Source organism: Bidens hawaiensis, unplaced genomic scaffold, assembly GCF_021521415.1.
Source record: "Bidens hawaiensis isolate Kalapana, Puna unplaced genomic scaffold, B.hawaiensis_p1.1 tig00022524_1, whole genome shotgun sequence".
Classification (NCBI taxonomy): Eukaryota; Viridiplantae; Streptophyta; class Magnoliopsida; order Asterales; family Asteraceae; genus Bidens; species Bidens hawaiensis.
In genome coordinates, this window is record NW_027493513.1 from 1 (window position 1) to 72,089 (window position 72,089).

Genomic DNA, 72,089 nt, shown 5'->3' on the forward strand with positions numbered 1-72,089 from the left:
CAGTCATTTCTGCATAAACTTATTGATCTTTCGTAAAAGGGTCAAATGCAATTGGAAAATTATATTTTCATTAATATATAGTTTTATTTCTATAAAAATGATCTTGGAGGCTTATGCATCATCACTTTGGGTGACTTTTCACTTGTGAAACCTTGTTGACCCATTCTCTTTTCAGATGTTTCTAATTTTATTATTATGCCAGTTTGGCTTGTTAAACATAACCCAATTCGACCTGTTTATTAAGGGTCAAAATTGCCACCTGTAAACTGTTCTTACAAACTTCTGTGTGTTTCAAAGGTAGCATTCATACCCTATATTACTGCTGGTGATCCCGATTTATCAACAACCGCAGAAGCATTGAAAATACTCGACACTTGTGGATCGGATATTATTGAATTAGGAGTTCCATATTCTGACCCATTAGCTGATGGACCCGTTATTCAGGTTAAATGCATCATTTTGTTAAATAATTTTTAATTATTAAACATTTTTCTAAACTTGCATTTTGTATTCATACTTATTTTTATATTTGTTATGCAGGCTGCAGCCACACGAGCATTAGCAAGAGGCACAAATCTTGATTCAATTCTTAATATGTTAAAGCAGGTGTCCTTTATTAAACATGATTGTTTGTAACTTTTTTATAATTGTTGTAGGAAGAGTAAGAATAGATCATAGCCATTGGATCATGTTAATCAATGGTTGAGATTTAAATTTACCAAAAACTGACATAGTTTCCTAGAATTACTCTTTCACCTTTATAACCGACATAGTTTCCTAAAATTATTCTTTCACCATAGGTTATAATGCCACATGTCAAAAATCTATTGGTTCTTATCATTCTTAGGAAACTCCTTATTCTTATCTGAACCCTTTTCTTAATATTGATACTTTTATCTCTATTTAGGTGATACCACAACTATCGTGTCCGATTGCTTTGTTTACTTATTACAACCCGATTCTTAAACGTGGAGTGGAGAAGTTTATGGTTACTGTGAAAGAAGTTGGAGTGCATGGTAACTTATAATAAGCTAGATCACACTTGACTATAACTCTATGTATATATAATAGTCACTGATATCTTTGTGGTTTGACCAGTCAACTGTGTGTGTGTGTGTTGTTAGGACTTGTGGTGCCAGATGTTCCTCTGGAAGAAACCGAGCTTTTAAGACAAGAAGCTTCCAAACATAACATCGAGTTGGTAGGTTACATAATATTATTTATTAGTTTTTGATTTATATACACTATATGTAAACTATAACAATAATGTATATTAGGTTACTAAATTTCATTATTTGTTAAGGTGTTATTAACAACGCCTACTACTCCAAGAGAACGAATGAAAGCGATTGTTGAAGCTACCGAGGGATTTTTGTACCTTGTAAGTTTCATTAATTTTGTTTAACCAATTGTATTATTTCAATTTAAATGCTATAAATATCTTTTTATAGTGACATTGTGATAAAACTTTTAAAAATGTAATATAGGTGAGTTCTATTGGAGTGACGGGAGCTCGTGCTTCAGTAAGCGGGAAAGTTCAGTCTCTTCTGCAGGAAATTAAAGCGGTTTGTTCTGTTTAGACTATTAACTGTTTTTTATATTTTAATAATAATATGAAAATTAATAAATTGGGTGGTTGAATTTTCTGTTTAATATAATATATTTGTTTGATCCTTGACAGGAATCTAGTAAGCCTGTGGCTGTTGGATTTGGCATTTCTACACCCGAGCATGTGAAACAGGTGAGTCAACCTAAACGGGTCTTGTTTTGGTTGACCTATTTAACTAGTTTAATTATACAGATTAACCCGTTTATTTGGCTCGATTAGATAAACTGGTTAAACATGTCATGTAGTGTTATAAGATTTTAAGTGTGCCCTGGTTAGGGTTGGTTTAACGGTGTTAAATGGGCCATGTTTGCGGGTTGTGGCGGATCCAACCTGACACGAACTCGAAATTTGACCCAAATCCAAAAATCATGTCGGCGACGTTAACCCGACACGACCTGCATATTTGCAGGTTGGCAAGAATACGACCCGTTTGACCTGAAAAATTTTCTTTTCCTTTTTTTGTTTTTGCTTACCCAAACTTTAAATTTACATTTTTACAACAAAAAATGCTAATATAAATAAAAAAATTTCATCTTAATTATAAAAGTTTATGCCAATTTCCTTTTTAGTTTTAGTTTGTCATTAGATGTCCAATCAATTTAATTTGTTGCAAAAAACAATTTTAAAATAAGCAAATGGGTTATACAGGTCAACGTCTACCTATGAACCTGTCGGGCTGACATGAGAACGACCCGTGTTTGACTTAAAACTGACCAGAACCTGTTTATATCAAACCCAAATCCGCGAATGTTGTGTTAGTTTCGTGCTGTGTTAGGAAAAATAAACATATGGGCCATGCTCAGGCTTAATGGTTCAACCCACAAGCCCGGCACAAGTGACGCCCCTAAAAGTAGGTGGCTTGGATAATGGGTCAAAACGGGTCAACTTTTTAGGTCGGGTTGGTTTGAAGTTGGAATGATCATAGCAATGTACTATTAAATTTATTAATCCTATAACATATAAAAAGGATGCGGTGCTACGTCAGCAACGAGATGGTATAGTTTTTGGGTTTAATTGTTGGTTATTGCATGCAGGTGGCTGGATGGGGAGCTGATGGGGTGATTGTGGGCAGTGCGGTGGTCAAAATATTAGGTGACGCAACGTCTCCTGAAGAAGGCCTTAAAAAGCTAGAAGAATTCACAAAATCCTTAAAAGCTGCATTGATTTGATAGCAACACAGCTTCAAATGAATCTTGTGTTATATTTTTAATCAATCAGATTTTGTCTGATCTTAAATAATTTATGGTATGGAATTTTGTTGGACATTTCTGTTATGGAAGTTGAAAATGATGGAAACTGGGTAGTTTATTATAAATCTCACAATCACCAGCTAATCTGCAAGTTTGGCTGTTCTCTGGTTTGGGTTTCGGTTCTATTGGTTTGAATATTCGGGACCGAACCGGAAACTAAACTATAATGCACTTAGGCTTTTGTTTTAAATCGATAACCTGAAGTTTCACAAGATGGGGATTAACTAATATAAATTTCCTTCTTTTATCTCCATTGCCATTTTAGCTAGGCAATAAATTAAGTTGTAACCAAAACTTTAATGCTACATTTGCATATACACTATCATGTTTTGCTAAACATGTTACAAAGTGGATGCAGTTGCTTGAGGAAATATCGCATGAGAACGTGGTAAAGCTAGTGAATAAACTATATACATCTCAAGACCTGAATTAGAAGAAAAAAAAAAAGAAAAACCAGAAATAGACTCATTGATTGCTAAAGATCATAACATGATTTCTTACATGTTCAGATGTTGGGAAATTTTAAACGATAACTTAGCACAAGCAATATAGAGTGCTACACTAAACAGGAAATAAAGACTTATTTATTCTAGTGATAGATGTTATTTGAGATTTTTTGAATGAAAAGATCATTAGTTTACATAAGTCTTCACCGCAACCAGTTACTAAGTTAATATTAATAGGTTATTAATAATAAAATATTAAAAATAATAATAATAATTCAAATAGTACAATAAAAATAAAAGAGATTAAAAAAGACTTACACTTTTCGATTAGACATGACTCGAGGAGATATTAAACGAAGAAAAAAAAAGATTAAAGGTAAGTTTTATTAAAACATGAAAGTTTAGAGTAAAATAATATAATCTTTAAAAAGTTTAAAAGGAGAGTAGATAAGTAAAAATCATAGGAATGGAATTCGTTAAGCAACACCCAGTTAAACTAAGTGTACTCTATCTCCTATTTATCATACCACTCATTTAAAAAAACAAATAAAAAACGGTAATATTCCCCTTTCGGGAAAAAATCATTATTTTTTATACAGTTTTTATTGGTTTAGAATAAAAAAAATTCCAAAACAACTAATGTTAAAAAAAAGTTGATTACGTATTTTATACTAGGTATTTTAAAATTAATTAATATAAATGTTCTTTATCATTCTTTTATCTCCGTTGTCCTCCCTTTAGCTCCCTAATGAATTTATTTTTAACCAACCACTTAACGCAACATTTACATATACCACAATCATGTTTTGCTTTTTGCTAAAAACTTGTTATAATGTGGATGCAGTTGCTTGGGGAAAATATCCCATGAGAACGTGGTAAATTAGTAAATACGGTGAATGAACTATATCGATCTGAATTAAAAAGAGGGGGAAGAAATAGACTCCTCGATAGAAAGGCTATAAATAATAACTTTGTACAAGCAATATATAGTGATGCATTAAGAAGGATATAAAAACTCATTTCAGTGATAGCTATTATTTGAAATTTTGAATTAAAAGATCATGACTTTACATAAATCATCACTGCATCCATTCGCTAAATTGAAATTAGATGCCTATTAGTAATAATGAATTAATGATGATAACATTAGAACTAATAATAATATTTCAAATAGTAACACTAAAAATGAAATACAACAAAAAGGACTTTTAAGTTTTTGATTTGCATAACAGGAGGATATATCGAAATGCAAAAACAAAAACAAAAAAAGTTGGAGGTGATGATGATTTGTTACATACGAAAGTTTAGAGAAAAAAAATATTATCTTTACAAGGTTTAATAGGAGTGTACAACGAGTAAAAATCATAGAAAGGAGGGTGTACGTTTAACAACAGTCGAATCAAATTAGTGGACTACGCCCAGCCTAATAACGTGGGAGTTGACAAATAAGAAACTAGGAGGTTAGAGTGTAGGTTGATGAGAAAAAGGTTTATTAAATGGTGATGCTAAAGTGCACATTCAACAAACCATGATGGTGAAATGTGACGGTATATCAAATCAAACACACCTAAAATGAGTCTTGTGCCACACAAGGTTGGTACTTTGGATTGATTATTTAGTATACTACTCCCACAAACCAAAAGTATATACATACGTAACCCTTTTGATTTTTGGTCTCTCTAATGGAATAAAAGAAAGCAAAACGCTCAAAAAAAAAAAAAAAAAAACGCATATGTTCCATTTTCCATTTCTGAAATAGGTTCCTAAACTCTTGGTGTTTGAAGAGGAGCGGGCTGATCTTATGTGGGTCGGGTTCATGTAAACCTAATGATTCTAAAAAAATATAGTGAAAGGAGATTTGTATAATTTTTTTAGCGTATCAAATCCAAGGTTAGTGTGGTGTAAATCACTTTCCCTCTTTAGTGAAAATTTGTGGGTTCTATTCCGTCAGCCTTAATTTTATTCCTTGTTTTTCTTTTAATCCAATAACCAAATGTCCTCACACATAGTTAGGATTTTTATTTTAAGAAGCATAAACAAGGTTACATCGTTGGGTTTGTTGGGATTTCATACACAGGTTTAAAACATTTGGGGTTGTTTGTTACTCTTGTGTTGAATCAATAAGAAATCCGATTGATTAAGAGGTAGCCTCTGAAATATTACGAGACTTCTTGAGCCATTAAGAGGTGTTACCAAACATACCATGCCTCTAATGGATTCAGATGTAACTCTTAGAGCATGTTTGGGATTGAGTTTGGAAAATGCTTATTAGCTTATTGGCTTTTTCAAAAAGTCATTTTGAAAAGACATGATTTGAGGCTTTTGAAAAACTGCTTTTTAATTCTTTCAAAAAGCTAAAATAAGAAAGATTTTTATGATTGCCAAAAACATTTTAATTTATAGGATTTTTGAAAACACCAATAAGCCAATAAGCATTTTTTTAAATTTAATACCAAACATGCTCTTAATGATTCCATTAAAAAGCTACGAAACAGCCTCTTAGTCAAATATAAGTAGAAGTGTGCATACGATCCAATCCAATCCAGACTGAACCTTGGATTGCCCCCCAGGAGTTTAGACGCAAAACAAAATAGAACAAAAACAACACCCAAACTCAAAACTCCCTTGAATTCTCCTCGCAAAACGTATCCAACACGTAAAACGTTGCGTGAGTGCGACAACGGCAGCAACACACAGCGGTGGTGAGGCCAGTGGAGGCGGATGGTGAGAAAAAACCAACAAAAAAATACTATATAAAGTTGAACTCCTTTATTCACTTATATTATATAAACTACATTAACACAACAAAAAACATATAAGCAGTCACTACATAAAATTTGCCTAGCAAACCTTTGAATGAAAGTTGATCAAATTTTGTGAAGAGACTACCAATGGTTTACAAACATGTAAACTTATGCAAAGTACTGGGAAAAAACCAAAATGTTTGCGACATCCATTACACGAAGAAAAACGATCACGGGCCACGTTTCGTGGCGAAACAAAAACAACCCGTGGCTTGGTCTTCAGGTATCATCCCGCCACCTTTACTTGTATCTATCGCCTCCAACAATCTCACCACCTCATCCATCTCCGGTCTCTTGTCAGGATTTGCATCCCAACATTTTCTCAAAATGTTTGCAAATGCACTCGGGCAGCATTTGGGAATGTCGGGGCGTAAATTCTGTAACAGTAGAAGATAAAAGTTACTGATATTACATGGAGATAGCAAACAGGTAACGAACCAAGCCGCTCATTAACTAACTTGAGAGCTAGCACGAGCTCGATCTTAACAATAAACAAGCCCTAGCTTCACTTATTGAGCTGGTTAGCAAACCCAAACGAGTGTATTACCTATACAAATTTATTTAATTTATCAAACATATATTTACATAATATTTATTATTGTATATATATTTTTGCACAATGTAACCAAATAATATATACTATGTATTAAAATTAAAAAAATAACATATTCATAAAAAATAACTAAAATGTATATAACTTAATTAGTCAATAATAAACAAGCCGAGCTTGGGCTCAGCAAGATTTAGGTTATCATTGCAAAGATTTTTTTTTCAAAATCATAACCAACTCCTTAAATATTTATAAAAGATGTTTTTAATAGACAAAAAGGGTTGATAATCTAATATTACGCTCAACTAATGAGTCAAAGTTATTTGAGCATTAAGATTATAAACACTAATATCAACGAACCTGGCGAACAACGGCTGAAGATACTTCGGCGAAACTTAGATCAGCATAAGGCATGTCACAACAGTATACTTCCCATAAGCATATGCCAAAACTATACACGTCGCACTTTCGGTTGTAAGGCTTTCCATCAAGAACCTACAAGATTCAACTCTTTAAGATCGTATTTAAACAAATTTCGAAAACTATAGTGATCGTTAGGGTGTAAATGACTAGTAAAATAAAAAAAAATAATAGTTTGAAGGAAACTGGGCCGAGAAAGTAGCAAGACAGAATAAAATAAATATACTATATAATAGAACGGAGAAAGAAAAAAAAAGGAAAAAGAAAACTTGTAAAGAGCAAAATACTCATCTTGCAAATAGCTATCAGAACTTTTAAAACCCGTTAGTGGAAAAGACGAAAAGTGTGATAACATATGAACTTCAAGAACATTTTGTACTTATTGAAGTTAAAAAACATAAGTTACAAGTTACCGCATACATTAAAGAAGAAATTATAATTTACCCTATATATAACTATAAATGCATAAAAAAAATTAATTGACAAAAATATATGTAATAATATTATCTGAAATGCAATTTGAGCCAAAGTTTTAAACAAAAAGCTTGAAACAAGTCCCTCTTAAATTTAAACGAGCCGACTCAAGCTCTGCACAGCTTGGTTCATACCACTACCCTTATAGTTTGGCTAAAAAACGTCAAAACTATATCGAAATTTATATCTTGAAAATTCATGTGAACACGGCCTATATACCTCGGGTGCCATGTAACCAAGAGTACCCGTTTCACCCGTCATGTCTCTAGGGTTTTGAGCTTCAACACGAGCAACTCCAAAATCAGCAATCTTTAGAGTTCTATTCAAATCCAAGAGCATATTTTCGGTTTTAACATCACGGTGAACAATCTTTTTAGAGTGAAGGTAGCTTAAACTGCAAAATAAAAAGTAAAAAAAAAACCATTAACAATTATCGCTAAAAGATGCGTAAAAAGCTACCTTTAAAAAAGTTATAATTTGAGCTCACCCTCTAGAGAGATCTAGAGCAAGTTGAACAACAATCTTGAAAGATAGCTTCTTTCTACTATTCCTGATCAAGTATTTCTTGAGGGTCCCACCGGGCAGATACTCGACAACAACACAACAAGCCCTAGAGGGTAGAGAGTTATGACCTGAACCCGAGTCGTTTGATGGGATTTTAAGATCCGAGGTTCCCATTGAAGCTCCAACAAACTACAATATATCATAAAAGAAAATAAGAGTGAAGATAACGTGCTTATAAAACCTTTAAGATTATATATGACAATTTCAACCTCTTTTCTTTAAACGGGTCTAAAGTATAGCGTTTTAAAATGCACAAAACCTCCGAAATAGTTTTACAAAAAAATATTATTATTTTGTTGATAAAGTTATTATAAATCTTATTACATACGTTGTATATTTATAAAGTTATAGAAAGGATGGAGTAAAAAGTAGTGGTTGGTAGGACTTACTGACTTAGAGTTAGTTAAAAGATGGAGTTATATAACTACTTGTTAAGTATTTTAAAATTTGGCAAAAATAGCTACGAAGTACGAACGTCATATTTATTGTAAAATGATAATAAATGCTATACGATTCTAGTAAATAATGCGATTCTAGTAGTTATTTGTTTAATAAGGTACTGACCTTGGTGACATTTGGATGATCAAGTTTATGCCAAACAGCGACCTCTTGTCTAAAAGAGGTACGAAGATTTGCAGTCTCAGCAGCAGTAGCAAGACCGTCTTCTCCCCAATCCAATACCTTCACTGCAAGATTTTGAAATGTTTTAAGTTGAAACTAATACATGTAATAATACTTGAAATAAGTTTTTAAATCTTTACATATTCCCATATCAAGTGAAAATGTTTTAGTGTCTGATAAAGTTGATTTAGATTGTAATACGACCACAGTAAAATTACCAAAGTACCCCTAGTATATACTTGGGTAAGTTCAATACAAAACAAACTTTAGACAAAGAGACGCAAAAAACTGCATAGACAGTTGTACATAGTGTTGACCGGTTATACTGAGAGAAACCGCATAACTGTCTTCCGGATCACAATTAAAGCTAAAGATACAAGTGTTTATGCAGCTCTCCCAGTTCTATAACTATATCTGTATTGAACGACCCAATGTGTATCGCTCAATGCAAACCAATTTTAAGTATGTGAAAACCGCATTGATATACACATATAAGTCGGTTATGTAACTGCATGAACAAATGCTTGTAGAGATAATGAAAAATTTTCTAAAAAGCACAACTTTACTTGTCGAAAACTATCGAATATTACTTGTGATATTACCTATACCATATTTGTAACAAATATGAATTTATGACCCTTGACCAAATATTTACAAATCATAACTTGTACTGAGCCCATGTCAAAAAGCCACATTGAAATCACATAATGAATTGAACAACAATATCACATAATCATCTAAATATAACAAGTCTACCAATTGATTAAAAACACATAAAAAAAACTACAACTTTAAAATACCAAACAACTATTAATTAAAATAATTATGAAAATAAATTCAAAAAAAAATGTTTACCTGCAACATCTTGGCCATCATAAACACCTCTATAAACAGTACCATAAGTACCATGAGCAATAACATTCCTAATATCCAATTTTGCTAAATCAATTTCCCACTCTTCTTTTTTAGCATTATTATTATTTCCATCTTTATCTCTATCTCTTGACCAAACCCTACTCAAATGTTTATCCAACTGAACATCCCAGCTCTTGAAATCAATCTTATCTGCCCTCAAAAAAGAATCTTTATTACCCAAATCCTTTGACTTTGACCCCAATCCACTCAGTTGACCACTTGAACTCTTTGGGGAAGAACCAAGGCTTCTTGATTCTGATTTCTTGATAATATCTTCACCATCAATTTCCTCTCTGAATTTCTTCAAATCCATGGTTTTATTAATAAAAACAAAAGAGTAAACTAAAACCCAGAAATAAAAATTGAATCTTTTACAGCATGGATTTCAAGATTTCTTGAAAACTAATCAACCCCAGAACAAAACTTGCAAAATAATCAAGAAAACTGAAGAACAAGAAATAAAAACTAAAACCCAGATGGGATTAATATTAAAATTTCAAGATTTATTAAAAATTGGTAAATATAAACACAATCAAAGCAAAAAAAGACAAAACCCTAATGAATAAACCCCAGAATTCAAGAAAACTGGCACTAGGAAAGAAATTAAAGCAAACCCAGATGGAAAAAGGTGTGATTTTAAAGATTCTAGTGATTTGAAACAGAATTTAAAGCAAATATAACTGAAACTTATAAAGAATGGATTTTGGTGGTGGAAAAGAAGAGAATTTTGTGGTGGGAAGAAGAATCAGCAAATAAAGGGGAGAAGAAAAATATAATGGCTGGTGGCTTCTAAAATAGTTATTTGTGTTCTCACCCAAATAATAATAATAATATTATAATATAATTTTTATTATTAATTTATTAATCTTAAAAATTAAAATAAAGATGATTATGATAATAGTTTATTTATTTTTAAATTTTGACCAGTATTATAATAATTTTATTGTACTGAAAATGATAAAAATGATAATGAAAATATTAATATTAATATTGATAAAGCGCTGAAAATATGCATTAAATGAATTTTATAATGATATATGACTCTTTCAACTTTTAGTTCCAGAATTGACAGGAAATTCGCCTTTTGAACAATGGGGAAGTTATAACAAATAATGGAAAATATTTATTAAATGTAAATGCTTCTTCACGGGTTCTTGAAAAAGTCAATATTTACTTAATTTGTAATTATTAAATAAAATAAAAGAAGAGTTGAATTGATAAACCCAACGATGATTTGTCAAAAAATAATCCAAGCTCTCTCTCTTGTGTGTTAAGTTGCGGTTGATTTAAAAAAGCTTAGACTGATAAGATTTTTATAGGTATTATGTTCTCAATAGATATGGTAATAGATGACGTCAAGACAACCTCATTCTTATGGGTAAAAGAATAGACGGCGGAAGTCAAATTTAGATTGGGAAGCCTGGGGGCTTCTTGCGATTTGCAATTAGCCTCTCTTTTTTTTAATTTATTCGGCCATTCAAAAAAAACTTATATATTTGTTTTTTAAAATTTATATGAGTTTAATAGATAATGATATAAAATGTATCAATGAGTAGAAAAAGTAGGTAAATTCAAACTTGTTAGTCATACATTCCGTTTATCACGGTTAATAAAACTGAATGACGGTCAGCAATAAGATAATCATATTTAACTTAGTACTAAACACATTTTTTTATTAAAAATATTACTCTAAAATGTATTTATTTTCCGTACGATGCATGTGCTGGTAATTTTTAGTATATTTCTTTTCCAGTAATGATGTGCCATTATTAAATTAGTCAAAACAAGATCATATAAATTTTTGTGTAAAAAAGTTGAATTTTCATCAAAATTTGACTACTTAAAAGATACGATTTGTTTTAAATACTTTACTAAAATATATGCATTCTGGAAATATTTGGACTTTAATGTTAGTAAAACTTTTTTTTTTGAAAGGTAATGTTAGTAAAACTAAGTGTAGTGATTTTTTTTTCTTTTTACATGTTTGCCATTATTTTAAAAAAAATAAATATATGTTAGTGTTATAAACCAGGTACACATTTTCACGTATATAATGTTAGGTAGTTACTTGTTTATGCGAGATAATTATATACTATACTGATATACTATATTGATCATCTTCATCAATAAAATTATAAATATTCTTTCATATCACGAGTTGTTCTTTACATGAATCTCTCAAGAATCATCTTTTGCTTTATTCTCTAGTGGTATTTTTGCTTTTTCATTATAAAAATTTAAGAATAATTTTCTCATTTGATACTTATTTTCATTAAAAATATCATGATATATACTTCAATCATAAATATTATTTTTTATTTTTTTTTATTATGAGTAATGAAAAGTACAAGGTGGTATGACAAGAATGTGGGTCGGCGACGGCATTGGAAGAACCGTCGAAGAAACGACATATGGATCTGCACAAAACGACAATCCAAAAAGTTGAACACTGTGTGTACGTCAATACCCACCCATTCCCAAATGTCAATTGCTTTTTTGTTATTATTCATCAACTCCCCCATCAATTATTATCATGCTATCTATTTTTATTTTTATTCTTTCTTATTTTTAAATCAAACATCATGACACTAAATATTTTATTATATTGTTCTTGTAGCCGTGTTATTTATTTAAAGCATTCTCCGCAGTTATGCTATGTTAACTAAGGGATGTTTATGTCATTTTAAATGTTATAGTTTTCTATACCTCATTTAATGTTTATACTTCTATTATATATATAGGGTTAGGTTATAATAGAAAGTATAGTTTTCGTAGGAATGATAAGAAGTAATCTTGTCCATTGATTTTGAATATGGAGGGTTGAGATTAGTTTAGGGGGAAATCAAGTGTTAATACAAGATAAAGGGCATAAAAGGAATAACATATTTGTTAACTTTCTCCCTCCACATGCCAAATTCACCCATCATTTTAAAACGTCCATAATTTTTTACGACGTTTTTTATTGAAAAACAAATTCACCATAATAACGAGTGTCTTTTTATCTTTTATATGAGTACCATATTGTAATATAAAATTTTTAAAAAAATAGTGGGTTTTTACAAATTGTGTTTTACCAAATTGTGTTATACAATAGTATTTTTCATTGTGTTTTTTCCATTGTATTTTTTACATTGTGTTATACAATTGTGTTTTTTATTATGTTTTTTTCATTGTGTTTTTTTTCATTGTGTTTTTTATAGTGTTTTCTATTGTGTTTTTCCGGACTTTTCCGGCGAGGTTGTGGCGGTGGGTGACGGTTGTGGTGGCGGTGGGCGGTGGAGTGGTGGTGGTTGTAGAGAGTAAATATGTAATTGGGTTTTATGTAAGTGGGTTTTTGAAATTAATATAACTAGGTTTTTGAAACTACATTAAGTGGGTTTTGATAGTTAAGTGTTAGACTAAAATACACTCCTTCCTAACCATTTTAGGAAAATCAAACTTCTTATTTGAACCTATCAACCATTTTAGGAAAATCAAACTTCTTATTTGAACCTATCATCCACCCGTCACCTACATCACATGACAAACATCGGTGACTGTTTACCACTGTAAACCTCACCATCATGCATTATAAATACAAATATCTATCTTCACTATAATTTTAAACAGTTGTTTTGCAGTCAGATTCTTCACCAATTTAACTCTCTCCTCATATGAAACCCTAGCCACTAGAGCAGCTCACCGGCCAGAGCAACCTCATCGTTTATCATTATCCTCCAAAAACCTAACCACTATCGCCTCATCCTCCTCACTAAACCCTAACCAAATCCCTAACTTCCCCACAAAAATGAAACCATGACAAAAAATGCTAAAGAAATAAAAGTAACACGCATTTTGACGGAAATGGTAAAAAGTGACCAAAGTACATGGACGATTACGACAATTTACTATATATAAAGTTAAAATAGTTTTATTTTTTTATTAAGTGTATTTTAGTACTTTTATGTTAACAGAAATAATTAACAAAGTCAGTGAACCGGACTGAAATGACAAGAAAATGAAAACATGATGACAGAAATGCTAAAAAGAATTTGTTGGACGGAAGTGGCAAATATGATCAAACCACATTAAAAATTAAAAATTTTGGCAGCTTAATCGTGTGTTTTTTTCTTGTTACAAGTTTATGTAACTTTACTTCACCGTTTTTAGCTCCTAGTAAGAAAAATTTTGGGTCTTGCCAAATTACCATATTTATATTAGTTCCCGTTATATAATTTAAGTAAACCAAAATTTGCCCGTTAAATAATATAGTAAACCCAAATTTAGCCATTAGATCATCTAGGTTGACTCAAACTGACTAGATTAATAATTTAAAGCAGCCTGAATGAGTCCATGAACAAATTGCATTTACTAAAATCAACATATTTGTTGATGAATGACATGACCCCTTTACCAAACATATTCATATTTGATAACTATTAGTTTTTGGATATGCATTTTTGCTTTATTATATTCACTTGTCGCGTTTGTTAGAACAATAGTGATATATAAAACAACAGATACATGCATCATGACAGCAAATGGGAGTGGGGTGGGTGGGTAAGTAATTCTTTGCTTTCAAAATTCAACTACGATTCTAACAACCCATAACACATCTGATTAGTAGCTGACAGTTGCGACACATTTCCTTCAAAAATGATTTCCTTTTGGGTCAAGTTTTATCTATAGCAGGTCAATCACACGAGTCAATTATGCCTTGGTAAAAACTGAATCAGGTCACACGGGTCAATGTTATATCTCAGTAGAACAAAGGGTTAATTAAACATTTTCAACATCACTCGAGCCGTTCTGTCAAAGTCAAACCAACCTATTTTGGCCCTCGCTGAAAACCGCCATTTTTAACTCGTTATGAGTTACCCACCGACCTTTTCACCTCTACACATGAGCAAGAGAGATAAAACTCAAAGGTACATCAATAAACTAATAAAAAGTTCATGACTTAAGAAATGCATTACAATTACAATCTACAATATACATATTACATAGCCACAGGAGTCGACTCTGGTTATAAACCCCATTTAGTATCAACTCCCGTCTGCCAATAGTATGTTACTGTTACTTGGGCCATATTTGCACCTCAATATTATGCAGCCTGTCCAAACATATTGGTCTGTTTTATTAGTCAAAATTGTCTTTGCAAAAATGGGTTCGAGTTTTCTCTTATCTCAAAACAGAAAAAAAACATTCTGAACATAACAATATTGAAGTGCCTAACCTTGACACTGAAGAGAACACTGTTATCAGAGACCTGTTGGCCAAGAGCGACTTGAAGCCCGCTAACAATGCCAGAGGTCGGTGCCTTGATCACATGCTATTAATAACCATATATTAGTAACAAATTCAAAATGAACTATAAACGATTTGTGAGAGTATAAATTCATACCTCCATTTTCATAGCTTCCATAACTAACAAAGGTTGACCTTCTTCAACTTCCGTTCCATCTTTGACCAGAATCTTAACCACCAGACCAGACATGGGGGCAGCAACTGTCCCAGGTGGATGAGATGCAGACTCACGGGTTCGGTGATCATGCGTTTCAAGGTTATCCAACAAATCAAGCCCGACTTTTTGCTTAAAGTGATGATGGTTTGAACCATGCCATATGTGAATGTGTTCGGTTCGATCCTGTAAGTTTTAACAAGAAAGATCGCCGATTAGTTTTATAATCATCGACACAAATTATTTATAAAAAGATTCAAAATCTGTGTACCGTTAAATAACTGGCAAGATTCACATTCTTGCTAATACCATCAGCCTCAACTCTGAAATCATGGTCTCCCAGGTGTGTTACTGAGGCTTCCAGATGACTAGAGTTGTTTTCCCCCGTCTGTAAATAATACGTATAAAGACTTGATTGTAAGTTTTGATATTGAATGTTTTATAAAATTTATGTGAGCGCGGTTCAGATTATGTTTTATCCAAACGGTCAACGGTTTATATGAAAAGAGTAAGCTGAAAAGAAATCAGGTCAACTGAGTTGAATGAGTACATTGCCCAAAGTGCTTTTTCTTCATCTTCGTTAGAATCTCAAACATCACTTTATTCAAAAAGTTACATCAATGCTGAATTGTAATCATATATCATAGTGATGACACACTAATTACTTGAACAAAATTAAAAATATTGAACAAAGTTTATATGATATAATATCTATTATGTAACTATATGCACGTGCATAGTTATTATATAATATAAAAGGTATTATATAGGGGCGTACATGCCTGCATGGGTCGGTTTGGATTGGTTTTGGGCTCAAACCAAGCCAAAAACCAAATTTTGGTTTTTGATTTTCTGAAAACTCAGTTTCGGTTTGGACCTAATATTTTTGTTAACTAATAATCAAATGATTATTTTGGGCTAAAACATTTGGGTTACACTATTTTATTAAATTTCTTATAAATTACTTAAAAAGTTAAAATTCAATATTAAATCCGCATATTCAGTTCGGTTATTTCAGTTTTAATTACTTGCAAAATTGAAGCCAACCAAAAGTTCGGTTGTTACAAAAATATATAACCAAAGCGTTGGTTTTTGTTTGCATTCGGTTATTTCGTTATGGTAATTTGGGAGGAATAATAGGCTCATTGTGCTCGAACTTGTTCGCAAATGAGCTCCAATTTAAGCTTGAGCTTAGGCTTGAGCTCGTTTAAGTCCGGCTCGTTTCAAGCTGTTAGCGAGCCAAGCTCGAGTAATCCACAAACAGCCCGGCAGCTTGTTTAAACTCCCCACCCCATTTTGCCACCTCCAACATAGATGAAAATAGGCTACGATGCTAGCTCAACTTATTAGCATTCTTATGATGTTTACCTTGACGAGGTAATTCCCGTTTGGCAGAAAATCAATGGAAAGAGTGAGGTGCTCTGAGGCATTATCACGGTACTCATTCTCCCAGTCTAGTTCTACTGAGCGTGCAGCATAAAGGTTGGGTCTAAATGGAGGATGTGTGTACCACACAGACAGAACACCTAAAGCACATTTATTAATGATTAGGTAAACAATTTTTTTTTAACAATAAGCAATTTTAAAAGAAAAGGTTTTCAGGTGTACCAGGTGGGCTTTTCTTCAATAGTGAGCGCTCTTTTTCACAAATACATGCAGCTACTAAGGCTGCACTGTGTTTAGCAGCATCATATGCTGCCCCTGCTGATATGGAATCTTTTGGTTTCACAAATAAGTCGTCTTTAAATTGATCGATAAAATGGGTTTCAAGTTCACCATTTGCAAATGCCTTGTGGTTGGCTAGTTTGTACAGAAACTCAATATTTGTGGGCAAACCTGCAACCTGCCAAAAGTATGTACATGTGTAATTACAATATTATCAAGAATATGATTATGCAATCATATTAAATTAGTGGTTTGATATTTTTACTACGTGTTATGAAATATTTAACTAATATATGCAAATTCTGGAAATAATAGTGCAAAATGATAGTATTATCGAAGAATCAGTAATAAATTGTTTTTAAGTTCACCACGGTAAGATATTGGTAACAAAGTATACCTGGAACTTGGATAAAGAATCCTTCAGTTTAACTAATGCTGCAGCGCGGTTCTCTCCCCAAACCACAAGCTTAGCAATCATAGGGTCGTAATGCATGCTTACAGTGTCCCCTTCTTCAACTCCGGTCTCAACTCGAACTGGCATGCATTATATCAAGTGGTTTAATAATTTCATTCTAGAAGTTTATTGAACAAAAATGGAGTTAACCAAAAGCTTTTAGAAGTTTTATTGGACAAAACGGGAGTTAACAATTCCATTTTGTTTAAAAAGCCTATGAGCATGGATGTCTTGCTATAATGAAATTATTAAACTACTATTTTAAGGGTTCAAAGAAATATCTGTTTCATCTTATCATATGTTCAGCAGAAAAGAATGTTTTAACTTCCCGTCATAAACTAGATATTACTACATGTTGCAGAAACATAATATTTATGATTTAAGCAGAAACATACCACTTGGCGAGGCTGGAATAGGATGATAATACTGAAGAACTCCAGTTGCAGGCAGAAATCCTCTTGGCACATTTTCAGCATATATTCGGGCTTCAAAAGCATGACCTGCAAATTGCAATCAAACTAAGAATATATATATTGTACACATCAAACAAAGAATATGTGGCAAAACAAAGATAGAAAATTCAAAAGCCTTTTTGTATATTTTCATGCATTAACATTCAGATACAAATGGATTGATTTTGATTATGTTTTATCGACAGATCAAATGGGTTAAGCTAACTATAGAAAAATAAATCAAACAGGTTGAAAGTCATTTGAAATGTAGTCAATCTCATAAAACCTTCTACATTGCTTTATACAAAAGGTATAGCATTGTAATAGTATAGTTCTATAATCATATTTAACAAATTAATACAGGAACAAAAATATATTTGAAGTGACAATTCACCCGATAAAGGAATCTGTGTTTGATCAAGGGGAAGTGATTCTCCATTAGCAACACGAATTTGCCACTCTACAAGATCTTGACCAACAATCATCTCTGTCACAGGATGTTCGACCTGAGAAAAGAATGTAATAAAATTATATTTAAATGCAACACAGGTATCCTATCCTTCACTAATCACTTGCTAGTTAATTAATGTGATGACACAAGCATGTACCTGAAGACGTGTATTCATCTCCATAAAATAAAATTCCCCAGACAGAGTATCAACGATAAATTCAACTGTACCAGCATTGTGATAACCAACCGCCTATAATAATCACACACAAACTGTCATTTCAGTAAAACCACTGAAAATATCTTACTGTTCTACAATTACAACCAAGAGAACGCACAAATTTAAGTAGATACCCTACCAAATTATTAAACTTACTCCTTAGATACTTAAAATAGCTATACATATTAACGCTCTGCAGGGATCCTTACCTTGGCAGCAGATACAGCAGCTTGACCCAAACGTGTTCTGAAGTCGTTAACGATATCTGGCTGCAAAACAGAGGTTTGTCACAATTCCAGAAGAATTACAGAAAGAAACTATAAGATTACATATGTGTATGAATTACTGCTGGAGCTTCTTCAATTATCTTTTGGTGTCTTCTCTGCACACTGCAATCTCTCTCATACAAGTATACAATGTTTCCCAGCTTGTCTCCGAATACCTATCATTATGAAGTTGAGAATGAAGATTAGATGGTTATTTGATTAGATGGATATGGTTATTTTTCATAAATTTTAAAAGTAAAATCAGTTAAAGTTGTAACTAAAAATAGTAATTTTGAAAGCAGTGTAACTAGAAGATTACTTGGACTTCTATATGCCTTGGTCTAGTTATATATTTCTCAAGCAAAATTGTGTTTACACCAAAGGAAGCAGCAGCCTCTCGTTGGGCTCCTAAGAATGAGTCAACAAACTCTTTTGGACTTTCCACAATTCTCATACTCTGAAACTCAGCAAACATTTACACAATATTTGACATAACTATATTATCTGAAACAAGATTAACTATTTTAGGTTAAAAAAAGTACCTTTCCTCCACCTCCATGGGTGGGCTTTATTAGAATAGGGTATCCGATCTTATCTGCTTCTGATTTCATGATATCAATATCTTGTTCATGACCATGATATCCAGGCACAAGAGGCACACCTGCTGCACCCATTATTCTCTTTGATGCACTGATGGTAACATAATAGCATCAAATGAGAAGATGCTGAATAGAAGAAATATTTCAAAGAAAACATCATATAAAGGAAATGAAGTAATTGAAGACGGAATGCAGAAATAGAGATGACTTGATTTTAAGCCAGTGGATGTATATGTATGCCAAACGAATGATGCAAGAAGCTAAATATGTTTGTATTTCACCTCAAAAATTGATTTCCTTCTTGGTAATATTAATTTAATGTGGTAATAGATACTACCGCAAGTTAGTTAGAAAAATTTGAAGGCTATTGAAAATACAGATATCAACATAAAGATATTGAAAATCTCTTACTTCTCAGCCCCAATAACACTTTTGTATAAACTGAGAACACACTAAGATTTTAAGTATGAATCATATATAAAGAATTTACAGATATATGCACCTTTTATCACCCATTTCACGTATTGCAGATGCAGGGGGTCCAACAAAAGTGAATCCTTCATTTTCACAAAGTTGAGCAAAGTCTGCATTTTCTGATAAGAAACCATATCCTGGATGTATAGCCTATTATGAAAAGATAATATTCACTAATGAGCTATGTCCTTGAATGTGTTAGACACAAAAATATCAACAAACTAACAAAACCTGAGATTAATCTATGATGAAACTGAACTGCAATTTACCAACAGAAAGATATGAACCTAAAGTGCTAAAATCATGCTCATAAAGTATAATCACAAATCTCCTTGTGTTAGAATTAACATTTTCGTCATCTGTGGCATGAACATTAAAACCTAGTTCATATGTAGCTTAAAAGATATAAACAGTATGATACTTAAAACCATAGCTCAGCATTTTCAAACAGATGCTAGTGTGATTTCCAATACCACTTTTTATGATGCAATACTCATTTCAATCTACCAAATCCCACCAGACCAGTAATTTACACAAACATGATCCTTTGGTAACTGCAATTCTTGTACACTCCCTATCGTTTGTAACCGGATTCTTCGCCTCATCTATAACCGGCTCTTCGTGATTTGTCGGTTTCATAATCCAAACAACATCAAATATGTTCATCATTTGCAATTATCAGGTATGATTTATATTTTAGTGTTTAATTGATTTTTGTGAAGAACAACATCTCATCTAATCTAACTAATATATTAAAGCAACACAATTTTGTCCACATGTCCTTCACCTAAATTGTCCACATAGGCTTTCATGTCATCAACCTTCCATAAATCTATTTTCCACATATTCACAATAAAATTTTAATCAATGGTATTGACTTTTATGATATTAATTATTCTAATTATTGTTTGATTTATAAAACTTATTAAATTTACTAGGTTTAAATTGTTCATCATTTCTTCTTTAAAAGGCACATGCTTCGTTCAAAAATCATTGCGCTCCCCATTGTTTGTAACCAGACTCTTCGCCTCATATATAATCAGTTCTTCATGATTTGTCGGTTTCATAATCCAAACAACATCAAATATGTTAATCGTTTGCAATTATCAGGTATGATTTATATTTTAGTGTTTGATTTTTGTGAAGAACGACATCAACTTGATTCACTGTTTCTGGATTTAGGGTTTAACTACATGATTTATTATACTAACGATTAATAGATTTGATATTTAATCTATTCCTATTAATCGATTTATGTTTTAATCTATTTATGGTTTAAAGGTATGATTTTTTTTAAATTATCGGTTAATCGATATGATTTTTAATATGTTTGTTACTTAAAATTATGTTTATATATTGTGATTTTTTGTTCCTAATACGCCTTTTTCAAAGTTTAACTAATATTAATTTATTTTTATGACCTATCAATTTAAAATTTGAAAATCTTATTATATATGAATAGTAACCTAATTGTTATAAGAATTAAATATTAGTTTATTATATTTAACACATTCCTTTATTTGGTATAATATTAGTCAAACAATAGTAATTGACTTATCGAGCATCTAATCTAATCTAACTAATATATTAAAACAACATAATTTTTTCCACATGTCCTTCACCTAGGTTGTTCACATTGGCTTCCATGTCATCAACGTTTCATAAATCTAATTTCCACATATTCACAAAAAAATTTTAATCAATGATGTTGACTTTTATATTTTTATAACTTATTAATGTAATTATGATATTAATTATTCTAATTATTGTTAGAATTAAAAAAACTTATTAAATTTCCAAGGTTTAAACTGGTTATCGTTTTTCTTTAAAAGGCACATGCTTTGTTCAAAAATCATAACGCTCCCCATCGTTTGTAACCAGATTCTTCGCCTCATCTATAATCGACATTTTTTGCTTCAAAAGGTTTTTGAATGAAAACTCTACACGGGTGAAAATATAAGTTTAAACCTGGTATGTATTTGTAAGCTTAGCTTTCAAATAATATTACAAAATCTGTTACTAATGTGTTTTTTTATTTTTTTCAGGTATAATGGTTCATTTATGTTATATTATTCCTTATTTACTGAATTATTTATTTATAAAGTATTTTCTTTTTATGTTATAGACATAGTTTAACATCTTTTGTAAATATCTGCTGGTAAAAAACTTATGTCAAATATTTGTGTTGATTGAATATGTTTTTTACATTTTATATTATTTCTTGATATATTTTCCGTCCGTGTGTAACACGGGTTGTTATCCTAGTTTAGTAAGGAACTATATACCGTTTTTTGCCTTTGGTTTAAAAGTTATTGGGCCTGGTTCAACTTCACGTGACTAGCCTAATGGCCCAAACATGTTTCTAGTATTATGCTTATACAGTTATCCTAGATCAACACAATGTTTCTACTACGACTTGAATTACATATAATAAAAATGGTACTTCCCTTTTATATTATAAAATGTTCAAATAAAGAGAATATATCAAGAACATATATTATACTAAATTACCCAAATCACATCAATTTATATTATACGCTATGGAGGTAGGGTGTTAGACCGATATACGACTTTTACTTATTATATTATGTGTTGTATTTATATGAGGGAATCATAATCCTGTGTTTTTTAACACATTCTTAATCCCGTATAAGTGTAGCAACCATAAAAAGGTTGTAATATCTTAACAATAATAGAGTGTCCCTTCTTGTCAGGCTTAAGGACACTGGGTTTGTTGCTAGGCAGGCTGTGTTAAAGGTAAAATCAGGAAAAAATGCCAAGCACGAAAAGACTTGTGTTGAAAATCAACACGCGTTCATTCTTTTTTGCTTTCGATACATTTGGTTCTCTTGCCCCTGATGTTACTACGTTTATGAAAAAAGGGTTCAATGGGTCGTGCACAGTAACTCGTCGACGTCGAAGAATGATAACTTTGTTTTTAGTAGGATCGGATTTGCCTCATCTACTTTTATTAAACAAATCCTGTGTTTTTTAACGCCTTCTTAATTGATCTTGTATATATTGTTCCAACTTCCAAATTAGCACGATTTATCTCATCTACGTTGCCTAACAATATAATATACTAGGAAATGACTATCACACTGTGATCTTAGGGTAGCACCCTTCCTAACTGCAATGGTGGTCACTAACCTAAGCCATGGAACTTCTTGATCGTCTATTGACCCCATCTAGGTAAGTAACAATTTAATATGCTAGAGAACGACTTACGACTCGAAAGTTGTCCAAAACGTATTTTGTTGGGAAAAAACAAGAGTAAAGAAATAATGGTTAAACATAACTGTAATTTGTTTAATAAAGTGTCTTTCATACTAAACTACCAACTATTTCTCAAGTTATTTTGACGGACTTAGAATTTTTTCCAAATTTTAAAACAATAATTAAGAAATTATTTGCTAATAAATGTAAAAGAAAATAATTATTGAATTGAAGAAGGTACTATGCTAGTGGTTTTAATGATGGATGCTTTTTAGGTGATTTGACTTTATGGTTCACTTTTATCATGCTACGGAAGTTGTATGTTTTTGTAGTAGATATGCTAAGTTAATAAAGTGGTGAAATTGTAGATACTAGTAAAACCTATTATTTATTATCATAAATGGGAAAATATACATTGCACCACCTTCAATACAAAATTAAATTTAGTTGAAGTACTATGTGAATCTCAAATTATACTCATAGGAAGTATCTTGTTTTTAGTAAGAAAGAGGAAAGATAGGCATATGTGTTTTTTCTAAAGACAAGCTAATCTACTTTTGATAATGAGATATCAATTTTTATTAATTTATCACGAAACTTGAATTCTCAACCTTTAACTGAGACAATATGTTATTGGTACTTCGTTATAGTGAACCTAGGGTAGCCACGCATCAGGTGATGAAGTTCTAGGTGATAGTAGAAGTGTTAAAAAAAAGTGAATCTGAATCCGTATCCGAAAATCCGAATCCAAATTATCCGAAAATTCGGATATCCTAATCTTGGATTCCCAAATTTTCGGATTCAGATAGTGATTTTGAAAATTTTCGGATAGTTCTGATATCCTAACTATCCGAAATACTTTTTTAATTACCAAATAATAAATATCATTCATAAATTTTGGATATTTGGATAATTTTTCGGTTATTTTGGATAATTTCGGATTTTTTTTGGATAATTTCGGATTTTTTTTTTGGATACTTCGGACAATTTTTCGGATATTTCGGGTATTCGAAATATTTTTAAAAGTAATTCTTTAAATTGTTTTACAATTATTATTTTTTAGGATATCCGGTTCACTATCCAATCGGATATCCATAACTTCATATATCCAAAATTTTGAATTCAGATTCGGGTAGTAAAATCCATTATTCAAAAGGTTCAAATATATGCCTTTAAATAACTGTAGGTGATAGTTTATCTAAGTGTCCTAACCAAAATTTAACATCGAGGGAAAAATTATATGAATCATGGTCAATCAAAGTAGTCATTAACATGTTAGAATGATTCAACACCTAGATCATAGTTTTCTCTCATTACATATTCAAAACATCATTTTAGTTGTCTTTATGGTGTTTTTCTAAAGGTATTTTACTTTAGAGTTAACTTTTATCATTTAAATGTTAGATAATATTAATAAAGATTAATATCAGGAGATACCACGCAACCGTGCCCATGGATCAACATATGTTTCTTAGCCTAGCTATATTACTTATATGATAGATGCATTTGCTTATTGCATTATTGGCTTTGAATTATAAAAATGATTTTTAGCTATATTACGTATATGATAGATGCAATTAGGTATGTGTGTGTAGTTAGTTGGATAAAAATCTTTTTATAAATTCAAAGCTGATGGTGCAATAAACTACTATATTATTATTATCAATCATTTTGCACACATCAGTTATAAATCTATCTTTTATAAAATTTATGAATGTGAGCCAAATATCTACCAAATTCGAAGCCATCATTCTTCATAATAGGATCATGAGATCATGATATTTAGCTTACTCATTGCATGAAGTCAAAATCTAAGGCAAGAGAGAAGTTATTGGAATTGGATTACTTTTATTACTCCTGTCTCTCTTTTCTCGCATAAATCAGGCTTATTCACATTTTCAGTCTGACTTGTTAGATATAAATGTCTTATTATTATTTGCAGTTTGAGTGAAAAGGTTATGGTTCACGGTGAATTGATTGTTTTCATGTTTTTAAGTTTTACAGCTGTGGGTGTACGGGAGAAGATTTAAGTTGTTGTTCTTGAGTTTTAAGTCTTGACCTTGTATACAATTTTATGATAATTATCGCTAAAACACGATGCTGCGTAATTTAAATGTTTTCACTTGTATAAAGTAATTTGTTTTTTTCTTAAAGTTGCCTTTGCCCTTTGTCTGAAAGTCTCTGTTTCGATTAGCACATTACAATACTATATGGTCTTATAAGTTTCGAGCAACCTAACACATGTCAAAAGTAAAGTGTTTGAATGTCTAGTAAGCACAAGCTGCGAAACCAATTCAAATCCAAATTGTATTGATGGTGTGGTTCAACTTTACTTACACAACCAACGTCCTAACTCTCATAAGCAAGCATTTCAAACAATTTCACCAAACAAACTACGCAAGTCACCAAATTATAATCAATAATTCGACGCATTAGTTAACGAATACAATAAAGTAAAATAAAAAAACGTTAATCAGTATCACACTTACAAACAATATGAATGGTATAAAAAACAGACAATGTCCTTTTCAATATGGTATACTGGATAGTGGTAGGAAGTTTGTGTTCTTCGATAAAGACCTAAGTTCAATAACCATTGACAACACTTTGGGCAACGCATGAGTGGCTCAATGAACGAAGACCGGGATCCGGGTACTACCACCAGTATGCCTTCGGGCGGGTGGGGTTTCCCCAGAACAGAAGATAGCTTGGAGGCGTTTAAGGACTCCGTACGGCTGGGTTGGGCCAGTTCACCGTATGACATACCTAGTCAATTATCTGTTTGTTGGCTATCAGAAAAAAAATATTTGAAAGAAGTTTATAGATAAAGGTTATTTCTGTACAGTCAGAAAATCAAAAAACAAACTATTTAAACATTAAAGATCAGAAGACCGGTAGTACGATCCATCTTTATTAACACAGGAAAAAGAAAAGAAAAAATAAAAGCAAAAAAGAAAAACATGTGCAGTGAAGATGCTAGGCTGGAGTATATGATTGGAAGTTGGAAGAGAAGATGGTCCCACCGTAGATAGAGTGTCGTATAGAGAATGTGGACGGTGGGGCCACCGTCCACCGCACGCCACCCAGTCACCAACCTCTTTTACGAACCAACCCACACCCACTCAATATCAATATTAGCCAAGCCTTCGTTTTTGTTTTCTTTGATAAATAACAACTATTAGATTACGTCATGCCTTTCCCTTTTCTTTTACTGTCTTTGCTCTATTATTTCTTAACTTTTTAATTAGTCTCATCTAAATTGAGTAGTGAAATCACATATCCACCAAACTTATGAAAGCCTATATGTACGTAGTTGAAAATGGTTAGGTTTTGTACTCATGAAAATATTTTTCTTACAAAATAACCATTCTAATAACATTACTCTTTTTTTATAAAAAAAATTATAAACCAGTAAAAAATATCCAAGACAACAAAACCTAATGTAAAGCATGCATTTGTATGTTCATGTCATGATAGTCACTCAATTTTGTTAAACCTATGAAAATTATTAGGCTATGTGTTATACTAGCGTGGACTCACCAATTTCACAGCTCCACTGCAAGACACCGGTATGGTGTTCCTCGCTTCCTGTGTCCTCCACATCACACCGCAGTTTCTCCAGTTTATCTTAGGCGTGCATAACAAAAGGTGTAGCTATCACGTCCACTACGCAATTTTTCTGGAGGAAGGGAAGCGGTGTGGTGTTAGTCACACATCCACGTAGACCTTCCACCAGATAGGTATAACTCATAGCCTTAAATTTATACATTGTTGGAAGAAGGATGGACAGGATGTCCTTTTCATTCCCCTAGTATAGAAAAATCTTCCTCATAATCAAGAGCCGATTATTCCGAACATATTGTTTTTTTTTATTATTATTATTGTATAATTACTATTTTTTATTAATGTTTTTTATTTATGGTTACATTGTTTAAATAAATTTTGTTTTATTTGAAGTGTGAAACGGTTTAGGGTTGAATGTGAAGAAAAGGATATACATATCATGATTTTGGGATGATAAAGATGAATGGAAAACATGTGATTTGACAATGATATCGAAGAGATAATTGCTGAATGAGAATGATAGAAATAATAAGCGGGCACTTTTAACTTATCAACGTAACATGTTTTTAGTACCTATATATAAGAAAAAAAACATACAACAAATCTAGTTTATGGTGTAATAAGATGTTATACAATGTATTTCTTATATTCACTAATAATGTATAATATAGATCAATACAAAAAATCGTTCAGGTATATCATTTTCACTAAATTTATGTTGTAACAACTATGTAAAGATAAATATGTAATCGTTTTATGTATAGTTCTGAACCATATATAATATATTGTTTATTTATTAATCGCAATTCATATAAGTAATCTCATATATAACTTTGGCTTGAATGTTTAAAGTCATTAAGTCAGTTATATTGAATCCCTAGCAACTTTGAAGCACTGGAACTCTAGAAGACATGAAATTATCACACGGGTTTATTATATGAGAGCAAAAGTACTAAAGTACTTGTTACATGATAACAGATTCACATGTATTTCACATAGTGATCGCAATGTCCGATCAAACACAAAAACCTCTTCCACCGTTCACCACCAAAATAACTGCCTATTAGGAACAACATCCACACCATCATCTTGAAAGTTGAAACTATATACAAACCATCTGCCCATATGGTTATTTAGGAACAAGAACACAACCATACAATAAAATATTATTGATTTGTCATCCCACATGGTTATGATGTTAGTGCAAACCAGTTGCCTAAAGTATATTTTTAGTTCACTAATCCAGGCAAGAACACATGGAATTGAAGATATTTGGTATATTTAAAACCAAAATTCTACCTTAATATAGTTAGAACAAAATCATTAACCGCTAAACATGAAGTAATAAACACAAATAAATTCACGTTTGATTCTTTATAATCCCGTTAGAAATCATGCCATGTTATAATATAATAAAGATAAATTGGTTTTTAATAATTTGAACGGTTAGTTGTTGCCTCATAATAATCTATGCTACCAATTTAACTGCCGGCACTCTTAACTTTTACTTTTGTCATCGAGGATTTCACTCGTATAACTATCATAGATTTCTACTCGATTTAAGCTTAATTTTCGCTTGGTTTTCCTTACAAAGGATGCATCACATATGCTTCCCAATTTTATTCAATAGTCATCCATGCGAGTGAGAATGAAGTATAAATCTATGATGATTATGTGAGTAAATTATTATTTACAACAGAAATGAAAGTTGTGTCACTTGTCAAATGGTTAATATCAATTATACTATTAAGTAATAATTTAAAATTAAAATCTAATTTGTCTATTATTATTAGTATATATTATCACAAAATATATATACTTAATAAGTAATACTAACAAATTAATTGATTAGAGAATCCAAAAGAATAATTGGCAATTTGGTATGATGAGACCAATTCCAAAGGCTGGTTTAGCATATAAAATTTGAAAGCTTTTTGTCGCCTCTTACGACCTAACTCTTTGTTTTTAGTATAATTGGTTTTGATATTCAAAAGGAGGTTACGGTGCAGCTTGTTGCCCGTTTACCTTCCACTTTATTGTAATCGTTTTGATTTTAATGATAAATGAGCGTGTTAAGTTTAGTGTCAAAAAAAAAAAAAAAAAAAAAAGCTTTTTGGCCAGGCAAAATTTAAAGAATTAGAATACTAATACTAAAAGAAGTATAAAACTGATCGAATCTTGATTTTAGCACGTGAACAAGTGCTACCAATCACGACGTCAGAGTTGACAAGCTAACCATCATGATCTTATTTAACTATTTAATCCTCGGGATTGCCTTTAGCTACCCTTTGGAGTTCGGGCTCACCTCTCCTTCTTTAACCTTTTTTTCATTTTTTTGTTAAATATAACTAACTATAAGTTAACTAATATTGAAAATTGCATCTTTCGTTCTTAATTTCTTCATCTGTGAAAACGGACTAGAATAGGACGTTAAATACATTTATGTGAAAGCCATTTTAAGACGATTTCATATCTTTTTACTCTTTTAGAAACTATTATATAATTAACTCATATATCTGAATTAATTTATAAGTAAATTTGTATTAAAGGGTTGACTGGGTCAAACTACCATCCTACATAAAATTCATACATCTTCCATAACTATTCACCACCCCATTCCCAATTTCATTTCGTTCACTTATGTGAATGAATGCATAAAAAACCTAAATAACCCGATCTAATTAATTAGCCCAAAACCTGAATACCAAACACGATCAATACACCTATAGTTCTTGTATTGTATACTTAGAATGATGTCCATAAATGTTGTTCATTTAGTCATTTAGTCCTATGGAGTGGTGCTACGGGGCAAACGGTCATATCAAATCCGAGTTTGGTTAAGAGACGATTGGTTAAAGCCATTATCCCTTGGCCTTTGACCATGTTAGTGATTTTCCCCATACCTTGACCTTACGGACCATCAACCGCATCTCACCCTTGATACATAGCTTTCTCCTGCTAGTCTTTTGCCTATGGGCGACTTGATCTGTTTCAATTACTACACAAGCGCGGATTGTGCTCGTTAGCACATGTCATTAGGTCAGCTATTGAGTCAGACCACTCATGAGCTACTCGCTGAAAGGCATGAATCAAACCGAGCCTAAAACAAACTTGAGCCAAAACTATAGCATATCTAATAAGTGAGTGTCAAAACTATATCCAAAATATTCATAAACTTTACCTAACATAAAAAATAGTATCTACATAATTATAACGCAATTAACAAATCAATATGCATCATCTTATATACATAAACCAAATTCGAGTCAGACTATTTATTCACAAGATAAGTTTAATATTTAGACATATATAGAACTTAAAACGAGTCAAATTTGAGTTTAAAAGACAAGTCAATGATAAATTCGCAATAGATAAATTTAACCATATAATCCTATAAATGGTATGCGTCATAAACCCAACTCATTCACAAACTTAACTTATAACAAAATAAATAAATACTTTTCAATATATAAAAAAAAGTAACTTTTGTTAAATACATGAGTAGTAAATAAGTAAATACAAAAATAAATAGAAAAGTAGTCCAAAACATACCAAACAATTACTGAACAATAATAATTTGTCTCATTTTGAATATTGTGTTACCTCTCGTACGTTTCACCTCATTTTCCTTTTATTATTATTATTATCAAACCGACAGCTCTCTCCAAAGCACAAAGCGGCAAACCCCACGCCACCCTTTACACACCACCAACAACAACAAGAAAGAACCAAATACAAATACAGACCAATTACAGTTGGTTCTAGAAACTACCGTCACTGCCAGATCAAATCACCCTGTAATGGGTTGAAACCCATGTATAATTCTCTTGATTCACTTGCACAATCCTAATCACTGCTCAATTTCAATTATTCCGGTAAGCTTTTGCCCCAATTTTGACTTTGTTTGACTTGTGGGTATTGATTGATCGTGGGTTTGGTTTATTATTTCATGATCGATCGATCGGAGTAAGACCCAGTTTTTTAAAGTTGGTTTTGTTTGTGGGTCTTGAATTTTACGGCTAATTAGTGTTTAATTTTGGGGTAATTTTGTTGTGGTCGATCGATAGGAGTAAGACCCAATTTTTTAAAGTTGATTTTGGTTGTGGGTTTTTAATGTTAGGGCTAATTAGTGTTTAATTTTGTTAATTTGGGTTTATTGTTCTGTGATCGATCGATCAGAGTAAGACCCAATTTTTTAAAGTTGATTTTGGTTGTGTGTTTTTAATTTTAGGGCTAATTAGTGTTTAATTTTGTTAATTTGGGTTTATTGTGCTGTGATCGATCGATCAGAGTAAGACCCAATTTTTTAAAGTTGATTTTGGTTGTGTGTTTTTAATTTTAGGGCTAATTAGTTTTTAATTTTGTTAATTTTAGGTTAATTGTCGTGTGATCGATCGATCGGAGTAAGACCCAGTTTTTTAAAGTTGACTTTGGTTGTGGGTTTTAAATTTTAGGGCTAATTAGTGTTTAATGTTTAATGTTGTTAATTTTGTTGATTTTGGAGGTAGGTGAGGATAATTGGAAAGGAAATATTGCTTTTTGGTTTATGGGTTATAAATGTTAATTATGATGATTAATAATTAGCAATAATTACTAGGCGCAGTCTGAATTTAGTCAATTTACAGTAATTATGAAAGTTTTAGCTTGCAAATTATTGTTTTTTTACTTTTTATGTTTTAATTTGTGTTTGATCTGCTTTATGATATGAAAATTGTTTGTTTTACAGGGAGAATTCTGGAAATTAAATTTATAAGTTTTATATCTGTGTTGAAGATTGTGGTTTAGATTGGAAGGTTGGAACCATGGCTTCTTTGTCAAAGGCAGATTCGAGGCGTATGTATTCATGGTGGTGGAACAGCCACATCAGCCCCAAGAATTCAAAATGGCTTCAAGAGAATCTTACCGGTATAGCTTTATGATTCTATAAGTATGTTTAATATTTATGTTGTTCCTTGTGGAAGTCAACGTGTTCGAAGGAGACGAGATATTTTATGATTTGATAGATTTTTTATATGTAAATGCAAACAATTTGTTGTATTAAACTGTTTTGTGTTAAAAGTTTAAAACATTCTTTTTCGTGACTTTGGAAATCAATAGAACTTCATTAAATATCACTTTAATTCAGTAAGACAGTATTTGAATATGAAAATTTGTTATTTATTTCAGTGTATGATTTATGATTTATATTTACCTTTTCCGATCTAAGCATCTAGATCTTATTTGATTCTGAGAATATTTCAGTTTGTATCAAGACACGTTGTTAGGTCAAGTTTATCCGAGTTGTGATATCTAGGAGTTACTGTAACAAAAATTTTCATTTAGTATTTGAATATATTGAGAAACTTGTATACATAGCCGTTAATATTTTCTCATCTTCCAACTAGAAGTTAGGTTTTGGTTGTTTATGTAATTAATCATGCACTGTGTTTTCTCATCATTTATTGTATGAAGTGTGTTTTTAATCCGACTTTATATAGCGCGTTTATTTTTCTTCTTTGTGTGAATAGATGTGGATATCAAAGTGAAAGCGATGATAAAGCTCATTGAAGAAGATGCTGATTCATTTGCTAGAAGGGCAGATATGTACTACAAAAAGCGACCCGAGCTTATGAAACTAGTTGAAGAGTTATACAGAGCATATCGGGCCTTAGCCGAGAGATATGATCATGCAACCGGGGCCCTCCGCCAGGCCCACAAAACAATGACTGAAGCCTTCCCAAATCAAGTCCCTGCAGGGTTGGATGACTCAACACCTAACTCTCCCTTTGATAACGAACCTCAGACCCCAGATTCAAGAACCAGCACATGTTTTGACCCTGATGACCTAAAAGATGGGTCAACAGTAACCGCAAGAAAAGCCCTCAATTTCAGTGATTCAGAAGATGCCAGCAATGATAAGAACGGGACCCACGATCGGTTCGAGAGTGTAGGTGTGAATGATAAAGAGATCTTGTTACTAAAAGAAGCACTTGCCAAATTAGAAGATGAAAAAGAAGCTGGATTAAAGCAGTATATCGAGAGTTTGGATAAGCTAGCCAAACTCGAGTCGGATATCTTGAAATCACAAGAAGAATCAAGAGAACTTGCTGACCGTGCAAGTAAAGCCGAGGCTGAATCCCAAACGTTAAAAGACATGCTGCAAAAACTAGAAGCTGAAAAGGAGGAAAGTCTTCAACTTTACCATCAGGCTGAAAAGAAAATTGAGGAAATTGATGAGCAGAATTTGAAAGATGAAATCAGTCAATTGAAAGATGAGAGGGATGCTGCTTATGATAAGTACAAGCAATCTTTGAATCTGATATCAGATTTGGAGAAGAAGCTTCTAGAAGCAGAGAAGGAGATTGAAGCATTGAAGTTAGCAATTGCTAAATTAACCGAAGAGAAAGATGCACAGACTGTTTTATACCAGAAATGCATGGAGACTATCGCGAGTCTTGAACTTAGACTCGTTTGTGCACAAGAAGAAACTGAAAGGCTCAAAACCGAGATCGATAACGGAGTTTTACTTTTAAAAAGTGCAGAAGAACAACGGTTGATTCTAGAAAATTCAAACAAGAGTCTTCACATGGATCTAGAGTCAATAGAGGTCAAACTTGGGAGTCAAAGTCAAGAAATTACCGAGAAGCAGAAGGAATTGGGGAGATTATGGACTTGTATACAAGAAGAGCGGTTAAGATTCGTGGAGGCTGAAACTGCGTTTCAAACTTTACAACAATTACATGCGCAATCTCAAGAAGAATTAAGGTCAATGGCGGGAGAGTTACAAAACCGGGCCCACGTGTTACGGGAAATCGAAGCTCGTAACACAGTTTTAGAACAAGAGATACAAAAGCAAATCGAGGAGAACAAGAATCTTAACATGCTCAACGTATCTTCCGGCATTTCGTTAAAAGAAATGCAGGCGGAGATCAGCAGTTTGAAAGAAGTCAATGGGAAGCTCGAGGAAGAGGTTGACCTTCGAGTTGACCAACGAAACGCGCTTCAGCAAGAAATATACTGTTTAAAAGAGGAACTAAACGAACTGAACAAAAGGCATGGGTCGATTCTGGAGCAAGTTGCATATACCGGGTTAAACCCAGAAAGCTTCGGGTCGTCTGTAAAAGAGTTGCAAGATGAAAGCTTTAATTTGAAAAACGAATGGGAAACTGAAAAAGCTGCAAAAGAAGGTTTATTGAAGAAATTGGAAGTCATGGGCCAACTTCTTGAGAGAAACGTTGTTTTGGAAAACTCGTTATCGGATTTGGGTGCTGAGCTGGAAGGTGTAAGGTGCAAGTTAAAGTCACTTGAAGAATCTTATCAAACACTTTCAGAAGAAAAATCTGATATTGTTGTTGAAAAGGCAAATTTATTAGGTCAGTTACAAGTGACAACTGAGAATTTAAGTCAAGTTTCAGAGAAGAATACGGTTCTTGAGAATTCCCTTTTTGATGCACATGTGAAACTTGAAATCTTGAAGCAAAAATCAAAAAGTTTTGAAGATTCATGTCAATTGCTTGCTGATGAAAAGTCTGCACTTATTACTGAAAAGGGTATTTTAGTGTCACAAATGGAAAGTACCGAAACAACCTTAAAGGATCTCGAGATGAAATAAGCAGATTTAGAAGAGAAATATTCATTAATGGAGAAAGAAAGAAAGAGACTCTACACTTGAAAAAGTCAAAGAGCTGAATGTATCTTTGACTTTACAAAATCAAGAACATTTGACTTTTGCTCAAAAGAATGACAAACAATTGAACGCGTTGAAAAGTCAAATTCAACTCCTGGAAAAACAAAGTCAAGCCAAAAACAAAGAATTTGAAGAAGAGTTAGATAAAGCTTTCGGTTCTGAAATCAACATCTTCGTCTTGTTGAAATGCATACAAGATCTTGAACATAATAACCTTTCTCTGTTTAATGATTATCAAAAACTCCAAGAAGCGTTAAAGTTGTCTGAAAGTCTGATTAATGTGTTGAAGCTAGAGAAAACTGACGACCAGGTAAAGATTAAATCTTTATCTGATCAAAACGAAAGATTCAAGAACGGGATGCATCAGTTGTTGAAGTTTGCTGGTCTTTCTTTAAACCCGGGATCCGAAAATGAGCAGGAAGAATATTATTTCAATAGCATACAGAAAACGTTTGAAGGTACAAACTTGGCCCTAATTGAAAACGAACAAAAAAACATGCAATTGGTTGTTGAGATATCGATTCTCGCCACACTTTTGAACCAGTTCAAAACTGAAATTACGAATCTCGAGGCGGAAAAGGGTGTTATTCAACATGAGCTGTGTGATCGGGGTGAAAAGATTCTCGGGTTGCAAAATGAGGCCCGTAAGATGTCGGAAGTGAATGAAGGGTTGAGATGTAAAGTGGCTGAATTAGATAATAATGAGTCCGAGCTAAGAACTCAGCTAGAGAATATACAGAGTGAGTTGTCAAGTGCTCTAGAAGCTTCCAGAACATTACAGATGGAGAATTCGGTTGTTCTTGAAGAAAAGGAGTCTTTGTTGAAAGATAACTTTCATTTCAAGAACAAGATTCGTGATTTAGAAGAGGAAAACGAGACCATGTTGACCGAGGTTTTAAGTAAAAGTATTCTCTCTCAAGCTTTGAAGAATTACGTTGATGAGAAACATGAAGAAATGTGTATGGTTGAGAAGAAATTGGAAACAGTTATATCTGTTCGTGATCAACTGAATTCGGATTTAGTAAACGTCAATAATTTGCTGCAATTAAAAGAAAATGAACACAAGGAAGCAGTCCAACAAATAATGATTTTAGGGAATGACGAAACCGAGTTATCTGAGATCATAACCGATTTGCAGAGGGAAAACAACGAGGTCAAAGTTACGAACGGTCAACAAAAGAATCAAATTCTCAGACTTTCACAAGACAATGATCATATGAGTCAAGAAAACCAGATTTTAATGGTCAAACTGCAGCAATCGACGGAAGATTTGGAAAAAACAGAGGAAAAGGCTCGGTTTTTGGAATCGCAATAATCAAAAGTTTATGGTGATTTGCAGATTTCCGACATTTATCAAGTTTTATTGGAGGAGAAGATTAATGAACTTACTGAAGTTTGTTCAAATCTTCAAGAAGAAAATAATCACAAAGATGTGAGTCATGAACTGCTTAAAGAAAAAGCCGACACTTTGGAATGCGAGAATGAAGGCCTTAGAGCTCGGTTGGCTGCTTACGGTCCAGTTCTTGAATCTTTGAAGGAAAGCATCATATCGTTGGAGGATCATGCATGTATCAGAACCAAAGTCCCAGAGTCTGAAAACGAGGACACAAAGGTAATTTTTGCTATTTTAATATTTTGCATTAGTAGCATAAATAACCGCTATACTTCTAAATGTTTTTAAAGAATGACCGTTAAACTCATAAATTGGTTTAAAAACACTTGCAAAAAATAGACGAAAAAGTCACTAAACTAATTGTTTTACAATAAAGTCTCTAAAAATTCATCAAAAAATGCACATACTTTAACTTTTTTTAAATAATGACTTTTTAACTCATTAATTGGTTAAAAAAATGCATTATTGTTATACAAAAATACCAAGTTTTGACCAATTTAAGAGTTAACAAGTCATTATTCTAAAAAGAACATCAAACGCACGTGCATTTTAGATAAGTTTAGATACTTTAATGGACAAAATCCATGTACTATTTACAAGTTTAAGCCATTTGATATACCAAAATTAGGTTAAGGGACATTTTCATGAAATTAAGAAACTGTAATGGTTTTTCACTATTTTAAGTAATTTAACAATTAGCATCTTCAGGTTGATGAATCTACAACAATGGAGCAAGATCCATTTATGGAGTTACAAGATCTTCAAAGCAAGGTCAAAGTTATCGAAATGGCAGTAGTCGAAATGCAAATGCTCTCAATGCAACAAAAGTTAGATTCCGATGCAAAACTAGAAACCGCAATGAAGCAAATCGAAGAACTTATAGAAATTCCCACAGCAATAAACCAAAATCACGATCCGAAATCTCAGAAGCCGACCCGAAAGACATCATGCTCGATCAAGCCTCCGAGTGTTCATCATACAACGTAAGCAAACGAGCAACAACAACAAACGAAGACGAGATATGGGAAACCATGTACAAACACAACCCAACTGCTTCCGACGTGTCCCTTGATAACATAGTGGATAAGATAGAAGCTTCTAGAAGATTCCATGACTCTCGCGGCGATGAAAGCAAGCGGAAGGTTCTTGAACGGTTAAACTCCGATGTTCTAAAGTTAACCAACCTTCAGATTACGATTGAGGATTTGAAACGGAAGGTTGAGATCACGTTACAAAGCCGACGAGGAAAAGCGATGATCGAGTGCGAGACGTTAAAGGGTCAGCTCATGGAAGCCGAATCAGCTATCCAAAAGTTATACGAGCTGAACGGGAAATTTGTTAAACAAATCGAAGGTGACGGTGACAGTGGAGAGAGTGAGAGTATAAGGAGAAAGAAGGTGTCAGAACAGGCTAGACGGGTGTCGGAAAAGATTGGGCGGCTGCAGTTGGAGATACAGAAGATACAGTTTGTATTGGTGAAACTGGATGATGAAACCGAAGTTGCTGGTAAAACGAGGTTTTTGGATGGCAGTAAACGGGTTTTGTTGAAGGATTATCTATATGGTGGCGGGAGAACGAAGGCAGCGGCTGTTGTTGGTAGCGGGAGGCGGAAGAAAGGGCATTTCTGTGCGTGTGTCGAGCCGTCGACGAAAGGCGATTGAGTGATTGTTTGATTTCTGAGTTGGTTTAGTGTGTGTTTTATTTTTTGTTTAATATACTAATGGATAATTTGTGGTTTTGGGTTTTAGACATGAGGGATGTGAATTCTAATCTCAGTAAGAAGCCATATTAGAGAGCTGTTTAAAGTTGGCCTTTTTATAATTAATGGCTTCTCTTTTTTCTATAAATGCGGACGGGAATAAGACGGGTATTGGTAATTTCAGACAATGTTAGATTGTAAAACCTCCCATCAGGTAACCGATTACTCATTGCTCGGCTGGTTTTTGCGTATATATTCAGAATCGAGTATGCCTATTCGTTACAAAATGATTTGATGGGATTCCTAAATCATGCCTTACAAATACGTTTTTAGACTTTGGGTAAACGAGTATTTATGTTTTGGTTAAACAAACTTGGTAGTCCATAATGTCATGTCCATCTCTTGTCTAAAATTTTTAAATCTAATTTTATACACATTCCGTTCGCTTGCAATCATTATTGTAAATTGATGCCTAGAAAACAGGGAGAAGTGGGAAAAACAATTAATAGGCGTCACTTGTCTTAAAGGTAAGAGTAAATGCATTCAACACCTCAAATTTTGATACCGATAACACCAAGGTTGGCACGCGTTAAGAAATTCTAATACGCCATTATATATGCAACTTGTTAAAAAAATATCATACTCATGTTAAAGATAAATATGCGTGATTTTATGATATGCATATTGATTAAAATATACTAAGATGGCAAACCTACTTCCACAATCTTTTTAACAATGGGAGAGCTTTCTAAGAAGAACATGACAACACAAACTTTCAACGACAACAATCGAATAACTGCTACTGCAGACGGATCACACGAGAAGAGGTGAAGGATGCACTTAGGAGGATGGGAAGGTCTAAGGCGGTTGGCCCAGACAACATACCCATCGAGGTGTGGAAGTGTCTGGGGGAGGAAGGAGTCATGTGGTTAACTACTCTGTTCAATAGTATTCTCAAATCAGGTAAGATGCCATACCAGTGGAGGAGCAGCGTTGTAGTTCCTATCTATAAGAACAAAGGAGACGCCCAATGTTGTGGTAACTACCGAGGAATCAAACTACTAAGTCATACTATGAAGCTATGGGAAAGAGTGATTGAGGGTAGACTTAGACGAGAAACTCAGGTTACGGTCAACCAATTTGGCTTCATGCCGGGCCGTTCCACCACAGAGGCAATACACCTTATAAGAAGATTAATGGAAAAGTATAGGGAGAAGAAGCGTGATCTACATATGGTGTTTATTGACCTAGAAAAGGCCTACGACAGTGTGCCACGACAGGTGCTCTGGGAGTGCTTGGAGGGTAGAAGAGTGCCCAGGAAATACATAGAGATAATTATGGATATGTATACCATGAGTGAAACAAGTGTCCGTGCGCCAGTGGGGGATACTGATTTCATTCCTGTAGATGTAGGTCTTCACCAGGGGTCAACGTTGAGCCCGTTTCTTTTTGCAGTAGTCTTGGATGAGTTGTCAAAGTCGATTCAGGGGACTCTCCCGTGGTGCATGATGTTCGCAGACGATATTGTGTTACTTGCTGAGAAAAAACAAGATCTAAACATGAGGCTTGAGGAGTGGCGAACAACCTTAGAGACAAAAGGTTTAAAGATTAGCCGATCTAAGACGGAGTACCTCCACTGTGATTTTGGTGGGATAAACGACAATGAAGACGCACAGATCACAATTGAAGGTCAGGTGGTCCCGCAGGTAACGAAGTTCAAGTATTTAGGATCATTTGTACAGAGCGATGGGGAATTAGACAGTGATGTGACCCACCGAGTTCAGGTAGGATGGTGTAGATGGAAAGCAGCCACAGGTATATTGTGCAACAAGAGTTTCCCGACTAAACTAAAGGGAAAATTCTATAGGGTGGCAGTTAGACCTGCAATGCTATATGGAACAGATTGTTGGGCCATCAAGAAGGCACAAGTGCGGAAGATGGAGGTAGTAGAAATGAGAATGCTACGTTGGATGTGTGGGCACACAAGGCTAGACCGAATAAGAAACGTTGAGTTTCGCGAGAGATTAGGGGTGGCGAACATAGCAGACAAGATAAGAGAGTGGAGATTGAGATGGTTTGGACATGTAAAGAGAAGACAGACGACGAATCCTGTTAGATCCGTAGAAAACATTACTATAGAGGGGAGGAGGGGTAGAGGACGACCGAAATTGACTTGGGATGAGAGGATTAGGCATGATTTGATAGACCTAAACCTCTCCGAGGACATGGTTGAGGATATGAATTCGTGGAGAAGTAGAATTAAAGTTAAGGATTTTTAGAGAGAATTGAATACTTTAGGACTTAGACTTAACTTATTTAGGTCACATACCATAATGGTATTTCCCTTACATATATTATTATTATTATTATAATTATTATTAGCTTTTATATAGCTGTTAAACTGTGATCTTATTATTAATATTAATATTATTATAATTAGTAGTAGTTTTTATATAACTGTTAAACTTTGATTTCCTTTATTTTGCTTCATACACATGTACTTAGAGCCGAGGGTCTCTCTGGAAGCCACCTCTTTATTCCTTTGGATAGAGGTACGGTGTGCCTACATCCCACCCTCCCCAGACCCTACTTATAGCTTTGCTGTCAGTGGGATTTTACTGGGTATGATTGATTGATTGATTGATATACTAATGTATTTTAAACAACGTAACAATAAAAAGAAGTCAACAATCGGTGACCCTCTCATCCATTGATCAATTGTTTTGTAATCTCTCATACTTTTTAAGGATTGCGGATTTAATAGTCGAACTAGACTACACATGTGCATGCACGAACGCACACACGCAAGTACAAACAAAGGCCAAAATAGTTTAGTTAGATTTGAGAACCGTTGGTTGGAACATCTCGTCAATGTAAGTTGGTTTGTTTTAGTGCGTATGGGTTAAGGGCATAGAGTGTTGATTTAGATGGCATCAAGTGGCTATTTGACATGGATAAAAGTTTGTGTTTTTTGTAAACTACTATTTAGACTTGCCACATTTCAGCGGGTGGCATAAAGGTGGGAAAACGTGTCGCCGCCTAAGGTTTCCAAAATGGAACCTGGTAACACAAACTACCGGATGTGTCAATGGAGCTGGTAACACATAAAGAACTCGATTTGCCATCTCTCAAATAGAAGTGAGAGAAGGAATCATATATAAGAGAGAAAAGACAAAAGAAAAAGAATGACTATATCATATTACGAATAGACAGATGTGATACATTACCAAACATGTGTGATAACACAGTGAAATATTCATTACGTAAGGCTAAGGGGTGTGGGGGGCTCTAATGGGGGCGCGAGTGGGGGCTCCAGCCAATAATATTGTGACGTGTGGCAGAGAGAGAAACTGGATAAGATGGGTGTTGGAGCCCCCGTTGGAGCCCCTGGCCCTAGTGTGGAGGGGCTCTAGCAGGGGCTCCAGCGGATTTTTTTTTTATTTTTTTATAAATAAAAAATACCCCTTGCTATTATAATCTCCATAACCCACCCCGCCACCTTTGAAAGAATGTTTCCGACCAACCTGCACTTTTTCCGATGAACCGATATGAAACCCAACAACAAAACAATACCCTTGATTTACCATCTTCACTCCATAACCCACCCCGCCACCTTTGAAAGAAGGTTTCCGACCAACCTGCACTTTTTCTGATGAACCGATATGAAACCCAACAACAAAACAATACCCTTGATTTACCATCTTCACTCCATAACCCACCCCGCCACCTTTGAAAGAAGGTTTCCGACCAACCTGCACTTTTTCCGATGAACCGATATGAAACCCAACAACAAAACAATACCCTTTCCGACCAACCTGCACTTTTTCCGATGAACCGGTTGTTAATCTCATATTGATCGTGTTAGTTCGATCACATAGTTACGTTCAAAATCTGTCGTAGCAGTTTTCCGACCAACCTGCACTTTTCCAATGGCTAGATCACACTTTCCCATGCACCTTTACGCCCATCCTCACCCGCGAACCACCTTGCGCCTGCTTTGTTTTTCGTGCTCGCACCACTCTCGCGCCCCTCTCGCGCCCCGGTGGTGTGGTGCTAGAGCCTGGGGGCGCGAGCGGAGGGGCTCTCGCGCCCCCGGTGAAGCCCCACACCCCTCAGCCTAAGGAATCAAATGTACAACATGTAAAACACCAGTACGATAGTCTAATCATAAATTACATGTTAAAAAGCTGTAATTTAAATATATGTATAATTTAACTATTGGTCGCACCTCGGTTTTATGGGATATGAAAATGGTCAAATCGTTCAAATTATGAAAAAAAAAACAAACAAACCAAAGCTAAGTTTTTATTCTCAAATACCAACCAAAAAAATTATTTACATAACGTTCTCAAATGAGTAAACTTTAAAATACAACTAAAATTGATAAGAAACCATACGTTTTCCTAATACATGTTTTGTTTCAGAAACTAGACCACCAATATAATAATTTGTTTTAAAACAAAAACATATTTAATCTATCACTTATTTAAAAAGCTCAAAAAAGGAAAATATGAAAGATCATGTGGTCTGGCCCATACCAAAAGCTACCCGGTTCAGATCCATTACCCAACAAACATTACTATTTTTTTGCTACCTATTCCAAATAATCTTGTTTTAAGTTCGTTTTAAAGAAAATAAATAAAATACAAATTTTTACCAAATTGCAGGCATTTTCTTTCTATCAGCATCTTTTTTGTATTTCATATCTAATTATGTATGTGAACGAGATATGGTTGTTAACCGGAAAGTTGTTCATGAAGATCAAAAACATCATCATAATAGAAGACAAATATTGGCCAAAATATCATAAGAGCTACAAACTGTTCTAAATAGCTAACCACTTAATAGTTAATACATCAAAACAAGAATTACAAACACGTCCAAATATCAATAGAATAACACACTCCTTTTATTTATTAAAATAGCTGTCCACTTAAAACATCAAAAAGAAGAATCAAATAGATGCTTCGAAATATCATCAGAGGAACACAAAGATTTTCAAATAGCTACTTAACAACTTAAAACATAATAAGAAGAAGCACAAACATATCCAAAATACTCGAACGCCCTAAGACCGCTAGTGTTGGCTGAGAAGTACATGGAATACATGTTCCATTAAAGGCATGATCCCATTGGTTGATATTGTATGCAGGACCGTCTTAGAGCATGTGCGGGCTAGGCAATCGTGCAAGGCCCATCGAGATTTGAGGCCCATAAAATTTTAATTTCTTTCAATACATTTCATATATTATGAGTTATTAATTTTTTTTAATATATTTCGAGGCCCATTTTTATAGCTCGTGCAAGGCCCACGACGACCATCGTGCTCTTAGAGACGACCCTGATTGTATGTAAGAGTTACTGAACAAAAAGAATGATTATAGCTTGATTATTTAAGTTCCGTAATTGGTTGATACCTTTAATGTCTTCATCACTGTGCAAATATAAAAAACAACGTTTGAAGCATGGTTCCAATAGTTATGGGTCATTAAGGCACTAAACAAAGTCCAATTGAAAGCTTGCGCAAGCACTATATGTATAACATCCATGTTATTACGTTAATATCACGGATCATAGTTGAATAACATGATATTTTCTCTGTGAGAGAGAAGAAAATAAAATAATGAAATTATGTATCAATGATAAGATATTATAAGAGAGCCGTAAATATTAAATTTTGAACTCAGTTAGTATGATATAAACTTATAATTTTGTAAGATATAAACTGTATAAGTATCAAATGCATTTAGTCCAATGATGCTTGGTGTGTTAAATGATGTCTAATTTCATGGATTTTGAGAGTTCGAGTCATGCTATGAACTTTAGAGTAAAATTAGAAAAGGTATACATGAAATTGCCTTTCTAAAAAGAAGATATAAGAAGAATATAATATCAAAGTTTCTATACTATTACAAATCAGTTAATTTGTGTCATTCTCACGGAGTGATAAAGCTATTAAAATGTGAGGGTTCCAAACCTTATATTACCTCATAATATGTGAATATTTTGTCGTTCGAAAAAAAATTAATTTATCGTAATATATGCACAACTTAATATTTTTATATTAAGTTAGCATTATCTATTTGTACATGATTTGATAAATAATTAAATACGACTTGCGCACGTATGTCTCGATTCCTATATGATTGCTTTGATACACCGACACAAGTTATGATAACACAATTTAATATATTTATTTATATAATAATAATATCTTTATTTATTTTTCAAATATGGTTCGTGCGCATCTTTCCATTAAAATTTCGTATAAGTGGTACCACTAGAATAATCCAAACATTTTAAAAATCAAAACATGACCATATCCACGTATTTACTTTATTATTAATAGCAATATTAAAGGAAACTTCACATTGTCGGTGGCTCGGTGCAAACAAAATATTTTATATAATTTCATTGGTTGTTCACTTGTTACTTGATATCATGATCCCGTCCTGTGATTAGCTAACAGTTTGTTTATCTGTGCAGACCCCAAAAACCATTTAACCCTCGGGGTCTATACCATCATCTATCACTATTTGTTGGAGTAACGATGGTTAAAATTTGTGCAATCGATATCGCTGATATGCTAACGATATGTCAGTTATCGGTTCTTTGGCGAAATATCGGTCAGAATATCGTTACCGATTATATCAGCGATATTGACCGATATTGGACTGATATATCACCGATATTCCCGATATCAGTGTTTTAAGTCTTAATTATCAACTTTTAGTGTTCAATGTTAGTGTTTTAAGTCTTAATCAATTCTTACTTGCCACGATTGTTAGTGTTTTACAATTTGCAAAAGGTTAACTTGTTAATGGTAGGAAACTATACTGAATTATAAGTGTTAAAATGTTATATATGAATTTTACATGATATTAAAATTACTGATATCCTGTCGATACCTCACTGCGATAACCGATATCTCAGATATCGGTCCTTGACCGATATCTCAGATATCGGTCCTTGACCGATATCCGATATTTTCCTACATTAACTGCTTAGGTTAAAATAAGGATAATGAAGTTTTATATGAATGATTGGCGCTTGATTTTGAGGTGTGAAATTAGTGCTCCACAAATTGTTCATCTTGCTCAGTGGATTGAGAATGTATAAGTGCTTAAAGGTATCAACGCACTTAATCAAAGGTTTTGAAGCATTTTACTAATTAAAGTATTATTCATTGATTAAGATCATAAGTATTAGTATTTGTTATTATTTGATTGTTTATAATTACTAACGGTTCTTGGGGATTGCTTGGGTTAGATTGCCATCAACCTTAAGGCTTTAGCGCGACGTGAAAGGGGAAAAAGCCATTGGATCGCGTATTCATGTTTTGGTACTTCACCAAAGTGTACCCGTGACATGGAAAATTGCATGCTACTTTGTGTACAAAAGATATTTAATTGAAGAGTATTATGGAAAAGTAGTTATGATAACTAATAGTAGTGACATGATATAGAGCGTTGAGGTATAGTGTGACTTGAAATGTGGATATATTGGATTGTATGGTAATATTTTAGAGCCTAATTGGCATTGTAGTTTCACAATTACTTTCAGCGTATGTCTTAAGACATGCTGTTGTATTAAGATAACGTGTGATGCTGACTAGATGTCAACTAAAAGTGTTTTAAATAGAATAATTATTTTATAACAAGATATGCATGGTTGAAACATTTGAAATTTTTTATAGTCGGTATATATGAATCTCAAAAACATTATGAGTTGTTATTTTCTTATTTGTGATGATACGTTATATAATTAAAATACTCTGAATCTAAACAACTTATTATTTATTAATCATGTTTTGCTTTGAGCATTGTATAAAATCAATGCATTTTTTGAATAAATACGGTAAACCTAACGACCATATATCAATATATAAACATACAAATTATGTGTATAATTTTGGCTTGTTTAATTCAAAGGAATTGAAAGTTCTTATGTCGGATTTTATAATATTCTAAATTATTTTATTAGACTACTAACTAGGTTAGAGCTCGTGTTCCACAAGGGTGAAAAACATAATAAAAATAAAACATTGTTATATGTAATACATTAATTATATGTGAATTAACAATATATCATTTAAAAGTCAAAAAATTCAACAAAATAACTACTTAAGTGGAGTTGGTAAAACATCTTTAGTTTGAAACATGAGGTCATGCATCTATGTAGCATCTTATGTGAAAGCCCTAGAATGATGACACATGAAAAAATCATGTTACTTTAATTTATAGTTAGATTATATTAGATTAGATGCGGTCATACTTTATATCACACTAAAATAAACGCCACTAGCAAACTTAATCCGACCCATCTTATGTTTTACTAGATTTTATCCCCCGTATTACGGGGGTTGTTTTACATTATTCGTTTTTAATATTTATATATGTATATTTGGATTTTAATTTTATTTATTGTAAGAAAGTTAATAATTAATATACTTGAGTTTTGATGATGAAATGGTTTCACAAAGAAATGATATGTTATGATCCGGTTTAAAAGTTATCTGGGCTTGGTGATACCCATTACCCTTTTTTTTCTTTATTATAAAATTGTTTCTTAATTTTAAATAATATATTTTTTTTAAATAAAATAGGATATTGATTTTTAGTATATCCTTATTTTATAGGATTTTCATATCAAATATTTGATTAGATTAATTTTTAATATAATGAGATGTTATAACCCGTTTAAGAGTTATTTGGGTTTGGTGAGACCTTTACCTGTGAATTCGGGTTAAATGCGTGAGAAGCCTTCATTTACAAATAAAGCAATATGATGGTTTGAGAGAATGGTTGTTTTACATTTTTCGTTTTTAATATTTATTTTTTGAATTTTAATTTTCTTTATTGTAAGAAAGTTAATAATATACTTAGGGTTTGATGATGAAAAGGTTTCATAAATAAATGATATGTTATAACCCGTTTAAAAGTTATCTGGATTTTGTGACCCATGAAACCTATAAAATTGCTTATTAATTATAAATAATATATTTTTCTTTTTAAATTGGATATTAAATTTTTGTATATCTTTATAGGATTTTCATATCAAATAACTGGTAAGATCAATTTTTAATTTAATAGGATGTTATAACCCGTTTAAGAGCTATCTGGTTATGGTAAGACCCATATCCATGAATTTGGGTTAAATCAATAAGAGGCCTCCATTTAAAATTAAGCAATCTGGTGGGTTCCATAAAAGGGGAGAGCAACCACATCGCGACACGTAGGTTTTTAGGGTTTTCGTTTATATTATACTAGATTTTTGGGGGTTGTTTTACATTATTCGTTTTTAATATTTATATATGTATATTTGGATTTTAATTTTATTTATTGTAAGAAAGTTAATAATTAATATAGTTGAGGTTTGATGATGAAATGGTTTCACAAATAAATGATATGTTATAATTTGGTTTAAAAGCTATATGGGTTTGGTGATACCCATTACCCGTTTATTTTCTTTATTATAAAATTGTTTCTTAATTAAAAATAATATCTTTTTTTAAATAAAATAGGATATTAATTTTTAGTATATTCCTATTTTATAGGATTTTCATATCAAATATTTGATGAGATTATTTTTTAATATAATGAGACGTTATAACCCGTTTAAAAGCTATATGGGTTTGGTGAGACCTTTACCCTTGAATTCGGGTCAAATGCGTGAGAAGCCTTCATTTACAAATAAAGTAATCTGATGGTTTAAGAGAATGATTGTTTTACATTTTTTGTTTTTAAATATTTATTTTGTGGATTTTAATTTTCTTTATTGTAAGAAAGTTAATAATATACTTAGGGTTTGATGATGAAAGGGTTTCATAAATAAATGATATGTTATAACCCGTTTAAAAGCTATCTGGATTTGGTGACTCATGACCCGCTTATGTTTTTTACTATAAAATTGTTTATTAATTATAAATAATATATTTTTCTTTTTAAACCGGATATTAAATTTTAATATATTCCTATTTTGTAGGATTTTCATATCAAATAATTGGTAGGATTAAATTTTAATTTAATGAGATGTTATAACCCGTTTAAAAGCTATCTGGTTTTGGTAAGACCCATATCCATGAATTTAGGTTAAATCAACAAGAGACCTCCATTTAAAAATCGAGAAATCTGATGGTTTCCATAAAGGGGGAACGACCACATCGCGACAAATAAGATTTTTGGGTTTTCATTTATATATATTATATATAGATAGATTTAAAAGGAATTACTTATTTTTGCATATTAAATAAATAATAACTATTATTAGGTATCTTCATATGGAAATTTTAATAAATGAAAGAATTATTAAGTAGACCAACATTGACCACTCAAAGTTTCGATTTAAAGGGTCCATATTCGTCAAGATGATAATGACCCTTCTACAAGAACAAAAGATAATAATAAATAATTAATTATTTTAAATTTTAAAATGAACGAATTGGTCGGGTCTACAACTTATTCTAAATATTAAATAATTTCACAATTCTTGGTGAGATGGGGTTGTGTCCTTCTGTACAAACAAAACACCCAAAATATTCTAATAAAAAAATAAAATAAATTTTATAGCATAAACACTTTGTATACTTTGTTTTCTGAGTTTAAGACGATTCCTGTTGGGAAAAAATAGTTTTGGGTTTTTTTTTTACATAAACAAAACACTTTGTATACTTTTTTTTTTTCTTTTTTGGTGTCTTAGGGTATGTAAAATATCTATTGATGTTTTCGACATGATAATATTTTAGATTTCATATTAATTTTCAAGTTCAAGAAAACCAAACCCTCAACATTCCAAGCTCCGACATGTACGATGCTTTTTTCTTGCTTGTATCTTTGTATCAAATGGTTTTTGGCCTAATAATATATAGGTGTTATCTAAAGTAACTATTTCCCAAAGATCACGAATTTTAGTATCGTGAAACAAAATAAAAACATCTTTTTCTTACGTTATTCACACACAATCTCATCTTCCATGTATTTCCAAACAAGAACGAGCCCACTCAGTCGCTCTTCAACCTTGGTCTGGGCAACTCCGTTTTGTGATAATCATTTCATCAAGCTATTTTTATAAATAAGGGAATAAAACAAGCCTATCTTATATTGTTAAGTATTGTTTTATCTCTTTTAGAACGAAATCCCGAGTCAAAACTGTTTTGGGTTATGCTTTGGTAAAACTGTTTGATAATTGTTTAAAACGTAATTAACTAGATGTTACTGTTTTATAAACCATTTAAACATATAATTTTTACAGTGACAATACATCACCAATAAACTTAAGGGATCTCGTAAATACCATGTTAATCAATGTCTGAAGATAATGCATAGTTTGTGTTGGATCAGTGAACTTCAAGAGAGCTAAAAGGGGAAAACCAGTGTAATATGAATTCAGTCATTAACCTTTGTTAGATGAACTTAAGACGCTTACGTTATTCAGCCACCTCCCATGTTAAAATTATTTTTAAAAAATGTTATGTAGGATAAACATTAATTTGAAAATACATGTTGGGTTTATTTCTTAAGACACGCTATACTTACAAAAAGAAATAAAAAGAAATAAATAGTTGCTGGTATTAAGCCACCTCTAATGCAGTTGCTCGTGGCGGTGTTGAGGGGCACATGGAAGGACTTGCGTTGAATAAGGCCGTGCTTGAGGGGAGCGCTCATGTGCGCTAGGACAAGGTTTGTGAGACAAGATGGGAGACAGAGAGAAGTTAAATCCGTAAAAGATGTGAGATAATAGATGAACAATGATACAGGGGTCGGTAAAAGATCACCAACGTCCTTCATGAGTTTCTTTGATAACAAATGCTTATATGTTAACTAATATCATGCTATGATACAACGTAAATCCCCTATTTAATGTCAAACTAAGAAGATATCTGACCTAACTAACACATGATCATAATTTTCAAACAACAAAAGGATGTTGCAAGCAGTTACCTAGGTTGATGGCCACTTTGGCGGGCACATATCGGAAAAACATTCAACAACAAAGCAATATCAGTGTTGATAAGATAAAACTTAAAAGCTCTTAGATTAAATTTTTTTTTCTTTCATAAGGAGAAATAATTTCATATCCTTTGTCTTTAGCTAGGTTGGAATGGTATATGTATCTGTGATCATTTCTAGCTCCTTGAAAATTCTTACAAAATCCTTCATCGTGGTCCATAAACAAAAAATTAACCAATGTTTTAATAATCTAATCTATTTATTAAAATATTTATTTAAGAAATATTAATAATGGATGAGTCAAATCAAGATTAGGATAGACATGTATAGACTAGCTTTGTTTTTGGCCTTTAATTAAAAAAATGGAGAAAATATTTTCTCTAGCCTTTATAGGTCCCTGGTACCCTACAATTGATTCTCCGTAAATAAAACAACTAACACCAAAATAACACCTTTAATTGTAGACTAGGTTTCTCCGTACCAAATGAAAATTAAAAAGATATATATAATAATATTATATCAAACAATTTGCAGAGATCTTTGATATCCAAATTTATTTCTTTTGTCGACTTTAAATCTTTAATAGAAAGGGACCTTTAACAATGTTTGAAATTTTTTTAATATTTGTTACTGTTGTTTCAAGTTAGTGAGTTACTAGCATATTTCTTTAATTACAAACACTATTTAGTATTTACGTTTCAATTTTATTTCATCTGTGGTGAAGTCTCTCTAGTTATTTAATTTGAAAATAGGTTATTATTTACTAACTTTTCTCTTCACAATTAGTCAATTACCTTCTACTTTTTGTTAAACTCGAAGAAAACAACCATAAAATATTTAGTGGAATTATAAAGTTTCTTTTATTACTATATTAAGACGTTAAAGAAACTTGATTATCTTAATATATTTCCACTTGGAGAAGTTATAAGGCTGAAGGGTACGGAGTCGAGAAACATGATTGGTATTGAGAGGCACATCAACAAATTGGTATAGAGAGGTTTGGGAGGATTGGCATACACTATCCGATCGGAAGATAAATATATGAATAAAAGTAAAAGAAACTAGGACGCAAGAACACCGCCTCCTCCCAACGATACTGCCCCAAAATATTTTCTTAGGAAACTTTTTCCCTCGCCATATCGTCCACGCTAATGGCATGTGTACGTGTATACCATAATTAATCGAATTTTATATTTGAGTGATATATATAACAGTTTTATAAATGTAGAACTTTAACGAAAGACAGAATATTCTAACTTCTACCTACAGTAACATGAAAGAATTTAATTATTGGAATCTACCTCGGATTTTAATATGTTTTCACCTTGCTCCGTGGTTAAAAGTGAACTTCTAAAGATAGTAATTTATTTGGGGTTGCGAACAGAAAAAGCCAAGGTGTTTGAATCGGCTAACGGTATGCTGAAGACGTCCTAAAGTTGCCCGATGTGTTTGGCGTAATCCGTGTAGCAAACATGACTCTTAATTCATGTAATATAGGTATCAGATAAATTAGCGAGACACCTCTCAAGTAAAGCTCCGTGTAGCATATGATGTCACTCCAAGTGTTGATCCATTGGTTATGTTCATCACGTGTCACCCGCAACATTCAACAATCAAATTTTTTGAAGTATTTTCCTAGTAATTGAAACCGATAATTAGTTATTTTTATATCAGAACGTCTAATTGTTGCTACTCCATTGTACTCGTACCATACTTAAAAAAACATTGATCACACGACCACTTGTGTTTTTCTTTGATCTTCGGTTGAAGGATGCCTTCTTCGCCCCTTCCACCTAAGCTGCACATGAAAGGCCCAAAGCAAATCTCAAGGAATAGTGAAGCTTCATAGAGTTGTGATGAACTAGTCTCACGTAATTCAGTTTGCACCTAATTAATCAAGTCATTAGGAGACACAAACACCTGAAACAAAATGTGTTATCATATACAATGATCAGGCTATATATTTTATAAATAATGTCCGAATACTTGATTGGTGTAAAACACTAATATCTTGCTAGAACATTTATTACTTGATGTTATATAGTTATATTCAAAACTCGATTGCTAGCTAGTTGTCTATTTTATTTCCTTAATTGAAATGTTTGTGATGGAAACGAGATCTAAATGAATAAAATGAAAGAAACATATAGTCATAAATATAGTAGTTTTTGCAGGAATCTTGTTTTATCTCAAATAACTGATGAAATCCTGTGTTGCATCATATAATTAATGTAATGTCATTTCGTATCAAATGACTGACACATATACCAAAGAAAAACTTGACCGACATGTAAAACTAGGTGTTCAGGTGAGCCTTATTAAGCCATACGGCGCACATAAGTATTGTGGCATTAGAGGCGTATAAGCCTGTATGACTCATCTCTCAATACAAGATTCAACTAAATGACAAATTCCGCAACCTCAATTAAAAGTTGGATTGATACGAGTGTTACATGACTACACAACTCATATTTGAAATTGAAACATCCATTTTGTGTCTAGATTTAACAATAAGATAGGTATGCTTTTAGAGAAAAATAAACAGATATTGTTTTAGTTATTCTATTAAAGCATTTCCAATGGATTCTTTAAATTATGTGAGAGGGTTATCTATTTTTTAGAGATGGTTAAAAGTGGTTGTGAGAAGAGCAGAGAGAAAATGTTATTATTCATTGTTAAATTTAGAGAAATACACTGTTCACCTCTATAATTTTTTAATGTTTTTAAGAGTGTGAATGAGAGAGAAAATTAATGATAAAGTATAGAAAAAACATTATTTAATTAAAAATAAGATAGAAAAATTTATGTTTTTATTGTAAGTATAGAAATGAAGGTGAAGAATTGAAGCCGTGATTTGAAAATGCAAACAAAAACACCCCTCAACAACAAACAATAATGACACGTTTGACTTTATTAACTATTAATAATAAATATTTTTAAAAAATATACACACACATAAAAAAAAAATGAACCACGTTTGTTTTAAAGTTTGAATTCACCAAATTCAATTCTTAATATTCTTATTATTACCTTTTCCGGTTCCTTTAATTCCAATTCATTTGCCGCCTCCATCACCCACCCCTCCGCCGATCTTCACCGGAAAAACCCATTCATTTTCAGGAATACTCACTTGGGTAAAATAATGTGATCATTAAGCTTTAGAATTATGTTTCAACTGTTTCATAATTAATTATTTGCATTTGACTTTATTACTGGTTTAATTTCACCTTTTGGTTTCTAAAAATAATCATTATCTTATATTATAAGCTGTAACCCTACTTTATACTTTGAAGAAAAGATGTGAGTGGTGGAAATTGGAATTAGTATATTGTATTATACTAATACTAGTTTGTTATCAAATTGATTAGAGTTAGGAGGATATAATAGAATATTATTTTGTTTGTAGGGTCACTGATTTTGTGACATTTGAGGGAGATGTCAACTTAAATTGATTTGTGTAAGTGACTTGGTGATGCATATGTTTAGGCATAAATCTCTTCTCTTGCACTAGTTATTATTATCGAGTGAATTAATTCTGTGCTAGTAATGTCCTTTTCCATTTCTTTTGCTTCTGCTCTGCTTGTCAGGCATAAACATGAAAGGAAAAGGTAAACTTTCTTTTTTTATATGTAATTATGTTAGGTTTCATAGTTTCATGATTATTGGTTTGTGGCAAGAAAGTTGTGTAGTTTTTGATTTGTTATTTGTGTTTTCGTCTATTTAAGGTATGTTTTGAAGAAGATTCGACTTGCTCGTCAGACTGATAGGACCCGCAGATCTGCTCTATTGGAGGTTTTAATATTTTCCATATGTCATACATGCATAAATCCTCAGTTCTGTTAAAGATTTTCAAAATTGATTCAGCTATATAGATGATGTGATTCAATGTTATTGCTGGTCATATATTGTGAAGATTCATTTTTGGAAATTGAAATTATTGAGTATGCAAATATCATATGATTATGTGTTATGCAGATGGAACTTATCTCCACAGTACAGAATCCTTTCATCGTCGAGTACAAAGATTCATGGGTTGAAAAGGTTTGTGCTTCACTTGGATTTTTGGTGTTTAGTGTATGTTAACTAACTTAACTTTATGATAAATGTTTTCTCTTTCAGGGTTGTTATGTGTGCATTGTTATAGCATACTGTGAAGGAGGAGATATGTAAGTTATATTTTCCAGCAATTTCACTCTTATATGACTGTTCTTGCTGTTATTTAAGTAAATATTTGTCCGTATAGGGCGGAAGCAATAAAGAAAGCCAATGGTGTTCATTTTCCAGAAGAGGTTTTATTTCCTTTATGCTTTTATAATTAAAAACAAAAAAATCATTTCTAGCGTCACTTACCTTTAACTGTAATTATTTTTAGAAACTCTGCAAATGGCTCGTGGAGCTACTTGTGGCACTTGATTATTTGCATGTTAATCATATTATTCATCGCGATGTTAAGGTTAGTTGGCAATGATATTGTTTATGTTTGATGTATGTAATCGTCTTGCAATGCTAAAATTTCCTTTTGTATTTCCTTCAGTGTTCAAATATATTTCTAACACGAGATCAAGATATCCGACTTGGTAATAATTAGCCACTTTCTGCATATTATCTTGAAATCATAACACATGTATCCTTTTGTCTAATATTGACTACTTTTGTCTTCTTTAGGTGATTTTGGTCTTGCAAAAATGTTGACTGCTGATGATCTTGCATCCTCGGTATTAATTTTTTACTTACCTTTCTACTCTGTTTTAGTTTAAACTAATGATCAGCTATTAGGCCTGTAAACGAACTGAATGTTTAGTAAACAGTTCATGAAGCGTTTGGCGGGAAGTTCGTTTATGCTCGTTTATTTAATAAACGGGCTAACATGAACAAAAATTTTTGTTCATTTACTTAAATGATTCGGTCATTTAAATAGTTAGATGCTCTTTGCTTACATTCATGTTCGTTAGTTTTCGTTTGTTTAAGTTCGTTAGTTTACGTTTGTTAATATATTTATTAAAATGTTTTTTGGGGCCATTACAACTTACTCTAGTTTTAATAACCTTTTACACCCAACACATTGTTTTTCAAACTGCTTTTAACTGTGTCAGCTCAGTTATGTTGGCTCGTTCACTTATGTTTATAAACCACTTGTCTATACTGTTACAGAATGAAAACTTATTCATTTTCTTAACGAGTGAACCTTAACAAGAAAAACCCGTTCGTCTAATTGTTTGCGTCTGTCTGTCTGATCGGTTAAAGTAAAATGAAGGGCACAAACTTGCCCCATTTGTGTTTGTTTGGCTCATTTACAAGCTTGTCTACTATCTCTCTTATAACTGCTAAATTTCAGGTTGTGGGAACTCCTAGTTATATGTGCCCTGAACTTCTTGCGGATATACCTTATGGTTCAAAATCGGACATATGGTCATTAGGTAATTTTGAAAACAGTTAATTGGGGTTTTGTTAATCACTCTTTCTAGCATAGTTTAATGTAATTGTGACACATAACTTGTGCAGGATGCTGCATGTATGAAATGACAGCGTTCAAGTCTGCATTTAAAGCTTTTGTAACTTTGTTTTTGTGAACTTACAATAGTTATATCTTTTATCAGTATGTGAAGTGCTTATTATTTTGAGCAGGACATGCAGTCATTGATCAATAAAATAAATAAATCCATAGTTTCGCCACTTCCAACCATGTATTCAGGCACATTGTGAGTTTTCAATGCACCATGTGATGATATGATTCAGTTTTTGTTTTTCGTCACTTTCTTTTATAATGTTTTAACCTTTAATGATTTTTTTCCAGCCGAGGGCTTATCAAGAGTATGCTGCGGAAAAACCCAGAAATGAGACCAAGCGTATGTAAACTCGTTACTTGTTTTTAAGTTCTATCACATTTTTTTAGAATTTCAAGCTTTTAACTTTCGTTAAAGTTGGTAATTTTGACTCGTTTATGGATGTTTTTTGTAATTGTCTTAGTTTAAAAGTTGGTATATACCTAAAGGATAACACGTGTCATTTGCTTAGTAGATTGTCATTGTGATCATATAAGTATTGAAATCATATTTAAGGAAAGAAGATTGTGATGACCTGTTTTGACATTTTGACCTGATGTCCTTACTGTTTGACCCGTTTACCTTGTAGGCTGCTGATTTGCTCAAACATTCACATCTTCAACCTTATGTACTTAAACTCCATCTTAACATGAACGGGCCTAGACGCCATACACTTCCAGCCCAGTGGCCCGATTACAACTATGAAAAGAAAACCACGTTCATTGAGCCCGAAGCCTGACCCGTTAATATACAAAACGGGAAAAGACCGTCTTTTAGCAGTGACAGGGGTTTGAATCCTAGTGTATCCGAACACGATCAATATTCTTCGTGTTCACAAAGTTCAAGAAAGCTATCGATTGGCTGTGTTGAAGAGTATATACGAACAGAGAAGTTAGTAGCTGCCAGGTCAGCAAATGCTGTTAGAACTCCTAGAGTCACTCCTGTAAAATGTTCAGTTGTTACTCCCCGAAGACAAATTGCTTCACCGAATATTATAAGGAGTTCGGATCGTGATGTGGTGAGTTCTTGTCAACCAAATAATATCCGTTTAACCTTTATGTATATGTGCTATAATCATAAAGCATATATTACTATAAGCCTGTAAACGGACCGAACGACCACGAATGAAGCATGTTCATGTTTGGTCGTTTAACTTATACTGAACAAACTATCGAAGGCGAAAAATTAAACAAACAAAATTTTCTTGTTCGTGTTCGTCCATTTAAGAAAATGGATGTGTTCGTTTATGTTCGTTCGTTAACCCTATAAGCAAACGGTTCATGAAAGTAAACCACAAACGGACATAAATGAACATAGGTGAATGAACATAAACAAACATCACTGAGTGAATACAAATAAAAGAAGGAAAAATTTCCAAAATAAGCATTTATGAAAACAAATTTCTAGTTTTAGGTATAATTTGTAAGAAATTCCGGAAATAGGTATTATAAACTAGTCGTGACGGAGTAGTTTGTAGAACCAATTAAAACTTGCCACGTGTTCTTAAACTAACCGTAACGAGCACGTTTACTAATCATTTACTCGTCACGACTAAATAAGTTTCATGACTCGTAATCAACGCTCACGAGTAATTCATAAGCCATTTAGTCGCGACGTGTAGATTATAAGATTAAACTAGTCGCGGCGAGTTAACTACTAACAAACTACTCTTGCAGGGAATGTAAACCGGTAATCTACTCGTCGCGACTAAATGACTTGTCAATTACTCGTGAGCGTTGATTACGAGGCATGAAACTTATTTAGTCGTGACGAGTAAATGATTAATGAACGTGCTCGTGACGGTTAGTTTAAGGGCACGTGGAAAGTTCTAATTGGTTCTACAAACTATTCGTCACGACTAGTTTATAATACCTATTTCTGGAATTTCTTGCAAATGATACCTAAAACTAGAAATTTGTTTTCATAAATACTTATTTTGGGAATTTTCCCATAAAAGAAATGTACTAAAAATAGACTAATTTGTAATGAGTGATATCTTAAATCCATAAAACTAGTCTAAAATGTAATGGACCTTCAAAAGTTTATTGAATATATAAACGAACGAACATAAAAGAACGGACGAAGCATGTGTTCATGTTCGTTTGTCTAACTAAATGAACAAAAAATGTTTTTTGTGTTTGTTTGCTATTCCAAATGTGCATGAACTTCCTGCCAAACGGTTCACATAACGTTCTGTTCATTTACATGCATACATGTATATAGGCAGAACCCATCAGACTTAGGTTTTTTATTTTTATTTTATTTATATAACCTAAGGGTATTTTGATCCTTTCATACCCACTTAACCGAAAAAGATACCGCTAATAGCGGGACCATCAGTGCTACTCACATGCATAACTCTAGACTCGGTTTGTAATTTTCAATAAATGTGTCAAATCCATAAGCTGGACAAATAGACATACAAGGACCATCCGTGTAATTAATTATTATTATCATTTAAATAATTTAATTACAAACTACTAAATTTCTGTTATGTTTTCAGCTTCCAGTATCACAATCACCAGCCAGCATATCGTCACGAACAACTCGTCGGGCATCTCTACCCTTATCAGCCCAGGTCACAAAACCACATTTTGGTTTCGAATCACCTGATGTATCAGTCACGCTCCACGTATCGACAAAATGACCGAACTACCCTTAACCTACACACAACAACCCGTTATCCTACCAACCCGTAAAACTTCCTCAACATCCGCTCAATGCTCTTCCGCGACTTCCTCAAACACCATCCAAGACCAGTCTGTCACAATCGACACGTGTACAGTTAAGATTGTTAACCAAACAAGCCCCAGTGGGGTCCACTTGACAAACAAGAGTGGTGATACGTCATCAGATTCACGGAGGCGAAGGTTTGACACGTCATCATACCAACAACGAGCCGAGGCGTTAGAAGGGTTGTTGGAGTTTAGTGCACAACTTATGCAACAACAACGGATAGAAGAGTTAGCGGTTTTGTTGAAACCATTTGGGCCCGAAAAGGTGTCGCCTAGAGAAACCGCAATTTGGTTGTCAAAGAGCTTGAAGAGAACCAGGCCCCTGACAGGAACCGGGGTTAGTGTTGTGGGGAATTTGTAGTAGGTTTCGGTTTTATGAACTTTTGTCATGTTTTGTTGCTTGTTCATGTGGTTTTGAACTACTTGTTCATGTAAACTAGGATGAGATCATCTCACTCGAGTCGAGTCAGAAGTTGAAACCGAACAAGTCTCGGTTTGATCCTGGACCAGCTCGTTTTAGGTAAAATGATCGCAGTTGACACGTAGTTCTAACTTGTTACGAGTTGTATCACATAAACATTGGAAAATGGATGTTGCATATCGTGTGTTTTGAGACCTGAAACCGTCAAATCGGTAACCAAAATAGTTCTACATATGTTTTTTTAAATCTCTTAATGTTAGCTAAAAAGATTTTTAGTAAATTTAGTTCCCACATATGGATTAGGTTTACAAATTTTAATCTGGCTTGAAGATTAGGTTTACAAATATTCATAGTCTACCTTGCTCTAGTAAATATAAAATGTCCTGAATAATAAAGCACAGCCCAATTGATAAATAGTGTTTATGAATTATGATTGCATGTAAAAAAAGCACCAAAATAACTTTTTACTCTTTTTCTTGCATGTGACTTTAACTTATTTTGCTTACAACAATGATCATATTTTGTGTACTTTTCTATTGCATGTATTTAGGTCTTCGTATTTAAAAATACATAATATGAGCAAGTTAACCAATTTTCTAGTAATTTTAAAATTATTCGTTTGGCAGTAAAGGTGCTGATCCTAATCGGTTAAGCTAACCAAAACCGAAACCGATTATCAACCAGTATACAAGGAGCAGGTTACAAAACGATGGTTAGGGATTTTTATATAGGAACCGATTAACTAAATTGGTTAATAAAGTTGGGTGTTAATAAGGTTAATTTCAATAGGTTATTATTGGTTAATTGGTTAGTAATCAAGCCGAACCGGTTACATAGGTTAGGGATTCTCCTCTCCAAAACCGTTAGGAGCCGTAGCCGGTTTTGACGGGTTGACCAAAAACCGGTTTCAGTTTGTAACTGATATTCTAGAAATAGGTGAAAATCAGTTAGTGTGTAGTAAAAAATATTATACAAACAAGTTTGCAAATTCCCAGATAATTTAAGTTTTAAAACAGTTATCTCAACAATTTAATGGTTTATTATAATAAAAGTAAAGCATATTTAAATTTTGAAATTATTTATTTTCGATACATAATGAAAAATTTATATTAATAAAATTTCAAATGGACCTTTTAATTGTTTTAAAATGTTTTCAGAAACAGATTCTTGAACTTTGCATTTGTAACCTTGCACGGCACCCTTTCCTTTATCTACGTGGAATGGTGAAGAAATTCGAATTTTCATCAATCAAATCAATACGTACATATGTATGTATGCATAATTGTATGAACAATAACATTATGTTGAAATTTTTTAATACAAAAACAACCTAACAGTAATAAAATGTACCTCGAAAGGGTCCTGAGTTCAAAAAACCTACATAGCCTGTCTTTCATAGCAGTGCCTGATAAGCATTGTTTTTTGATGCAAACCTCATACTTATTATTGAACATGTTATCAAACTTTCACATTAGGTTCACATGTTTAAAACAAATATATATAGGCGAACTAAATGCATGAGTCTTGTTTACGAAGTCATTAAGACGTGACACGTGTCCTTCGACAAGAGGTAAATTTGTTCGAACCACAACTACGCACAAACGTTACATAATTACCCATAATAAGGTATGCACACTATAAATTAATTACGCAACCAATAACTAAATACGCACAAATATTACACAACGTAAATAATTATGCAACAAATAGAATAATTAAGCAACCTATGTATAATTGCATATGTTATATGCACGTAATTGTCGTTTTTCTGAAGAAAAGTCATTTTTTTCTAACTATAATAACAGTATCCTCAAATAAAATAAAACAAAATGTTAGATTTCAAAGTCATTTATATGTTACATTAAATGCATGATATCACTTTTGTCCAAAGTTATGATGTGTCTAATTTGAATCTCTACAATCATTTTTGCTAAAAGAATTGTATATGTTTCTGATCCCGAGCCCTTGAACGTCTTTTAATGCCACAACTTTCGACCCTAGGTTTTGAACTTGTATTATTGCCTCCAAAAGGAGTTTTCTTTTCATCCATTTCAAAGTTTTTCAATAACAAAAATCAAAAAGTGTTTTTGAAAAGAGAGCTAATATTAATACGTTAGTAAACTACCAAGTACCACTTTAGTTGATGTAGCCCGACCCTTAATGAAGTTTTTTTTTTTTTTTTTTTTTTTTTTGCTTTTGGGTGTGACGATTCAGTGTTAAATTTATCGACAACCGTCTTTCAATTTTCAATAAGATAAATTAAAACTTGGCATGAATTAGCACATAAAATGATTTCATGACAATAAAAATCCACTAAATTACATTTGTTATGAAAACAGTCGTCACATTTGTTTCTAAACTTGTCAAAATTAACAAATGAATTTCAAATAACAAAAAACGCGCCATCAAGTTGGTAATATTAACGGTGTACGTTTTTTAAGGGTCTTGATCAACCAAATCAAAGAGGAGATTAAAATGTGTCTGTTTCTATAGGTCAAAAACCGAAGGTAAACGAGTAGGACTTGATCGGGAAACACGATGTAATTTTTCTTGTTTAGAAGTTGTAATATGGTGTTTTGTAGTTATACGTTGTGCTCAACTAGTCTAGCTTCTTGCTACGCTACATTATTGTTTCAATAAGATTGGCCGTTAAAAAGATTAACATGCCATAAATAGTCATAAACTTATAACATACAAATTGATCAGTAACATATAATAAAGTTAAATAAATAAGTTTAGGTAAAAGGTAGCCTAGCGAGTACAGAAACATATGGCCCCTTTAGAGACACAGATTTAGAGGTGAAACTTGCTTTTGATTTGGGATAAAGAGAAAGCTGAGTCATGTGTGTCACTTTATTCATTTTCATTTCCATTTTCTGCTGCTGATTAATATTCTTCTACGATTGGTCACGTTGTTTCATTCGAGGTAGAAGACTATGATGACGTCATCAGGCACGCCTTCTGATCTGTTCGTATTTATGGATGGAAACGGTGGCAGAGAGACAGTTGCTGCTGACTGTTGTCGAGTAACACAGGGATTTTGGAATCCTTGGTCGGCCGCTCATGTTTCACTATCTGCTTCATGTTTTTTAACCTTATTTTGAGAAGGGATGTGAATATTCATACTAGAAGAAAGCGATTCGTTTTTTCACAATGGGTTGCTTTCGTATTGTTTATATTTATGAGTTCGCCACATATATGACACGGTAGACAATTGGGCTTTTACATTTCATATCTCAAAATATGTGTTATGATTAGGTGAATGTGATATAGTTGTAAGCTGAGGTGGAGTGAAATGTTAAGTTATTAATTGATTTTGAAAAAAAAAAAATTAGAAAAGAAGAACACTTACCCTACCCTCACGTCCACCAGTACTTTCACATTTGTGCCGCGGGTGCCATGGTGTTTCGGTGCTTGTGGAGATAGGGTCCTAAATACCTGGTACGACCTTTTACTTGTTGTGTTTTATATTATATTTGATATATTATTATTGTTTACTAACCAATGCCCAATGGGCTGGGGGGTTGTGGAGGTAACCCCTAACCGGGCCTGGCCCAATACGGTTAGGGTTTCATGATGGTTGCCATGAAATTCCTATATAAATGGTCTTCATCTTTCACTTGAAGGATCCTCTTTTGGGACACTTGGCCTTCACATATATTTTTGTGTCTGTAAACAAGAGGAAACTCTTAGCAGTCACCTCTACTCCCCCTATATTTCCATGACAGATCTCGAGCTACCAGAGAAGAAGATCGAGGGGTGGTTCGTTCATCTCGAAGACCGGGAAACATCGTCATGGATCAGGTCAGATTCATTTCATGTTTCTTCAGCGCTCTTAACACCTATGTGGTAGGGGCTCACGCCACCTATCAAAACTAAGGGTGTTCAGTATTTGAGTTCAGCTTTAAAATTTTAAAATTCGAATATTCGAAATTTGATTAGTTGAACACCTTCAATCAAAACACATGATCTATAATGTGCTGTCCCACTCAATTTAATCTTTTAATGCAATCAATTTTATTGTTTTCAAAACAAGTATTTACAAATAAAAGTAAATCACAAAGATTATAATAATTATTAATTAAAAAACTTTAAAGTTATGTGAACAAAAGTCTTAAATACGTTCAAACAAAATCCATTGAGAAAGTATAAAGGACTAAGAGCATTCTTATCCAACCTCTTATATTATGTGATGAGTGTTTTTATAATTTAGAGAGTGATTCAGGGTGTTGTGGTGAAGAGTTCTTATATTTTAGGAAAAGTAGTGATTTTTCTGTATATTTGAAAAGTTACTGTTCATCCCCTATAATTTTTTAATATATTTTGAAAGTGTTTGTGAGTGAAGGAAAGAGAAAAGGTAATGATAAAATGTATAAAAAATATTATTTAATTGAAATAAAGAGAGAAAATAAAATAAGTTTTGGTGTAATTTTTTGTTTGAAGATAGAGGGTGGGATGAGAATACTCTAAAAAGAGAATAGAAAGTGAATTTGTATAACCTTTTTTTTAAATCATTAGGCAACGATCGACTCATTAGATGGTTTGTTGGCTTCTCATGAGCGAGAGCTCGATCACCCATACAGCACCACCTCACGCAAGGCTCAAACAATGCCTGTTTGGTGCGCTAGTGTGACCCACACGACACGTTAACCCATACATGATGGGTTCTCATTATACTCCGGATAGACTAACTTCGGCTAGTTGAATATATATTTAAAACATAAATGTTTAAAAGAACATGAGTGTGTGGTTATGTAGGTTAAATGTACTTGTTATACATCATATGTCTTTTTGTTAGGTTTTATTTTTATAGCAGTAATAAGTGCCAAAAACAAACAAAAATAAATCTCCTTTTTAACTTAAATGAGTTGAGGTGGCCAAGCCGGGAATACTGGAGTCATATTCGTATGTTAATTGACTTGATTTTTGGGTTTGTTTATGATTTGCATGCAATACAATATCAACTAGCATGTTTACTATCTTCTTACTCGTTTCTTTTAAATATAAGCATAAGATATTGCGAAAATAGGAGCAAGTATGATAACAAATTAGCACATGTGCAAGAATATCACAAAACCACTTAAATCATAATATAATTTGTATCATTTTATGATTTTCATGTGTATACACCCTCGATCGCATGTGCCTAGGAATGCTAATGATAGAATCTTTAAGAATTAAGGAACTTCGGTCTCCAAACTCCCCGTTTTGATTAAAGTTTCAAGGTATTCTTTTGGTGAATAATAGAGCGAAGAATCAACACTTCGATTGGCCAAACTAATGACCCTTCTTTACGGTAGGGCTGTTCAAAAAGCTCGAGGATTGAAGCTCGGGCTCGTGGCTCGCTTGAAAAAAGCTCGATTAAAACTAGCTATAAAAAGTTGATTTGAAACATCCTGAGCTGATTTGGATCATTTTTGTAACCGAGCCAAAATTGACTCTGGCTCGGCTCGAGTCATGGCTCCGCTCGTTGGCTCGATCTTAAGTTCATTTAACTTTAAAATCAAGCTAGAGCCTAACTAAGTTACCCCGTTTAATTTCGAGCCCGAGCTCGAAAACACCCTGGCTCGACTCGGACTCGACTCGTGAACAACGCTACTTTACGGAGGAGGCACCTTATAATTGGAACAATTGGGTGTGCATATATTAAACTAAATGTTTTCAATTGGCGTACGGTTTTGGATCGGATACCAACTTGGACTACTTTAAGGAGAAGAAATATCCAAGTTCCCTCAAACCTTTATCCTGTATATGGTTCGTATGAAGAGACAACAAAATAGATTTTCCGTATCATGAGAAACAGCAAACGTGATATGGGCTATAATAAGTCAGTGGTTATTATATTCAACCGATCTTCGTTTTTTCAGTAAAAGTTATTTTCAACTACCAAAATTTCATCTTTAGGGTCAACAAGATCTTCATCAATATAGAAACAAAGATTCGAAACATCATTGGTGATATAAAGGCGCTAAGTTTCTTTGGGTGAAAAATAGAACAAAAGTTCCGTCAATAACTTAATTAAAACAAATATTGGTGTAAATTTTGTTTTACATGATTCATTGCAACGTTATTTTATTTTCTTGAGGTTTCAGATTCTATGTAAGTTCAATACAAATCCTCCGTTCAAAAAAAAAAAACAAAAAAAACATCCGTATCTTTGTTGATATTCGATGACATTTTTGGATACTTTTTGTTAAATTTAATGACAAGTTTGAGCTTTATATAGGACAGGGGAAAAGTTGTTGGGAAGAAGAGAGATGATAGCCATCGGAAGTGGTAACATAGACCCAGTCCCAAAATGGTGTAAACATATGACGGAATAATACGACATTATCGAGACTTAATATTTGTTTTATCAAAAGCAGCCGCTATCATGACTTTATTCAAACATTTTGTATGTTTCCATTCTTTAAAAACAAGTGAAAATCAAACCCCACTTACCAACATCTTTTATAAAACAAATTTATTTTCATCCCTTCTAGTTTTATAAAAGTGATGCAAAATATATAATAGTTATAATAGATAATCTTAATGTGGCTAGTCAGTTGAGATCCCTACTGGCTAGATACTTATGAGCAGGGATACCCATAAGACAAGGGGCTATTCGTAGTAAAGTTACTATTCTTGATTATGCTTGTTCAATAATGTTCGTAACAACTTGTAGCTAATATGGTGTAATAGATGTTTCAACGCTTGTTATCCTAATGCTTGCTTGGTAGGAGTGATTACGCTATTGTAGCCCCACCCGTGTTAGTAAAATCAAATATAATTTCTAAGGGCCTGTGTTTATTTTCAGCTTCCTTTCGGTGTTTGACGAAACAAATGCTGAATCATATAGATTCTATAGTTGCCATGAAATGGTGTTAGAAAGTATTGTGAGTACTATTAGTACTTTAAGGATACTGTTTTAGTGGACTCGTTTAAATGTTTGTTACTTTCCTTCATGGTGTATATAAATGAGCGCTATTAAACTTGATATCAACAAAGCTTTCCTTCACCAGGCTCTGACGTGAGAATCAATATATGTTAAATACGAACAACAAAAAATGTCCTAAAATAGTAAATATTGGTATTCATTGAACGTGTGGGCCCTCTCACGAACAAGCATGTATTTGTTACATGTGACTTTGGGGTCGTCCCATCATCAATGTTTTACTCGACCATCAATGTGTGCAACGCCATATATACTAACGCCAAGAATGCTCGTTGGTTCAAAGTATTACATGTCAATTCAATCTATTATTCTTCGTATGTTGGGTTGGTATCATCATATAACACAAGTATAAAACCTTTTTAATTATATGTCGGGTTTTTAATGTTGGATCTTATGATGTATATACCTGAAACTCTACACGAAGTGTGATGACTGGTTCATATATACGCATGTGATAATATGGCCAAACGTTATATGTTTTAGATGTTAGATAATCCAAATATAAGTAGGTTGGGTTCACAGTGTCTTGTGTTCATTTGCATGCTTGGACCTTAACATGCTTGAACGAGAGGTTGTCCAATCGTAGTCGTTGGGTTCACAGTGTCTTGTGTTCATTTGCATGCTTGGACCTTAACATGCTTGAAAAAGAGAGGTTGTCCCATCACAATCCATGCCTGGGCAATAACCCCTTCTTCTTTGATTCATATCAACCTTGTCAAATTGATCAAGCACGACTTGTATTTTACTTAAAATGGCATAGCCCAATTTGTTTAGTGAAATTTAATGATTTTCTCATTTTCTTGCGTTTTCTGACGATGTTGTATTATTGTTAGTTTCTTATCACACTCGATGGATAGATTGAAAACTCGTGTTCCTGTTGTTGTGATTACTTCGCTATGCATCTTCTAGCACTTATCATTGCCACACATCTTTAGGCTAAAAAGTATCATATTTATCGGGAGCAAATTTTTTGCACTTCAATTTAGTTCATTTCCAACACAAATTATTTAATGTAATATTTGAACCTATGATATTAATATCTTTAATACATGTCTTTTTAGACTAAAGAGTCTGTAGTCTAGTAGCTTTAAAATGCGTAGACAATGGTGATCCTTCACAAGTGATGGAGTATTTAGTTAAAACAAAAATGTAGATTTAGAAGTAGTATAAAAAGTGTGGCTTAGTCATTTTAAAAACAATGTACTTTACATAAGTGAAATATTATTATTTTATGACATATTAAATTCTTTAGAAGGAAAGAAACAATTTATAATTAAATAGGTTGTAATGGAGCCAAAATAAGTAATTGCAATAATATATAGTTGAGACATATTCATGTTGCGGGTGTAACAATGAGGCAACACATGTGCCATTAAAAACTATATCCTAAAAATGCTATGTAAATCTTAGTTAAACCGGTGGGCCCCTTCTCATTAGCCAATCAAGGCCAACCGTACAATAATGAAATTGAAATGTTGAGTTGGTAATAATTTAATAAATATATTTTATTACTAAATTCGATAATTACCTATTTACATGATTTTATTCTTTTCTATTTATTATTTTTTTTATTACTATTACCAAATCAAATGACTGCACCCAAAAAAACTAACAGATCCTTTTAAAAGATAAAAGAAATGGATGAATCTGCTTTTAGGTATCATTAAACCCTAAAAATAATAAAAAAATAATTTTTCTTGTGTATCATGGAAATTCTTTGATTATGAGGCGATTTAAGATTAATAATTTTTCATTCATTCTCATTCAATCAAAAAAGACCTTTTTGTAATTGATTTCGGAATTTGAATCGATCGAAAAATAAAAAAGACCATTATTATGAAAAATAAAAAAGACCATTATTATGAATTCAAATTCATAATAATGGTCTTTTTTATTTTTCGATCGATTCAAATTCCGAAATCAATTACAAAAAGGTCTTTTTTGATTGAATGAGAATGAATGAAAAATTATTAATCTTAAATCGCCTCATATCAAATTCGAAAATTTTTTTCTTTCCAGAGCTTGTGTCGTCAAATATGTAAGAGTACTTTTCTTAGAAAAATATCAAATTCTTTTAACTTGATTGTTTGGTAATCACAATAACTTTGTGTCTTAGTGTCATAAAACAAAAGAAAAGTTATATTTTTGTTTTCTTTTGTGACATATAACAGAAAGGCTAGTTATTTGAAGACATAACCTTTTCTTTTATTCAATATTAGAGTTTCTAAAGAATAAACAGACGAAATAAAAGGAAAAGAAACCCAAATTGGATGTAGACGGCTCAGAAACAACCAAAGGTCTAAAACAATTCTTATTGGTTGGCTTTCGAAAAACATATACTAAACCATTTAGGCACTAACTATGATTTCAATTAATAAAAACTTAGATGGATTGGTTTGGAGGGTTGACGGAACTAACAATGTTAACATTATAACGGTTAAAACTGATTTTTCCCAAAATTATTAGTTTGCATTTTAACTCCTAAAATGATAAACCCAAGTCACATACATAATAAAAATATATCCATATATTCAAAAATAAGAAAAAGTAAGTATAATAAAGATTAAATGATGTTTAGTTACATGACCGATTCTGACAGATTCCAACCAAGCCGTTGGCTGGACTGTTAAACCGTCAAAAACGTTTATATAGCTAAGTCCAGTCAAACCTTTAACAAGCATTAAACCTCAAACAAACTGAATCGTATTAGTCTTAAATTCACCAAGCCAATCACTTTGGTTGTGTTTAAACAGTTGAGAAGCTAAGATAAGCTCAAATTTTAACATTTTAACATAAAACTCGACTCAAGGATGAATCTAGTTCGATCAGCAAACTCAAATTTCTCATGAATATATTTATTTCGAAACCATACGCGATAAAAAAAAATCAAAATGTTTATAACTGTTATTCTTCAACTTTTCATAAATCCAATATTGATAAAAAGCAATTCTCATAAAGTATGATCAAACTTGTATGACGCATTTGTTGACCCACTTTATTTTCAAACTTGATAAAAGCTTGATCAAATTCCAGATAAAATCACCTTGTAAAAAAGCAAATCAACCCCAAAAATTAAAAAAATAAATAAAAAAAACAAACAAATAAAAAATTAACCCGACCCGAGACCCGTATTCCTAACAGTTATATCCTCTATAAAAACTAATCTCTTGTGACAAAAACCAATAACAGAATTCTCTCACACCACCAACAAATGGACAGTTTATGGCAGGAGTACAACACCACCACCACCGTTCAGCTGCCGGAGAGTCCACGTAAGCCGATGGAGTTCTTATCCAGGTCATGGAGTGACGCCACTCTCAAAACTCTGCATTCTCCGCCGTCTCCGTTGATTTCTAAGTCCGGAGCCACCAGGACCAGCACAAACTCTAGCATCACGCCGGACACTAACGGCCTTGACGAGACGGTCACGACGGAAACGCTCACAGGAAACACGTTTTCGTTCGCTTCTTCCGCCACTTCGCAGCTCGTGCTTGAACGAATCATGTCACAATCGGTAAAATTAATGTAAAAGCTTCTAATTATTTTATTGTTCGTAATTTCCGTGCGTTATACAGCGATAAACACTATTATTACACTTTTAATGTTGACAGATCACGGCGGTTAAAAGTGTAATAATAGTGTTTTCCATTTCGGATCGCTGTATAACGCAAGTAAATTACGAGCAAGCGTGATCTGTTAACATCACACGCCTGAACTACTAACAATATAATTTCAATAGATTTGTTGTTAGTAGTTACAGGCCAGCAATTCAGAGTGTGATGTTAACCGATCACGCGGATAGTTAATATCCGTTGCGAGCGTATTAAATGTTGTGTTTATTATAATGTGGCAGGATCTATCGCCGTTGGCTTCAGGGAGACTGTCACACAGTAGTGGACCACTGAATCCGTCGCACATGGAAGAAACCGACAGTCCACACATCTCACCGTCCGACGAGTACGACGACGTCGTTAAGGTAGCGTATCTACAATTTCCATTTCAACCACTTATTGGCAGTTATACATTACTTTCCTTATTTTTAGATCTCTATTTATTTTGCTCTCATTTTTGCCTTAATTTGTTGACAAGCCAAACATCATTAATTTTTCATAATGTGAATATCTACGTTAGGGACGAAATCGGTACTGTATCGGTAATGAACAAACGCTATACCAAAAAAGTACCAATACTGAAAACGAGTAAAACCATAAACAGAATGCTGCACCGATCTACCGAAAATACCGAAATAGAATGGTAATGATATTGAAAACATGAAAAAATGCATGCTGGTACCAGTACCGATACAGATTGTGTTCAGTACGGTATGTCATAGAAAATGCGAGGGACTAGTCGGGATTAATCGGATTAGAATTTATATGTAATTTTTTAAATACACACATATATATATACCAGATTTATATATAAAATTTTCGATTTTGACGGATTTTGACCGAACAGGGCAATTATTTTGCTCTCAGTTTTGCCTCAATTTGTTGACAAGCCTTGTTCATCATTTGAATATTTGCTGTACAGATATTATTATTATTATTATTTGTTTATAGTATTGTGAAATAGGGTGATAGAGGACAAATATATGATTTGTGTGATCTGTTTTATTGCTTTAGAATCTGAACTGAAAGAGAAAAAAGTGAGACCTTCTGTACTCTATGACTTTAACTTTATTATCCATTCAAGCGACAAGTTTTCTTTTTGTAAATTTTGCAGCTTTTCTTTTTGGTTTTTACTTTGACCATCATATCTCCAATAATTAACAGCTTTAATTTTGTAAACACAGTTTTTGCGCGCCAACAACACGCTCCAACCGTTGTTTGCCAACGGTCGGAGCGCATACGTGGCGGGAGGGTGTAGCACCACGCCTGCTGGGAAAACGGTGGGGCGTTGGTTGAAGGAGAGGAGAGAGAAAAAGAAAGAGGAGACCCGGGCCCACAATGCGCAGCTCCATGCTGCGGTGTCGGTTGCTGGAGTAGCAGCTGCAGTGGCCACTATTGCAGCGGCCACTGCAGCAGCCTCGGCGTCTAGTAAAGATGAACATGTGGCCAAGACTAATATGGCTGTGGCCTCAGCCGCTACTTTGGTGGCGGCTCAGTGTGTGGAGGCGGCCGAGGCGATGGGGGCTGAACGAGAACACCTTGTGGCTGCGGTTAGCTCTGCAGTTAATGTTAAATCCCATGGAGATATATTGACTCTCACCGCTGCGGCTGCAACTGGTAAACCCTAAACCAGTGACCCATTTAGCTAAATAGATTTTGGTTATATCTAATGGTTGGGTAAACATGAAAAAAAGCGTAAATGAGCTCATAGTTGAGCCACTTGTGAGCTACTCGAGATCGGTTTTATAAAAACTTGAAGCAAGCTCAGCTTAAACATGCTTGAGCTTTTATTAGCTCATTTACTCGCGAGCCTAAAGAAGCCTTTTATTTATATATTTTAAATATATACATTTTTATAATAATAATAGTAGTAGTAGTAGTAGTTACATTAAAGTGATGAAAAAAATAGTTTAAAGTATATACTATGAATAAAATTTGTAGATGTTTATAAAAAATAATTGGAAAGATATTTAAATAAAATAATTAATAAGTAATAAATAAACCGAGCCCGCTCAAGCTTGATATCTTACAAGATGGTTTTCATAAATTTTTTTCACTAGCCCGTTTGACCCATGTGGTTTAATCATGTGAAAGTGAAACCTTTTAAGATATGACTAAACCATGAGCCGTTTTCTCTGTTTTTAGCACTACGTGGCGCAGCAACCTTAAAGGCTAGGGCACTTAAGGAAGTATGGAACATCGCGGCAGTGATACCAGTGGAACGAGGACTTAAAGAAAGTAAAAGCCAAGGAAAGAATAATGGCTATGGTGAACAGACTCCCTCAGAAGAGAACTTTTTGGGTATATGTAACCAGGAGCTGCTAGCCCGAGGGAGTGAGCTTCTCAAACGCACCCGTAACGGTAAGACTAAGAGTAATTAACATAGTTTTTGTGTAGTTTAATATATCGAGTGTTGTTGGTAAATGTAATGCAGGCGATCTTCACTGGAAAATTGTGTCGGTTTACATCCATCGAACGGGCCAAGTGATGCTAAAGATGAAGAGTAAACATGTTGGTTCTACCATCACAAAAAAGAAGAAAAGTAAGTTATCATATGATTATTGTGATTGTTTAGGTTGTTAAAATCTGTTTTTAGGAACTAAAATGAGCATTACTTTTTTCATGAATTTTAAAATGTTACTAAAGTGCTAAATACAGTTTTTTAAACTATGTTTTTAAAATAACCTATGGTGTTGTGTTTTCTTGATAAAACAATGAATGAGGTTGTATCCTTGTATCATGCGTTTACATTATTACATACATTTTGGTTGCTGTTCGACCCACTTGGCCTATATGACACATCTTATGAGCTAACTTCATAGATTTCACTTGTTTGACCCATCAACGGCCCATTTGACACCTTTGACCGCTTTATAAATAGGCCGTGTTTGTGGGTCGATGGGTCCAACCGGACACGAACAAGGAAGTTTGTCACAAGCCCAAAAAATAGTATTAAATACCAAACCGATATGGATACTTACAGGTTGACACAAACATGACCTATTTAACTTGATTTTGTTTTATTTTTTTTACATTTAAACACTCTAAAATTATAAACCTATAACTGATAATACAATGGTTTACAATTATATTTAAATTATAAAACTTAACTTCAATTTCTCTTACCTTTTAAATTTTGGCATAAATTACCTAACTATGGCATTAAACACAATTATTTTTTTGAAAAAAAAACGGGTCTGTGGACCTACTATGTTGACTCAGGCATGATTTGTAAGCTAAACGTGTTTGCCAGCTCAACCTAAACTAATCAAACACATTACACAAAATCCAAACCCATGAACTTCGTGTTAAGTTCATGTCATATGAGAATTTCACACCTAGCCTTTTCAAACATTATTTTTTCACAATTTACAACTAATTATCAAAAACTACATACACACTTCAAAGCATAAATCTAAACCTATTTGCGGGTGGTTGCAGATGTGGTGTTGGAGGTGTGCAAGAACATGTCGGCATGGCCCGGGAGACACCTATTTGATGTTGGGGAGGAGCGGCATTATTTCGGGTTGAGGACCGTCGGGCGTGGGTTGGTTGAGTTCGAGTGTAGGACAAAAAGAGAGTATGATATGTGGACTCAAGGTGTCTCTAGGCTTCTTGCCATTGTAGAAGAAAGGAAGTCCACCAAGTAACCAAAAGAAGATCAAGAACAAGTGTGGGGAGGTATATT

The 72,089-nt window shown here is 33.1% G+C and overlaps 4 protein-coding genes and 2 pseudogenes across 7 annotated transcripts in view; 4 read left to right on the forward strand and 2 right to left on the reverse strand.

Moving 5' to 3' along the window:
* Positions 1–297: 297 nt before the first annotated feature.
* On the forward strand, positions 298–2,825 carry LOC143565788 (tryptophan synthase alpha chain, chloroplastic-like; the record flags this gene model as incomplete). Its single annotated transcript, XM_077052653.1, has 8 exons — positions 298–444; positions 541–606; positions 908–1,016; positions 1,125–1,201; positions 1,304–1,381; positions 1,488–1,565; positions 1,682–1,741; positions 2,644–2,825. Coding segments are annotated over 8 exons (750 nt in total), but the record flags the coding sequence as incomplete, so codon positions are not given.
* Positions 2,826–6,108: 3,283 nt separating this feature from the next.
* On the reverse strand, positions 6,109–10,400 carry LOC143565790 (serine/threonine-protein kinase 52-like). Its single transcript, XM_077052657.1, has 6 exons — positions 9,594–10,400; positions 8,682–8,803; positions 8,041–8,246; positions 7,773–7,947; positions 7,020–7,154; positions 6,109–6,486 (listed from the first exon to the last, which is right to left on the reverse strand). Exons 1-6 carry the CDS (start codon positions 9,964–9,966, stop codon positions 6,280–6,282), a joined length of 1,218 nt encoding a protein of 405 aa, XP_076908772.1. The 5' UTR covers positions 9,967–10,400; the 3' UTR covers positions 6,109–6,279.
* Positions 10,401–14,592: 4,192 nt separating this feature from the next.
* Positions 14,593–19,866, reverse strand: LOC143565789 (methylcrotonoyl-CoA carboxylase subunit alpha, mitochondrial-like). Of its 2 annotated transcripts, none has more exons than XM_077052655.1 (15): positions 19,700–19,866; positions 19,141–19,288; positions 18,918–19,055; positions 18,679–18,774; positions 18,542–18,601; positions 18,273–18,365; positions 18,059–18,170; positions 17,608–17,712; positions 17,156–17,292; positions 16,702–16,936; positions 16,462–16,619; positions 15,365–15,481; positions 15,037–15,279; positions 14,869–14,964; positions 14,593–14,745 (listed from the first exon to the last, which is right to left on the reverse strand). In XM_077052655.1, the coding sequence occupies exons 1-15, from the start codon at positions 19,711–19,713 to the stop codon at positions 14,737–14,739; spliced, it is 1,761 nt and encodes a 586-aa protein (XP_076908770.1). In that variant the 5' UTR covers positions 19,714–19,866; the 3' UTR covers positions 14,593–14,736. The 2 variants fall into 2 exon arrangements, with proteins under 2 accessions (XP_076908770.1, XP_076908771.1); XM_077052656.1 differs by having other exon boundaries at positions 19,141–19,323; positions 19,700–19,842.
* An 11,370-nt stretch (positions 19,867–31,236) lies between these two features.
* LOC143565791 (protein NETWORKED 1D-like) lies at positions 31,237–37,171 on the forward strand (annotated as a pseudogene). Its single transcript, XR_013141131.1, has 3 exons — positions 31,237–31,356; positions 31,959–35,729; positions 36,219–37,171. The product of XR_013141131.1 is annotated as a protein NETWORKED 1D-like (transcript).
* A 15,532-nt stretch (positions 37,172–52,703) lies between these two features.
* LOC143565796 (serine/threonine-protein kinase Nek2-like) lies at positions 52,704–57,872 on the forward strand (annotated as a pseudogene). Its single transcript, XR_013141133.1, has 14 exons — positions 52,704–52,765; positions 52,883–52,949; positions 53,133–53,198; positions 53,277–53,323; positions 53,401–53,446; positions 53,530–53,610; positions 53,692–53,734; positions 53,823–53,872; positions 54,493–54,574; positions 54,660–54,709; positions 54,783–54,856; positions 54,952–55,003; positions 55,290–55,718; positions 57,204–57,872. The product of XR_013141133.1 is annotated as a serine/threonine-protein kinase Nek2-like (transcript).
* A 10,129-nt stretch (positions 57,873–68,001) lies between these two features.
* LOC143565773 (VAN3-binding protein-like) overlaps positions 68,002–72,089 on the forward strand; it is a 4,186-nt gene continuing 98 nt past the window's right edge. Inside the window, exons 1-6 of the mRNA XM_077052642.1 lie at positions 68,002–68,304; positions 68,644–68,766; positions 69,586–70,018; positions 70,547–70,762; positions 70,836–70,943; positions 71,843–72,089. The exon at positions 71,843–72,089 is cut by the window's right edge and continues 98 nt beyond it. Coding sequence (XP_076908757.1) covers positions 68,002–68,304; positions 68,644–68,766; positions 69,586–70,018; positions 70,547–70,762; positions 70,836–70,943; positions 71,843–72,051 — 1,392 coding nt within the window. The 3' untranslated portion in view covers positions 72,052–72,089. The remainder of the gene's footprint in view (positions 68,305–68,643; positions 68,767–69,585; positions 70,019–70,546; positions 70,763–70,835; positions 70,944–71,842) is intronic.

Excerpts from the sequence above, each read along its gene's own strand:
- LOC143565790 (XM_077052657.1), bottom strand. The coding sequence starts at position 9,966 with ATGGATTTGAAGAAATTCAGAGAGGAAATTGATGGTGAAGATATTATC. Across the intron at positions 7,948-8,040 it reads GCTCTAGATCTCTCTAGAGG|TTTAAGCTACCTTCACTCTA; the intron begins GTGAGCTCAAAT and ends TTTATTTTGCAG. Across the intron at positions 7,155-7,772 it reads TTGGTTACATGGCACCCGAG|GTTCTTGATGGAAAGCCTTA; the intron begins GTATATAGGCCG and ends TGAATCTTGTAG.
- LOC143565789 (XM_077052655.1), bottom strand. Across the intron at positions 18,171-18,272 it reads AGATGAATACACGTCTTCAG|GTCGAACATCCTGTGACAGA; the intron begins GTACATGCTTGT and ends TTCTTTTCTCAG. Across the intron at positions 14,965-15,036 it reads TGGAAGCTATGAAAATGGAG|CATGTGATCAAGGCACCGAC; the intron begins GTATGAATTTAT and ends GGTTATTAATAG.